General features: G+C 30.0%; 6 protein-coding genes, 1 non-coding gene and 1 pseudogene across 9 annotated transcripts; 5 read left to right on the top strand and 3 right to left on the bottom strand.

The window, feature by feature from the left end:
* The first annotated feature begins 310 nt into the window (after positions 1 to 310).
* LOC137814372 (UNC93-like protein 3) lies at positions 311 to 4,887 on the top strand. Its single transcript, XM_068617072.1, has 10 exons — positions 311 to 924; positions 1,055 to 1,218; positions 1,662 to 1,725; positions 1,812 to 1,925; positions 2,031 to 2,078; positions 2,703 to 2,959; positions 3,079 to 3,169; positions 3,503 to 3,615; positions 3,743 to 3,866; positions 4,355 to 4,887. Exons 1-10 carry the CDS (start codon positions 676 to 678, stop codon positions 4,547 to 4,549), a joined length of 1,419 nt encoding a protein of 472 aa, XP_068473173.1. The 5' UTR covers positions 311 to 675; the 3' UTR covers positions 4,550 to 4,887.
* Positions 4,888 to 5,215: 328 nt separating this feature from the next.
* Positions 5,216 to 6,033, top strand: LOC137814374 (uncharacterized). The gene has a single exon (XM_068617074.1). It carries the CDS (start codon positions 5,355 to 5,357, stop codon positions 5,712 to 5,714), a length of 360 nt encoding a protein of 119 aa, XP_068473175.1. The 5' UTR covers positions 5,216 to 5,354; the 3' UTR covers positions 5,715 to 6,033.
* A 659-nt stretch (positions 6,034 to 6,692) lies between these two features.
* LOC137814373 (uncharacterized) lies at positions 6,693 to 8,008 on the bottom strand. The gene is made up of 2 exons (XM_068617073.1): positions 7,816 to 8,008; positions 6,693 to 7,496 (listed from the first exon to the last, which is right to left on the bottom strand). The coding sequence occupies exon 2, from the start codon at positions 7,482 to 7,484 to the stop codon at positions 7,029 to 7,031; it is 456 nt and encodes a 151-aa protein (XP_068473174.1). The 5' UTR covers positions 7,485 to 7,496; positions 7,816 to 8,008; the 3' UTR covers positions 6,693 to 7,028.
* Positions 8,009 to 12,658: 4,650 nt separating this feature from the next.
* Positions 12,659 to 18,221, bottom strand: LOC137814371 (short-chain dehydrogenase TIC 32 B, chloroplastic-like). The gene is made up of 8 exons (XM_068617071.1): positions 17,947 to 18,221; positions 14,690 to 14,921; positions 14,494 to 14,573; positions 14,248 to 14,401; positions 14,051 to 14,129; positions 13,582 to 13,666; positions 13,436 to 13,482; positions 12,659 to 13,340 (listed from the first exon to the last, which is right to left on the bottom strand). The coding sequence occupies exons 1-8, from the start codon at positions 18,062 to 18,064 to the stop codon at positions 13,167 to 13,169; spliced, it is 969 nt and encodes a 322-aa protein (XP_068473172.1). The 5' UTR covers positions 18,065 to 18,221; the 3' UTR covers positions 12,659 to 13,166.
* A 17,957-nt stretch (positions 18,222 to 36,178) lies between these two features.
* On the top strand, positions 36,179 to 36,250 carry TRNAC-GCA (transfer RNA cysteine (anticodon GCA)). Its single transcript has one exon. It is a non-coding gene; the product is annotated as a tRNA-Cys (tRNA).
* A 5,682-nt stretch (positions 36,251 to 41,932) lies between these two features.
* Positions 41,933 to 47,273, top strand: LOC137814370 (probable ADP-ribosylation factor GTPase-activating protein AGD6). Of its 3 annotated transcripts, none has more exons than XM_068617068.1 (4): positions 41,933 to 43,097; positions 43,206 to 43,295; positions 45,761 to 46,392; positions 46,861 to 47,273. In XM_068617068.1, the coding sequence occupies exons 1-3, from the start codon at positions 42,327 to 42,329 to the stop codon at positions 46,355 to 46,357; spliced, it is 1,458 nt and encodes a 485-aa protein (XP_068473169.1). In that variant the 5' UTR covers positions 41,933 to 42,326; the 3' UTR covers positions 46,358 to 46,392; positions 46,861 to 47,273. The 3 variants fall into 3 exon arrangements, with proteins under 3 accessions (XP_068473169.1, XP_068473170.1, XP_068473171.1); XM_068617069.1 differs by having other exon boundaries at positions 42,059 to 43,097; positions 45,761 to 46,358; XM_068617070.1 differs by having other exon boundaries at positions 42,059 to 43,097; positions 46,837 to 47,273.
* Positions 47,274 to 55,569: 8,296 nt separating this feature from the next.
* On the bottom strand, positions 55,570 to 60,392 carry LOC137814369 (cation/H(+) antiporter 20). The gene is made up of 4 exons (XM_068617067.1): positions 60,089 to 60,392; positions 58,938 to 59,954; positions 56,241 to 57,182; positions 55,570 to 56,100 (listed from the first exon to the last, which is right to left on the bottom strand). Exons 1-4 carry the CDS (start codon positions 60,266 to 60,268, stop codon positions 55,702 to 55,704), a joined length of 2,538 nt encoding a protein of 845 aa, XP_068473168.1. The 5' UTR covers positions 60,269 to 60,392; the 3' UTR covers positions 55,570 to 55,701.
* Positions 60,393 to 67,078: 6,686 nt separating this feature from the next.
* On the top strand, positions 67,079 to 67,184 carry LOC137816797 (small nucleolar RNA R71; annotated as a pseudogene).
* The last annotated feature ends 4,905 nt before the right edge of the window (positions 67,185 to 72,089 follow it).

The following is a 72,089-nucleotide window of genomic DNA, read 5'->3' as shown; positions in this document are numbered from 1 at the left end:
TCAAATAGTTGGATAATGAGTAAATAAATAAATAAACAATGTGTCACAAACTGAAAAGGTGTATGACATAAAAGCGTGCCCAAGATCCAGTTGAATTCATATTGAAATGGATGAACAGATTCAGATTCAGTCAACCATTATATAGTTTATATATTTATGAATGATTTGATTAATTATAATAATTTTTATAATAAACTCTAAATAATTCTAATATTTAATGAATAGACTAAATTCACGAGCTTCATAGTATATATATTTTTTTCAACGTTTATTGACACAATAAAGGACTAACAATTATATTTGCTGTTTTAAAATTTGATGTGTAACCCAATCTCTAATTTTCGCAACCTTTAAAACAAAAAGAAGTAACCAAAAGAAAGAATCCAAGGTAGGAATAATTAAAAAATGAGGAGGCCAGCAACAGTGTTACGGCTTGAAAATATTTTGATGTGAAGAAGGGGAAAGCAATAATAGTGATGTAAGCGTGAGGGAGAGCTTTTCTTTGAAGAGGACTTTTGGTTTTTGTTTTGTTGGGCTAATGAATTGAAGAAGGAATCTTAGGATAGTATCTATAAGAAGAAGAAACAAAGGAAGTATGTGAAAGTTTTAGATTCGTCTTGTAGCGTGCGGAGTTGGGCCGGCAAGTTGCTATCACGTTTGGATCTTAATGGAATCATGACGTCTGACGAAAGCAGATTTGGGAATATTTATATCCATCCATCCACCAATCGGGAGCTACAATCTCAACCAATGGCCTCTGCAATACCCGGCGACGAAGAGACGCCGCTCGTCGCCGACAATTCGCCGCCCCAAGCGCCGAACACCAGGACTCACACCAGGGATATTCACATCCTCAGTTTGGCCTTTCTCTTGGTTTTTCTCGCCTTCGGTGCCGCGCAGAATCTGCAGAGCACTCTCAACACTGTCAGTATTTTTCGTTTCCTTTTGCGTTTGGTTTCGTTTGCGAGGTAGGGAAACCGAGGTCCTCCTCCAGTAACCGTCTCGATTCGGTTGAGTCTTTAGTGTTTCATCGGTGTTTGAATTTTCACTTCAGGAGGACGACTTAGGTACCACTTCTCTCGGGATCTTGTATTTGTCTTTCACATTCTTCTCTGTGGTTGCTTCTTTGGTGGTGCGAGTTCTCGGCTCTAAGAACTCTCTGCTACTCGGGACTACTGGCTATGTCCTTTATGTGGCTGCCAACTTGAAACCTAATTGGTAATTACAATCTATTCATCTATTTCGTTTTTGGATTTTCACCTGCTTTGCTGCTGCTGCTAAAAATACTATATATACATGTATATGATGGATTTCATATGGATAAAATGTGCTGTTGGTTCTAGGATTTAGTCAATCTTAGTCTTAATATCACTATATTTTCAATTATTTGAATTTTAGTTCTGATGTTTTCCATTCTTAAACAGTTGATTGTCTTTATTTTACATGATGGATTGGTCCCTATATGTAACCTTTAACGAGTGACAAGTATGTGAACCAAAATCTACCTTTCTTTATCATCGTTTATGATTGTTGCTCATACATGCTCGTAGATCTGCTCTATATGTGAGTACCAATTATTTTTTGCTTTATAAATATGTATGCTGTCAATCGTAGTAAAATTTATATGCATATCCTTGACCATTGAGCAATTATTGCTGCAGGTATACATTGGTTCCTGCTTCTGTGTATCTTGGGTTTTGTGCTTCCATAATATGGGTTGGAGAGGTACATGTAACCTGTCAAGGTTTTATAGCTCCTTCAATTTGTCATTGGTCACCTTCATCTTTACTTATTTTAGTTTGACGTGTCAGGGAACATATCTCACTTCTGCTGCACGCAGTCATTCTACAGATAACAACTTGCATGAAGGCGCTGTAATTGGTGACTTCAATGGGGAATTCTGGGCTGTGTATGCACTCCACCAGGTGATCATATTATTTTTTAATCATGATTGATCACTCTGTTGTTTGTTTCATTTTTAAAAAATCTCTTAGAATTTGAAATTGATCAAGGAAATACCTGTTATGCAGTTTATTGGAAATCTTATTACATTTGCTCTACTGAGTGATGATCAGCAGGTACGTGGTGGTTACTCTTTCATATTTTTAGAATTTTCTTTTATTCTGTATTTTAACTCTCGGTTCATGGTATTAGTCACGCATGCCCCTACCTTGTTAGAAACTAAGAATGAAGAATTGCTACTAGTGAAATATCTTTTAGGAAAAGGAAAAAACGTCAACTAACTTGATAATAACGGGACCCCTGATTGAATGAATATAGTATTTAACTTCTCTATCAAAGAAGTTCGTAACTTCTGATAGACCACTATTTATCTATGTGAAATGTGAGTAGCACTGTATAATACACTTTTAGATAAAACTCACGCCACTTTCTATTTGGTGTCTCATTCCCAAACTTTTGAAACTTACAGGAATTTCAACCAATAAAAGAAACACTCCTTTTCAAGCTCTGCAATTTAGCATTTCTGTGTTTTCTTTTTAATTTCCTATTTTATTTATTATTTATATATGAAAAAAATGTTAATATGTATGATATGCAAAAGATTTCGAGGAAATGTAAATATGAGCTCAGTTTTTCCCTGTACCCTTCAACAATCTCATTTGACAACCTAACAAGTTTGAGTTTTTGATTTAAAATGTTCTGCATATTCCAGTATTTGATTTTGTTTCTCATTAATGCAGGAGGGAAGTACCAAAGGAACAACTGTATTGTTTATTGTATTCCTTTTCATTATGACTTTTGGTGCAATATTAATGTGCTTCTTGCGCAAACGGAGTGTTAATAGCAAGGGGGAACAAGAGCTTTCAGGTGCAGATGCTGGTGCATGTGCTTCCTTGAAGTCTCTATCAAAATCACTTGGCGGTGCATTGTCTGATATAAAGATGTTGTTGATCATACCCCTTATTGCATATTCAGGTCTACAACAAGCATTTGTGTGGTAATTTCTTACGAATTATAAGGCATTCGTTCTTTTGGATTTTCAATACTGGTTCTATGATTTATTATGTCCTTTTATTTTTGTTATATCTTTTTTGTTAACGAAATACTTTTTTGTAGGGCTGAATTTACCAAGTATGTTGTAACTCCTGCAATTGGTATTTCTGGTGTGGGTAGTTCAATGGCAGCCTATGGGGCTTTTGATGGAATAGTAAGTACAGGAATGTTGAAGTATATTTCCTTGCCATTGCTGGGTGTTTAAAATTAACCTTTGATTATATCATGTGAACGAGCTTCTGTTTCTTATTTCCTCATCTTTTATTTATGTACTTATATTTTGAAATGTCTTCGAGCAACTGATACCAATATCGACAAGGAAATTGTTATGTTCTACATTTTTTCACGGTGGTTCTAACATGTAGACAAGGAAACTGCCATGTTCTATGTTTTTTCACGGTGGTTCTAATATGTAGAGCTCCTTGCCACATCGAAATATGTTCTAATGGAATCTACTTTATTTTCTTAATTTCTATGAATATGTCAGTGTTCTCTGCTTGCTGGTCGTCTCACCTCTGGTCTCACGTCCGTTACAACAATAGTTTCTGTTGGAGTTTTTGCGCAGGCAGTCGTATTAATCTTACTTCTGCTAGACTTCAGGTTGGCAGTAAATAATTTTCTTTGAATGAAGTTGATGTTATTTAATTTATTTCCCCAATGTTATTTAATTTATTTGCCCAATGTTATTTAATCGTGCTTATATCTCTCTTTCCCACTCCTGATGCAGCATAAGCAGCGGATTTCTTGGTACTCTTTACATACTCTTTTTGGCTGGTTTATTGGGCATTGGTGATGGAGTTTTAATGACGCAACTAAATGCATTGATTGGAATACTATTTAAGCACGACACGGTATACAAATGATGCCCTATTAACATGTTTGCCTTGCTTCTGCATTGCTGTTCATGTCTCAACGCTACTGATTACATATATCTGATTCACAACTTGGACATCCCCAGTTATTCTTCACACATTTCACATGCTTTCTGCTTGATTCTTTTTCTCTATCATATATTTTCCCACTAACTGATACTTTATTTTCCATCATTGGCTTAATAATTATGTTCTTGGATAAATTTTTCCATAATTACTTGTAGGAAAAGGAAATAAAATTGTAAATGAATTGGGTTTATTTTATAAGTTAAAATCAATTTATATACTTAACATTTGTCGAAACTTTTGTAGAAATGCATAAGTTGATTTTAATACACGAGAAAATATCATTGAATTTTATCCTTATATTTTTTTTCCTCCGAAAAGTATTAATGGAAAAGTTTATTCTAGTACGACCTTAGTTTAAGTTGCCTCTAATGCCAAGTCTCTGTTGCTTTCCGCTGCAGGAAGGGGCTTTTGCGCAGCTAAAGATATGGCAATGCGCAACAATTGCTATCGTGTTCTTTTTCGCCCCGCTCATCTCGTTCAAATCTGTGCTTGTGATTATGCTTGCTTTCCTTTGTGTCTCATTCTGCATTTTTCTATCGCTTGCTCTGAAGGTGGGGTACACATCATCATCCTCCACCAGTCACCGAATTTAAAGCTGCTTCAACTACAAAACTGTAGATTTTTGTGTACACATTGTTTCATTCTGTCTTCTCGCGAGCAACACGTCCAATCTGGATTGTCTTTATGTTATGGTGAAATTTCCTTCAGTTGAATGAGCTGTATAAATTGTGACAACTATCAGTGTGTTCGGTAACACATTTGTTACCGCTGGCTGGACGTGATTCCGCGAAAGCAATTAATAGTTGCTTTTGCACTGTTTTTTATGTAAAGTTTCTAGTAAACATGCCCAAGCTTATGTGTAATGTATCTATATGTATTCACTAAAACAGGTTGTTTTATAAATTCTCATTGATCTTTTCTGGCCTTATAAGGGAGTAATAATCTTCTCTGATTTTTTTTTTCTCAGTACCAAAAAGATTATATATGTAACCTGCAGAAGAGGACGTCTTGACCTAAAATGTGAAAAACTAGAAGCAGAGTTTCGATTTAATGTTTGTGAACTAAAGTGCGGAAAGAACGAATCCGCCAACTACCCTGTTTTGTTTCCACGTGTAGAATGCTCTCAATTTTTTAAGGTGCGAAAGTCACTATCCAGTCTAAAACTAAACCGAAGCCATAAAGCATGGCCTGTAACAAGCCCATCGTAGGAGTCTCTAAAGTCATCCTCCACTTCAATACTCATTGGTCCATCACTTACCATTTTTCCTTACCAAAATCACTAAAAAAGTAGCTATGGTTAGGTAGTTTCGCACCAATTTCACTGCATTCCTGTCTTGTTTATATAGACTACATCAACTATCTTATCAACCACCAAGTACCATCCTAGATCTTCCGACCATGTCTTTTTTCTGGTTCTCTAACCTGGTCCGTTTACACTTCACATGGCCTTTAGTAACCTATGCTGCCACTTGGATAACACTTCTAACGTTGACGGTGGCAGTGGCTTCTATCTCACCGCAGGTGGCGTTTGTCTCCGCTATATCCCCCTCCGCTTCGTTCTCTCAGAAGTGCAGCACTGGTGGCTCCATTAGAATGCCCTTGGATGTTCCAGGAGACATCCTGTGTTTTCCTCCTCATATGTTCATCAAGTCTAAGATTGACCTATTCGTTCCACCCGTCTTTGCAGCAGCAATTGTGGCGGCTTCTGCTTGCGTGGTGCGAGCTGTGGGCTTGTGGGAGCATGATCAAACTCGCTGAGAATTTGACCCAGATCACAGGTTTCGAGATTATGTGATAATTTCCTGCTGAAAAGAGCTTCTGATGAACACGGCCTGACGTAGAGATTATCTATGAAATTGGACTAAACTGGTTGCTTCTGTATATATGAGATTATTTATTTTTGTAAATCCACACAAGGACATCATTGTCAAATGTAAGCAATGATGTCTTCCCAATAGATTTCTGAATTATTTGTCTTTCGGGTATGCTGATCATCTGGTTTTTCGTCTGGGGAGTTAGATTGAGGCCAATAAATATTTCATTCAATACTTACAATGAATAATAACGTAATTCTGTAGCTGTTGTTTTCATTTCAACAAATAAAATTGAATGTCATGCAAGACAAAGGAGTAAACCAAAGAACGTCATGCAAGAATCTTGAGACTTTACGAAGATGGTTTGTTGCTAACTGCATCTCAATCCCGTCCTCTGAGAGTTTTAAGGGGCAGAACATTACTCCAGCATTGTTTCTGACATGAAAACCCAATGATATGATCCATATTAGGAATGACTAACTCAGACATTAATGAACTCAGAAATTGAGTATACATGAGATTTGAAGGTGTGGTGTAAAATTAAAAGGAAAACCAAAATTAAGATATTGAGAGGAAGATCAAGAGCTATGAAGTTGTCGACGAAAGATGTCACAGAATTGAGTGAGCACAAATCGAGCTTCATTATGTCGACTCGTGCAGACTCATTCTCTTCTAGTATACGTTGTTTAGCTTCTTTTGCAGACATCATGTTTCGTACTGCAATGATCACATGAACCTTTCGAAGTGCCAACACTCGAGTCGGAGACAAGGAAACACTATTTTATGTCATCTTATTCAACAATATCATATTTTTTTTTGTCGAGCTTTCCACTAGTATTTTGTATATTAGTAATTCAAATTCTTTTAATGCAAAACAAAATTAGCCCATTTTACAAATATTTTCCCATAAACTCAAGCCTGATTTGCTGACAAAAAAAAACTGAAGTCTGATATTGAAAATTCCCTAACCATCGAGTTAAAACCCAATGACTATAAAACAAACCTCGCCTTGAAATATTACAAGGTTGAGGCATCACAATGGTACAATAATAAACACTGGCCCCATAACTAAAAGGGTGACTAGAAAGCCTAAAAGCATTTGATGTATCTTCCTGTACTTGGGTACAAGGTCAAAGAAAGAGACGCAACATTTTGGGGTGGATAAATATGAATCTCTGTTCGGTTCATTTGCATTTCTTCTTTACATCTTGCAATGATAGCGAAAGATATGAAAAACTTGGTATATATTTAGTAAATATCAAAATATCCGCTCTGGTACGGATTTCTCAGCTGGTAGTTGAAGTAATTCTCGAATCCCTTCACAAACAAGCTTAATTTGGGCTTTAATTGATGCAATCAATTGGGTGTACTCCTCTATCTGCCTGGTTATCTTTTCTTCCCTTTTTTCTATGTAGTTCAGAGCTTCAGACCAAGTAAACTCCACGTGGAATCCAAATCCTACATCCACAAATATGCGTTGTGTATCTGGCACTTCTGCCTGAAGGTATACTTCAGACCCAATATTGACCAATGTCCTTAGACTGGTTACACTATTCTTCTCTAGGCTTTCAATATTTCTTCGAAGATCAGCAAAAATTTTCTGTTGTTCAAAAACCTTGTCCCGTTGATTAATCGCATGAATAAGATCCGGTTTCAAACGTTTGTCAACAAATTCTTCAAACTTTCTAACTTTATCCTGGCGTGAGCTGTCCATATGATGAGAGTCCTAGTAAAGGATTGGCCAGCAACGAATAAGCTATATTAGTAAAATCCATACACAAATACCACATAGGTTCATGTTTATATTCCCAACAGTAGCAACAAATAACGGCCGAAAGGTATACATCATTGAAACATTATACATATCCTAACTTGTGGTACATTTGGGCATTTCATCAAGTATGAAGGGGGCAAGGAACAAACGGATTGCAACAATATATACAACGAACATTTTGCATTATTTTCATAAGAGATCATTTAAAATAAATAGGGAACAGATAATCGAAAATACAGCAAAGAGGGTTTAATATGGTCGGAAATGTTACCCAAGAGAGGAGCACTGATTGCTAATTCGTAACAGAGAGTGCACCGCTAGTATATCCGAAGGTAGGGTTTTGAAAGATCACAAAATTGAAAACTGTCCCCCAGGTGATTGCGGCGGTCGGAAGTGGAAACAGGTGCGTGAGCGAAGGGCGTGGCCGACGCAGGTGAGCCGGAAGGGGACGACGTTGGAGCAGAGAGAGAGAGAGGGAGATTCGGTTGAAGCGGAAGAAGAGAGAAGAAAGGAAGAAAAAGAAGAAAAAGGTTAGGGTTGTATCTGATGAAATCTCACAATCAAGTATAATCCAAATTTAATATTTGATCATTTTAAATTATTAGATTAGTCGGATACGGTTGTTAATTTGGTTCGGATCCAGGTTATTAAGTCAATTTAAAAAAAATATTTTCGTCTTGAATAAATAAAATAAATATTCTCAATCTTTAACAAAAAAAAATTACATTTTTTGTTTTAAAAATTACTTTTATAATGAAATATTATTTTATACAGTTTAATTTTAAAGTTTAGAAAAATATTATATCAAAAATAAATTTTAAAATATACCAACAAATTTATAAATATTAAAAATTCACTTTGATCTCTAATCAGATATTTACAAAATTCTAATTTATTATCCGAAAACTATTATTATTTATTTTACTTTTATATATCTAAATTTAGTTTGAATTTTTAATTATAATATCATATAATAATTGATATTGATATTTATATTATGTTTGTTATTTTAATAAAACTACAGAGAATTTAAAAATTAAAAATTATTTCAACACATATTTGATATAATATTTTTAACATATTTATATATATCATATAATGTTTGTTATTTTAACATAATTATAATATCATATAATAATTGATATTGATATTTATATTATGTTTGTTATTTTAATAAAAATATAGAGAATTTAAAAATTAAAAATTATTTCAACACATATTAGATATAATATTTTTAACATATTTATATATATTATAGATGAATCACTTACTTAAACATCAAATCTTATTTAAAAAATCAACATGAGATCTAAATAATAATTTTGATCAATATTCACAAATTGAATTTTTACATTTTAGAAAAAGTTTACATCCTTCAATTTGTGAACATTAACTTGAATTATTATTTAGATTTCAGGTTGATTTTTTAAATAAAGTTTAATGTTGAAGTTATTTGAAATATTAATAAGTGATTCATTTATAATATATAAATATAATATTTTTATTAAATATTATACAAATATGTGTTGAAATAATTTATAATTTTTTAAATTTTTTATATTCTTATCAAAATTTTAGACATAACATATGAATTATATGATATTATTAGTTATTATATTACTTAATTAATTATTAAGGAAATCATTTATTAATTATTGTATCGTATATAATTCATGATTAGTTGATTGAAGATATAATTAGATTTTATATTTCTTTTATATAGTACAATTTTATTTTATATATATACTATACTCTTTTAATTTCAATGATAATTTATTCAATTTAAAATCAATTTTCTATTCTTGACATTATGTTAATCTTTGTTCATAACTGTAAACCAGTCAAAAATGTTATTATGATTTAATTAATGTGTTATTCTATCTTATAATAAAATTGTTGCCAGTCATCATCTTTTAAAAAAAAAACTTAAGTTGGGTGATTGAAAATTGATTATTTATTGCAAACATTGAAGGCATGCAGTCGAAGTTGAATGATCCACATTATAAAAATGCCAACCACTTTAATTCAACCTTATACAGAATCCACCATTAAAACCTTATACCTGCTCCACCCAATGCACTCACTCTCCTATGAAACTCTCAACCAAACACATATAGCCCAAAGGCTACTCCATCAACAAACCACTCATCTACTTGCAAGCACACATTACCTTAAACTTTCGGCATACATTTCCCAATGAAACTGCCATCTGAGCAAATTCAAACAACATCATAAAATAAAACACATATTGTGACTATGTAATTGTACACCTATGACAAATCATTCTTGCGACCACACATTGTTAGTGTTTACGCATAACTAGTTAGTCACACATACTGTAATTATTTCACATGTGTGACTGATCATTCATATCAATAAAATTATCGGAGCTCGTGAGACTGATATTCATGCATGGCTACTCAATCACGCATGAGAATTTATTTATTTCTCTCTTACACTAATCCATTAAAAATTTATTTATTTAAATCTAATTTTTAGTTTTATCTATATTTTATTATATTTTCATAGCAAATATCCATTTTGTTTATAAAGATCTTCAAAATTAGAAAATCCAGATTTTCAATCTAAATTTTCTATTCTATCTAAACCATCTTTCTATACTTCTCTCATTTGTGGTTTTCTCTCTCTCTTTCTCACTCTCCTTGCATCTCTTATTCACTTTTTTAAATTTTAGTGCTCTCTCCTGGTTCCACCTCTCTCTCTCTCTCAATCTCCTACATGTCTTGGTTCCACCTCTTATTCACTTTTAGTTAGTGTCTCACACACAGATTAAATTATTATGCAATCAAATTTTATATATTTTTTTTATAATTTTATTTGTTCTAATATTTTGTACATAATAAATGGATATAATATTTTCAAAGTTTAATTAAAGTATTATAGGTAGGTATATTTTATTGTTAAAAAATTATATATTATGTTATCTTTAATTTTTTTTAGTTTTATTAAATTATAACTTTATTATATTTTCTTAATATTTATATAATATTAATATTATGTTAATTTTTTTAAAAAAAACATAATTTTTTATTTAAAATACAATTTCTTTTTTTATAAAAATAAGAATTTGGATTATAAATCTGATCCAAATATTTGGATTGGATTACCCAAAATCCAATCCATGACCACCCTTATCTGCGTGCAATGTACTTGATAAGGTTGACGGTTATTACATAAAGTTATTGTTTAAGTATCATACCATCACTTGTTATTGCTGATAAAATAAAGAAAAATGATAATTTGATCATCATTAGCAACAATTAACAATTATTAATGTAATGAGTTAAAAATAAATATATATATAATAAATAAGTTTAAAAATAAATATATATAATAAAGAATAAATTTAGAATTAATAATATAAAATAATATTAAAATAATAATATTAAAAATTATAACTATATAAAAAATATGGATTGTATAAAATAAATAACTATTATTTAGTAAGTAAATTATTCATATTCATAAGTGTAGAATCTACAACAACGTGCTCTCATTGTTGTTGGATAAATGTGTGTATATTTTTTCCCTACAATTTATATTATTATATTTGTTTAACAAAATCTAGATTATTTCATTTCAAATTCAAATCAATATCAACGTATATATATTTTTTTTTAACTTAAAGTATATTGACATAATATTATTAAGATGAATAACTCGTTTAGAATTTCGTCATAATTTTTTTCTTAAAAAAGAATAAAAAATAAAGTATATATAAACTGTCATTTCACATAGGAGGTTATATTGAATATCAATATACACAAATTATTTTGTCTAAAAATATACTACGGAAGAATTGAATATCTAGTACTCTTAATTTCTCAAACTCTTTCCTTACAATCAGAAAATCATTAAATAAAAATCAATTTTAGAGATAAAAAATAATTAGTTGATATATTGACTAAATTAAAGACTATTTTAGAGAATAAAAAAATTATTGGTTTCTAAATTAATTTCTATTATTATAAATAGTTTCTAAATCGGTATTTAATTAGTTACCAAAATTTTTTATGATAAATAAAAAACAATGAATACTTAGTAAATATTGATAAAAGATAATGTGTTGATGTATGATACGAGTCAAATATATAGCGACTTCAATGTTTTGGGCTTGATTAATATGAAATTTTTATTTTTTTATTTATATTTGCCTACCTTCTTATTATGTTAATTAATAATATATTTGTGTTTTTAATATTAATTACAAAATTTATTGCGTTTTTTCCTTCAATAACGGAAACATTACTGCTAATATAATTTTAAAGATATATGCATATAAATTATATAAATTAACTTTTTAAAAATAATTTATTTAAATTATGAACTATTTTTTTTAGTACCAAAAGAATTTTATCTCAATTAAGCAATTAAAATGTTAATTATTTTTAACTCACAAAGTTTCATTATATGAAAAATCATATTTTTCAAAAATACTAACACGTTAAAAATAAAAAATTAAAAAAAATCATTTTATTTACAATCAAGTCAAAGTAATATAAATAATTTTTTTAATTTTATTCAATATATCAAGTAAAAATAATCCTTATATTATATAATTAATTTAATAAATATATTTGAGTAGTCAGAGGGTTGTAAATATTAAAAAAAAAATTCAAATTAATTTTATTAAATTATTAGCTAAATTAATATATTATTGAAATTCCCATGTATGTATTATTGTATATCTAAATAACTTAGTGAATTTGATTAATTATAAAATTAATCTGTAAAATATTAGTGTTTTCCAATTAATTTTAATTTATTTTTTCTTAAATTTTTTGTTTTATTAAAAGAAGGAAAACAGAATGAGAATTTGGTTTCTTAAAAATGGAATTCTAATTGAGAAAAAAAATCCTCTTTCTCATATTTATTGTTATATATTATATTTTAAAAAAATTATTGGAATTGGTCTATAACTAAAACAACATTTTATGGCGATATAATCTGTTATTATAAATATAAAATATAATTTATATTAGAAAAATACTAATTTATTGTAAGTTTTAATTATACAGTAATAAAAAATTATTCTACGCATGAAAGATAGATATTAGTTATAGTAATTTTTCCATCAACTAACTAAACAGATGAATTCAAGAAGACATGTCTCTAAAAATTTCTTAGAAAGGAAAAACTTTTTATAATGACACAACACATAAAACTAGTAGCACATGACTTTTGTTTTAACGTTGGATCGCAGACAATGAGATGAAGAAGATACCATATCCAATTCTACCATGGAACTACTAACACGATAGGAACAATACTAGAGGTCGAACACAGAAAGATTATGGTATAAACTTATGCTAATAACTGAAAAACAAAATTGATTGTAGCTACCTCTAACTTCTGGATAGTAAGGATGAGATTTTGGATGAAGTGAAGAGTTTGATGCAAAAACGTTTGGATGCAAAGAAATGCAAACACCTCCTGGTTGCTCAGTGAAGAATGAAATGTTTGGAAACATCCTCATGAGAGAACGACAAATTGTTCATATTACTGTAACGTGCTTTTTATTGCATGAGCAGCTACAGTTTTCATGGACTGCAAGAGGTTTTGTCCTTAATTAAGGACGAAAACTTCAAGCTGCAATCGTATTCAGACTTTTGAAATTGATTTGATCAACTCGTTACTGAAATCCCAGAGTTTCTTTGCTAGATGTTTTTTTTTGGCATGCGCACTTGGCTTGCGTTGATTGCAATCATCAAAGTACTTCCCAGTTACACCTTTCACGCTTGGATGGAGAGCAACATAGCATGTCGTGGCTGCTCCCTAAGATTTTCATTTTTTAACAAATTAAGCCATGATTAGTGACATTATATTTGGACTTCTGAACCATTTCAAATGTAACATTACCTATAACATACCTGAGGGACGTTCTTCCATATGTAAAAGGTGAAGATCTTCAGGAAGTCTGCAACAAATCATGGTATGGTGTTACAAAGGAGTAACTATTAAAAGTGCATCATCTACTTCTGTAGTTTTTGTTTGTGTTTGAGGAGAATTAACATACGCATAAGGTGAGAAGAATGTCTCATAAGAGGTGTCATTATCACTCCTGGATGGACTGAGTTGGCTGTGATGTTCACACCCTCTTCCTGCACACAAATATCAAGTTACACGCTCAATTTTCCAATCCATGGTATCATCAAAGAAGGAAAAAGCCTTTTGCCAGTTTCTCTTATCAATATGATCAATTGCCAAAAACAAAACACTAAAACAAAAGGCAACCAGCCAGTGCAATACATTCATTCTGTCACGTTATTTTGAATACACTTTATACATTAACTAAAATTTATTTAAAATATAAAAAAATTTGTGAGTTTTACCTCGTATCAATGATTCAGTCATTTATCTTATAGTTTTTAATAGTTTTTTTTTTATTCCTCTCTTTCTTTTCTCCTGTGACATTATCACTCTGATGAGTTGTTTGTTTATTTATTATTTTCTACATAGTTCGGAGAAACACATAGATGGATCACCTGCAGGCGATGAGAAAGCTCATTTGTATGCAGTATGTTAGCTAGCTTGGACTGTCCATAAGCCTTCTTTTTACCATAACTGAAAATTTAAGGAAATAGTCACAAAGAAAATGTGATGTTCTACTGATCAAAATCAAAATCACTGTCATAATGCAGTAACTTGAGGCCAGATGCCATTGGAGTCAAAGTGAAAATACCCTTTTCGCTCATTGATCTTATTGAATCTAATCCCCTTTCTGTAAGTGTAGTTATGGGCAATTGATGACAGATTTATGATCCTGCCCTCTATTCCAGTGGCTTGTGCAGTTTGTTTCATTTTTTCAAGAAGCAGGTTTGTCAACAGGAAATGACCTGAGATGTCAAAAAAGATGAGAAAAGACAATACTTTTACTACCACAAAGGAGTAAACCAAAGAACTTCATGCAAGAATCTTGAGACTTCACCAAGATGGTTTGTTGCAAACTGCATCTCAATCCCGTCCTCTGAGAGTTTGAAGGGGCAGAACATCACTCCAGCATTGTTTCTGACATGAAAACCCAATGATATGATCCATACTAGGAAATGTAACTCAAAGACATTAATGAACTCAGAAATTGAGAATAGATTGAAGGTGTGATGTGATATTAAAAAGAAACCAACATTAAGATATTGAGAGGAAGATCAAGAGCTATGAAGTTGTCGACGAAGGATGTTACAGAATTGAGTGAGCACAAATCGAGCTTCATTATGTCGACTCGTGCAGACTCATTCTCTTCTAGTATACGTTGTTTAGCTTCTTTTGCAGACACCATGTTTCGTACTGCAATGATCACATGAACCTTTCGAAGTGCCAACACTCGTGCTGTCTCCAACCCAATACCACTTGCTCCTCCTGAGTCAGAAACAAGGAAAATTTTTTATTCATCAATATGATACTTTAAAACTACTTGGCGACTACACACCATCCAACAAACCTGCTTTGCATCACGGTCAACAAAATCCGGAAACATAAATATTTAGAGGGGTGTAACAGATGTATTGGAAGTATTCGCTTTGGTGCAACTAAAGACATGGGCTTGGGTTACTTCTAAGTCGCAGGATGCGATTTTTTCCTTCTCTGATTGGTGTGTTGATCATTTGGTCTGTATAGTGATGATGTTTTGATGTTTTGTTTGGGTATAAGAGTGAGGGTTGTAGGCGGTTCTTTTCGAATTTATTTAAGTATTTAGAAGTTGGTGAGGTGTGTGTTGTGAAAAAGGTTAAAGGTCATGTGTTTTGTATAAGGGTTGAATCACCCCTAAAGTGACTCACATTTATTCATTGTTTATTGCTGATTGTTTATTGCTGATTAAAAAAAAACAGAAGGTCACTAGTTAATTTTTAGTGGCATATGTGTATTTATCATAATTTATGAACACCAATACAAGTTAACAGTTTATTTATACAAGTCAAAAAATAATTTATCATATTGAATAACACATTATTTCGATTTCAATTGTAAAGAAATCTTATTAATTTAGAAATAGACTTTAATTCTAATTTAATTTTATAAAACTAATTTTTAAGATGAGATTTATACATATTATATATATAAAATCGTGAATCCTTTCCTCCTATTTATTCTTCTATTGTTTGTCTTTTTTATTTAAATTATACTATTGTTAGTATTTTAGGTTGTGTGATACACAAATAAATTATTATTTTATAGAACTATAATTTATAACAAACAAATATTTTGAAAATATGAATTATTTTTTAATTTAAAATTTTAATAAATATATATTTTAAACATGTAAATTATTTTTTAGATTTACTATTGTGAGACATTATTGTTTTTTTACTATTGATTATTTTTTAAAGAAAAACTAAATTCAATTAGAAATAAAATGGAATGAAGAAATTGAAAGAAATAAATTGCTAAAAAAACTAAAAAATCCTCCATAAAATAAAATTAGTTTTAGAAAGACTCTCATTGAAAAAGTAAGTTCAGATTTGTAATACAGGAATAAACTAAATTTGATAGCTTTGACAGCAAGTCTACATATTTTTTTAAAACCCATTTAATACTTTACAATTTGTTAATTTTGTGATTAGGTTTGTATTATTTATTAGATTTATATGATCTTGATTTCTGAAAATGTGATACATTTACTTGCTTTAATGTTTTAAACTTTATTTTAATTTAAATCATATTTAAAATCACAAGCTTTAGTATTGGCGAATGATTAAAGCTATTTTTAAAATAAATAAAGCAAAATTTGCTTTAATTTTTTTTAAAACATATTATTATAATTTACTTATAAAAGAAAATAATAAAATGCTTATTTAATCTTATAATTTTTATTTTATTTTATTTTTTAAATCAAGATATCAAATTTAAATTAAAAAAATGTTACTTTCTTAAGGTTTCAAAATTTTCTTTGGTACATAAGTCCAATAGATAAAAATGTTAAAAGCATTGAAATTTTAAGTTGTTAGATTTCTTTACAAATATAAATTTCCATATTTTATGATAATGAAAATTATAAATGAAAATATAAAAAGTATATTAAATTGAGAAAATTATCACTCATTAAAAAATATTATAAATTAGCAAAAAGGAACAATTATTTCTTAAAATAAAATGAACTAAAAATATAATTTTTAGTCTCTAATGGAAAATTTACCAATCTTAATCTTAAACTTTTTATTAATATGTTTGCTTTTGTCATGAACAATTTTAAATTCTTATTAATATTTTTAGTTATATATATTCCATTAGTCTCTCAAATAATGTAATAAATCATTGGATGATCAACGTTACTATCATCAGTGTGAACGTTAATATTTGTTGACAGAAAAAAAATATATTAACAAAGACATGTCAAATTTTGCTTAGATATTGAAAATAATATTTGAAACTATTAAGTAAAAGAAAAATACTTTTTTTATTCATACACAAAATATAGAAATGATTTTTTGAACAAGACTCTTCCGTATTTTATTTATCAACTTTTGTCCTACGGACAAGGAGTGGTGGTGGGACATGAGATTAGTAGAATAAAGAGAGAGGTGGAATTCATATTAATTTTGTATTATGATTTTCAAACCTAATTAAGAGTGAAATACGAAAACAATAAAATAAGAGTAGAATCTCCCTTTTCTAGTGGAAAAAGATGTTTTTGATACTCTAAACACTAAAAACATTCACTTCTCAGCCTTTAGAATAATATTATAATATTTAAATTAAAAAATAAAATAATTTAATTAAATATTAATTTATAATTATTAAGCGAATGTATTTACTGTTTGATCTAAAAAGTGATTATGAATATGGAAAATTTAATTTTCCTCCACCCTTCTAACATCTAATACAAAAAAAAATAAAAATATTTTAAAGAGTATTGATAATTTGACAGACAAAAACACTTATGTTTTAGTGTTGTTTCTTTGAGACAGACAAAAACACTCATTTTACAACCTATTAAAATGTATTAAAATGGAATGTTTGCGTATCTTCACCTCATGTTAACAAGCAATTGCTTCACAAAAAGGCTACTTGCAATATTTTTTTTTTTCACAGTACACCTACCTACGAGTTCAACATCAATTCCATTCGCGCACAAATACTTTAAGAGCTGGGTTATTTCACAACTATATCAGAGTGAGTTAGTTAAACCTTAAAGAGATAAAGTACATATACTCATTCAAACTTCACCCTGCATATTGAAATATGCAGGTTCTTGGTATCAGATAAAAAACTTTCACACACAGAGAAGATCAAAAGCTTCGATGAAGATGGAGTAATGTAGTAGCTAGAATAATCTAAATTGTTTCTAATATATGCACGCAAAACATGAGATTGTGATGGTGCAAGGAAGGAATAACATAAACATATATAGAAGAAGATTCTGATTGATATGTGTGTTAAAACTGACCTGTGATAATTGCAGTGAGGTTGGCAGCATCAATTCCTTGGGTAACTTGTTCTGCAGTGGAAGCTGATCCAAAGCCACTTGGACCAGCCCTCCCTGTTACTAACGAAAGACCCACCATGTCTGAATAAAATGTGAAACCGCAAGCTATTCTGTTCTGAGTTATGACACAAATTGAGCATTGTCTGAGAAATATATATAGAGAGATGGAGGTAGGGTTGTATTAAGCAATTGCAGACAATAGTTATAAAAAGTTAAAGCTATAATGAAGTTGGGGCAGTTGCCAAACGTAAATCCTTCTCTAATTTAGAACTGCATTTAATTATGAGCGGTGAACACTGTTCACACATTCAACCACTTTCCTACCAATCAACTCTTCTTCATTTATGGTCAAGGTGCCTCAAAACTATTATAGTTACTTCTTTTTAAGAACTTGTTCAACACGCCATATAACACTAAAATTAAAAAACTTGTTTAATCAATATACCTGCTTAATTACAGTGCTCTATGACATGCTTTTTCAAGGAGCGTCTAGCTTCCAAACTTCTTATATCTTATTTTCAAAATATACATCAAATTACATTGTATTGTTTACTTTTCTTTAACTTAAGGTAAGGGTTTATTTATTTCTCTTTTATATTTATTTTTGTCTAGTCGAGTTTTATTACTAATGTCAAAAGTAAAAATTCATCAAAAAACTCTCGCATCAACTTAGTCAAAATATAATAATATATAAATATTAAATGAATATAAAATATTGAGTTTATGAGAAGTATTATCTGCAATTATATTTATAGACTCGAAAGAAATTATTATAACGTTATTTGTAACCAGTTGAATTCACATTAGTGTTATTAGCCGTAACACACAGGTGTGTTCCCGCGACGTTGTGTACATCTGCATTTTTTAGTTTTTATTTTTACTATTATTACTAATGGGAACACAGCGCACTGTGTATGCTTTATACGCATTGATGATGTAAAATTAACAAACATACATAAATAATGTTGGATGAGTCGAAATTGAAAAGTAAAAATTAATATGTAAAAGAAAAATGATGAATTGATTAAACAACCTGTTTTTTTCTTCTTCTCTAGTTTAAGTCTCTCTTCTTCAAGCTTTTTCTCTTCTTCCACTGATAGTTTTGAGATTGGAGAGTGTGATGATGTTACGTTGAGGATTGACTTGATGGTAGATATAAAAGAATAATGGCTTTACCAAATAATATAGTTGCTTGAAATAGAGTGAAAAAAAAGTGTTTGGAACTGAGTTATTTTATTTTATATGTGAGATTTGGTGAAATTATGCTCTCTCTTTCTTCTTGTTGTTACTTTAAAATAAGAAATAAAGGGAAGAGTGGAGAAGTTAGTCTCTGTATAAAAACTGTATATTAATATTAATTTAAAAATTAATAAATAATTTTATTTTTCTACCAGTAAAGTGAAAACAAATAAAATAAAATTTTAAAATTAAAAAACTGCTTATTTAATAAAGAAGAATATCAGTTTAAAACATAAAAGTAATCAATGTCTCCACCCTCCTACTAGTTAGGTGACAATAAAATAAAATCAACGTACCAATCTCTCTATTCCTCCTATCAGTTAACTGAGAACAAATAAAATAAAATTAAAAAATTGTTTTATTAACTTCTAAAATTACAAAATGTCCAAATAACCAAAATAAATTAATAAAACAAAATATTAAGAAAGGACAAAATAGAAAAGCAATTTAGAGCAGTTAAAGAGTGAATTCCCTTTATATAGGTATATAAGGTATATATATATATATATATATATATATATATATATATATATATATATATATATATATTTAAATATAAATTCAGGTGTATTCTTATGTAGGAGAGATATGTTATTGAGTTTCAAGATATTTGAAGAATGAGAGAGATTAAATAAGAGAAAAAAAAATTTAAAAACTGCTCTACATTCAAAACTGTTTAACTGTTTTAAATAGGAGAATCAATCTCTCTACTCCTTTTCAGTTAAGTGACCACAAATAAAATAAAATTAAGGTACCAACTTGCCAGTTAAGTGAGAACAAATAAAATAAAATTAAAAAATTGTTTATTTAATAAAAAAGAATATTAGTTTAAAACAGAAATGTAACCAATCTCTTCGAGTTAGTTAGATAACAACAAAATAAAATTAACTACCAATCTGTTCACTCTCCTGTTAAGGGAAAACAAATAAAATAAAATAAAATTAAAAAATTGATTTATTAACTTCTAAAATTATAAAATGTCCAAATAAGCCAAATAAATTAATAAAACAAAATATTAAGTAAAAATAAAATATGAAAACAATTTAAAACGTGGAAATTTTAACTCCATTTATATATAGGTATAATAGGATTATTATTTATAAAATATGTAGTTAACTGCAAGTTATTAATAATCATATTGCTCATGAATACTAACGGCTACCCTCATTCAGGATACATAGTACAATATACAAATGTAATAAAGTTTTAGTAGTATACTTTTTATTTTAAATTTAGTTTTAATATTTTACAATAAAAACGAGAAAAATAATGGAACGTAGAATAATAAAAAAGGTAAATAATTAAATTTACTAATTGAAGATTATGTTTAAAAATGACATATAGTGTTTATTTTTCTATTCTGGTAAAAGAATTATATGATATTACTGAAATTTAACGTTTACAATATAAAATGGACAATAAGATAAGTTTCCTAAAAAGTTTTTTCAATTCATTACGAAATAGTAAAATCAAATATCTAATCCGCAATCATATTAATTCAAATCCATTCAAGTTGAAGTTGATTTTAATAGATTAGTTTCAAATCAAAATTCATATTTTTAAGATTTTAAATTCAATTTAATTAATTGAAAATAAAGAAAGTAAATCTTCAATGTAAAAATTATTTGATCAAGATAATTATTTGTTCGTTTGAGTTGGCACATTTATACCCACTTTATTAGAAAATATGTCTTTGGTTCATTCATACTAAGGCCAAGTTAAATATATATGAATTTTATTAAGAAAGCATGGCAAAAATAAAATGGAGATTTGGAATGGAAAACTAAGAATTGTGGAAGAAAGTGATAGAATCCAAATATCGGTTTTGGAGGGACATGACAAACACAAATAACAAGAAGTACGTGCCTTGAAGGTGGAGAGATTTGTCCCATATTTGAGGAGAAAGGAAGGAAGGAAAGTGGTTGATGGAAAACATTTATTGGAGAATAGGGAAATGATCAACTATTGAGGAGTGGAATCTACAATGTAGGAGATTAGTTTGGATGGGATAAGAATTTATACAAGTATTAATAAGAAACAAACCAAAAAGAGAGAAATAGATTTTGTTCAACAATGGAAGAGTTCAACTTGTTAAAAGCAAAACCATTGTAAAAGCATCAAATTCTAAAGCTAATAATATTTCAAGTACTATATATTATAAACCCTTTCATTGTTATCTAAATTAATTTAAAATTCAAACAAATTTGATTTAAAATCTAAATTTTAAATTCAAATCATTTTGTTGAATTTGGATGGGATATTATATGAATTAAATATTTAAAATTTTAATTTTTTTATTGTACCCATTCTACGAAAATTTAACCTTTTTTTATTTATCTATAATTTAATTAAACACTTGTTTACTTTATAAAATACTAGGGAAAATACAGACGCAATCGGACTAATATGTCCATATTTTTCTCTTTTATTCAATTTTTGTGATGATAGAAGTATAACATACATACATAAATAATTTTGGATAAGTTGAAATTAAAAAGCAAAAAATGAAGTGTAGAAAGTGATTAAAAGTAGAAATTAGTTGATTTTATATATGAGATTTGGTGTGAAAATGTGTGAAAATATGCTCTTTTTGTTGACTTAAAATAAGGAACTAAGAAAAGATGTGTGTGAATCATATAAAGATTGTATATTAATATTAATTTAAAAAATTAAAAAATAATTTTATTTTTTTAAGTAATTTATATAAAATAACAATATCTCATTGTATTAATAAAATGAAATATATTAAATAAAGATAAAATCAGAAAAAAAAGTTATGTATACGAAAAATGGTTATTATAAGAAATCCCCTTTATATTTTATATATATAGGTATAAATATAATTTAGTAATTTTTGGTAAGCAAATTACCTTAAAATTATTTTTGTAAAATGTATTGTATTAAAATATAAAGGAAAAAATAGATATAGTATCATAAACACCATCATTTTCATTCAATAATTAAAATTGGAAACCATTACCGAGGCACAATAATTTTGTTGAAAATAATATCAACAAAATGGTTATAGTAATAAATTAAAATTTGATCCAAACACGTTATTCCACATTTATTGTTAAATAATTTAAGATATTGATGATCTCAACACACATGGTAGTAGTCACTTAGGTCGGCTAAAACAAATTACAATATTTAATGCTCTCTATCTATCCTGCTAAAAGCTCCCTTCCCAAGGTGAAAGAAAACTAATTAATCTCATAAATAATTATTTAGTTTTTAATTTCATTTTCACTTTAATTTTAACTTATATTATTACATTTATTTTTCAATGAATTATATTGGTAGACTTCAATTTTATGTGAATTGCGACCTATACCAAACTACCTTAAATTTAAGCGTGATACATATAATTTAGAAGTTGGACCACACAATAGAATACGGACCAAACAGTCTAGAATACGACAATACAATGAAGTCAAGTGAAGATAGTTGGTGTTGTTTTTATTTGTTTTCCCTTCTGGGAAGGTAAATAAATGAACCACACAAGAATCCTCCATCCCAAAAACTTTATCATTCAAATTTTGACATAAATTCACTCATCATTCTTATTCACAATGCTCCTACTTCATCCAAACTAGATCATGGTGCCATATTTATATTTAAAAAAATCACATCCTTGAGATTGTCACCATGTTTATCTAGATCAAGAGGAACTTAAAAGGAAATGTTTTAAAACCATATAAATAATTCATTCAAATTATTATAATTTTATTAAAAACAAATACATCTCAAAAATACATTTAACTATTACAATACAAATCCTACGTGTTTATATACAAATTTAGAGTTTTTCAAAGCATTCCTAATATATGATTAGAACATATAGAAATACAACTATTTACAATATAAGTTTCAAATCAACACCCTAAAGCTCTTCAGATCCTCCGACACCTGTATGGTCATTTGCTCGTGTACGTAGTACAATTATCGTAGTTCAAACACAACAAAAAAATTAAGAGTAAGCTAGTGAAAATATAATTTCATAATATGCACAATTAAATCAAAAGAGAAAACTAAATTATATTAATCAATTTCTCAATTATTCAATCTTCTTGAAATTCCAACGTAAAACAATCACATAGATTTCACATGGATCTATACATCCAGGATATTCAACAAACATAATAACATCTGACGCCTTCAGAAAGACACGTATTAAGTAAGTCCTACCAGAGACTAACATTTGATCCAAAGTTACCAGCATCTCATATGTCACAATGTGCATGAACTCACACATCAACTTCTTACCACTTGATATCTTAGTCTATTTAATTTAGATTACCAGTGAAGCTTAAATATCTTTGTTACCACATAGGCATCAATACTTAATACACAACACACATCAGTTCATACATTATCGCAAATGTATGAATTCAATAATTCAATTTCATACCATTTTCATCATACAGTATCATTCAAAACATTATCCACAACATTCAAAAGTCTATTTAACATGAAAAACAACACTTAAATACTATACCATCAAAATATAATATTTTTACAATTTTAAATAATATATAAACAAACAACACAATATATAAACACACAACATCCCTACAAAAGAAATTGAATATTGGGACCACATCCATATCTTCAAAATTTAAGGGCCTAATGCAAGTTATCTAAACAGAACATAAATAATAAGTTTCATATAGGTATATTTTTAGACTCTAAACACTAACCCTAATATGTTATATGTACTATCTTCTCTAAGATCAAAATCTTCACCATAATTTTCAAATCCTAATTTAGAATTTTAGTCATTCTTCTCGTGCATACTACTACATAATTTGTGGTTATTATTGTGGATCGTGTTCCATTTGTACCTTTTTCTCACCTGTTCACGATTTGTCGCTTGTGTCCGTGCTCGCATTCGTGGTTCATCGTGATTCCTAATGAAGTTTGTGTCAACCATCTGTGTTTTCTTCTAGGTATTAGTATTTGTTTTGCTAATGCAATGCCTCATTATTTTAATATGAGAATAACTTTCAAATTTAATAAATTGGAGATAATCGATGATTGTTATTCAAATTGTTTGTGTATATTTATAGTGATGGATTACTATTATTATTGTCGTGGTGTGTTGTGTTGTATAGTTTGGGAGAGAAGTTATACGAATTGTTTTTTCTTATTTTTGAGAAAATTTATAGTATCGCAAGCGCAAGATTGTGACTACTTGGCTTTTTTCTTGGTTTGTTGCCTTTGTAGTCATACTTTTTTTTTGTTTTATCTCTATAATCTGTTTGAAATAATGTATGTGTGACTTTAATGCATAAAATAATTCTTGTGGAGGCTAAGTTTTGCTTTAATTGCATTTTAGGCTGGACCAAAGTAGTTGTTGGCAAGCACCATTCTTTCCTTTCTTCTATAAAATGCCCATTTTGTAAGGTTTAGTTAAATAAATTTCATTTTCATTGAACACCAATTTTTTTTTTAACAATTATGTTTATTATCTCATCCATCTTATTATTTTGTTTGTTCTTTTTTAGATCCCTAACAATCTTATTCCTTGTTTTGATACAAATGAGTTTATTAACACGATCAATGCTAAAATGAGATTGAAGAAACGCCTTGCGGGAGATGGTCGTAGGCGTTGTGGCCTCAATCCGAACGGTGCAAAAGAGAGCTTGTGTAGAGGATCTACGCACTTGCACTTTGGATTAAAGGAGGAATTGCAATATCGATTACTGCAAGCAAGCAAACCAGAATGAACAAGAAAGGGATCTTGATGAACCCTAAAACTAAAGATGCATAAGAAGAAGATAAGCTGTTAAAAACAGATACGAAGGTAAGGTAAAAATATTATTTACTTCAGTCAGTAAATGATGTAATTACAGTGGTACCCTTATAAAGGGAGCATGGGCCAAAGGCATGGGCCAATGAAATAAACTAAACCTAACAACCCAAAGTAACTACCTACCTACTTTATCACCCCCCCTCAAGCTGGGAGTAAATATTTTTCATTCCCAGCTTGGATTTAAGTTGAGTAAACAAAGTTGGAGCAAGAGGTTTTGTGAATACGTCGGCAATTTGCAGAGAAGATGAAATTGGAAGGAGTTTGAGGAGCCCAGTAGTGACCTTTTCTCTGACAATATGACAGTCGATTTCAATGTGCTTGGTACGCTCATGAAAGACTGGATTGGAAGCGATTTGGATAGCAGATTGATTGTCACAAAAGAGAGTCGCTGGTTGAGTGTATGGAATTCCAAGATCTTGGAGAAGGAAAGTAAGCCACTGTAATTCACAAGTGGTAGTGGCAAGTGCCCTGTACTCAGCCTCGGACGAGCTCTTGGAGATAGTCTGTTGTTTCTTCGATTTCCACGAAATGAGAGACTCTCCCAAAAAAATGGAGAAGCCAGTTACGGATTTTCTGGTGTCAGGACAGGTAGCCCAGTCCGAATCACTGTATGCACGTAGATGTATGGGGCTGTTGCGGTGAAGGAAGATACCAGAACCCGGATTGCCTTTGAGGTAGCGGAGAACACGAAAAACAGCTTGTTGATGAGCTTTAGTTGGAGATGAGAGAAACTGGCTGAGGTTGTTTACACTGAAAGTGATGTCTGGTCTTGTGTTGGTAAGATAAATAAGTCTGCCAATCAGACGACGATATGTGGAAGAGTCTTTCTCAGAAAGGAGAGTGCCTTCAGAAGATTGCAGTCGAGAGGAGTGGATCATTGGAGTAGGCACTGGAGCAGAATCTAACATTCCTGTCTCATGGAGTAGATCCAGAACATACTTTCGTTGACTGAGATGTAAACCACTGCTGTTTCGAGCAACCTCAAGTCCTAGGAAGTACGTGAGGTCTCCAAGGTTCTTGATCTTGAATTGTTGATGTAGTGTGGCAGTAATGTGATTGATTTCCTCGATATTGTTTCCAGTAAGTACAAGATCATCAACATAGACAAGGATAGCAGTTAGTTTGTTTGTATCTCGTTTCAAAAAAAGGGAATGATCGGCAGAGGATAAAATATAGTTATGGGAAATGAGAAAAGAGGATAACTTAGCATACCACTGTCTTCCGGCTTGGCGAAGTCCATAAAGAGATCGCTGAAGTTTGCAAACATGTTGAGATGTAGGGACAGACAAGCCAGGAGGGGGTTGCATATACACTTCTTCGTGTAGATCGCCATGTAAAAAGGCGTTGTTGACATCTAGTTGTTTTAAGTACCAGTCATTAGCAGTGGCAACCGCAAGCAAGAGTCGTAAGGTAGTGAGCTTGGCGACAGGAGCGAATGTATCGAGAAAATCAAGACCTTCGAGTTGAGTGTAGCCCTTGGCTACTAAGCGTGCCTTGTAGCGATCAAGAGTGCCATCAGATTTGTGTTTGATTTTGTAGACCCATCTACAACCTATTGTTGTTTCCCTTCAGGAAGAGGAATGAGCTGCCAGGTATGATTGGTCGTAAGAGCATCAAGCTCTTCTTGCATCGCTTGCTGCCAACAGTCATGCTTGGAGGCCTCATTATAATTGCGAGGCTCCGTGTGTGAGGATATAGAAAGAATAGTGTTTTTAAAAACAGATGATAAAGCTGAGTAAGAAAGAAATTTGTGAATAGGGTATTTAGAACTTACATTGCTTGCACTTGGTATTTGAGTGTGGAAATCCTCTAAGTACGTGGGTGGTCTGCGTGGTCTATTGGACCGTCTAGGTGGTGTTCTAGGTACGGTTTGAATTAAAGAATTATCCTCATGTGGAGTAGTATCCTCATGTGGAGTAGTATCCTCATGTGGAGCAGTATCCTCACGCAAAACAGTATCCTCAGGTGAAGTATTTTCATATTCAAAAGTAAGATCGCAATTGGTATCATAATTTGAAGGTATAGGTAAAGATAAACTGTTGGGACTGTCATTTTTATCATTTTTCGACATGTAGGGAAAATGATTTTCGTAAAAGATTATGTGCCTTGAGATCTCAATACGATGATATTTTAGATTTAAGAAAATGTATCCCTTTGTATGAGCAGGAAATCCAAGAAAAATGCCATGCACAGACCTATCATCTAACTTTTTTCTATGTGCAGTAAGTGTGCTAGAGTAACAAAGGCATCCAAAAACACGTAAATTAGATATATCACAGGGTTTATCATGTAGTTTCTCATATGGGGCAATGTTTTGCAGCAAAGGAGTAGGAGTACAGTTAATAAGAAAAGTAGCATGTTGAACAGCAAAGTCCCAAAAAAGAGAAGGTAAATGAGCTTGAAAGATTAAAGCACGAGTGATATTTAAAAGGTGTTGATGCTTGCGCTCAACAATGCCATTTTGTTCAGGCGTTTCAATGCATGTTGTTTGGTGAATAATGCCTTTCGAGGAAAAGAAATCTTTCATAGAAAATTCAGGACCATTGTCCGTACGAATGATTTTAGCAGTAGTATGAAAATGATTTTCAATGTAGGCAATAAAACTAACAATCTTTTGTCTAACTTCAGATTTTGCATGTAAGAGAAAAGTCCAAGTATAACGAGAAAAGTCATCTACAACAGTCAAAAAATATCTGAAACCTTGCATAGAATTTTTAGAACAAGGACCCCAAATGTCCATGTGTATAAGATCAAAAACAGCGGTAGTTTTCGAAGTGCTTAAAGTAAAAGGAAGTTTCTTTTGTTTGGCACGATTGCAAATATCACACAAATGTATTTTTCCAGAAGAAATAAAAGGATATTGAGTTCTCAACACACGTAATCTTTCATCAGAAAGATGTCCCAGTCTATAGTGCCACAAATTAAAGTCCTTAGAAATGTTATGAACAGAAGGAACAGTGTTAAGTGTGGCAGAAAAAAGGAAAATGGCAGAATTAAACATGTACAAGCCAGCTTTGGCACTAACTAAACCAATCTTCTCTTGAGTTATGCTGTCCTGTATAATACAGTGGGTAGAGAAAAATATCAAATGGCAGTTCAGATGCAGACAAAGTTTGGAAGTAGAAATCAAATTGAAAGAAAATTGAGGTACATACAAAACATCTTTAAGAAAGAATTTTTTATTGAAAATGACAGTTCCAGAATATTCAGCATACACATGATTTCCATTGGGTAAGTTAATGAGAATAGGTTTGATTTTCCTATAAGCAGTAAAAGCTGATAAAGCAGTGCATACATGGTCTGTTGCTCCAGAGTCAAGAATCCATAAATTTTCAGTTTTAATTGCAGAATTTAAAATGGTATTACCCGTTGAAGATTGCTCAAAAGCTTTGTGATTTGAATCTGCAGAGAAGGATCCCACTTGATTTATTTGGGCAGCACCACTGTTGCTATTTTGTTTGAACATCTCAGATAAGATCTGATATTGTTGAGCTGTAAAAGGACTGTCTTTGTGTTCCTGTTCTTTTGCACAATGCTCAGAAAAACTATCATCAGCAGCAGCAACTATCATATTATTAGCTTGGTTATTTTGACCATTACCATAAAACCTATATCCAGCAGGATAGCCATGTTTCTTGTAGCAAGATTCAATGGTATGGCCACTTCTATTACAATAGGTACAATGTTTTCTATTTCCACTATTTTTTAGGGTTCTATTATCTTGACTGGGAAATCCAATTTTTCTAAAACATGTATTCTCAGAATGTCCAAATTTACCACAGAAGGTACAAACAGCAGAAGTATTCACATGTTTAGTGTTAGCACTATTGATATTCGAAACAGGATAACTGCTAGCTAATTCTTGTTGAACCACAAGGGAGAAAATTTTCGTTATAGGGGGAACAGGATCCATCAGCAAGACATGGGATCGAATGTTGTGATATTGATCATTTAGACCCCTAAGAAACTGCATAGCTTGATCCTCACATTTTCTTTGACATATGATAGAGGCAACAGTACATGTATCTTGATGAGTACACAGAGGATTAGGCCTAAAGTTGTCTAATTCATCCAAAATAATCCTCAACTTAGTGAAATAATCAGTCACGGATAAATCACCTTGGTTTAAAGAGGCAGCCTCAAATTGTAAATCAGAAACCCTAGACAAATTACCCTGAGAATACCTAACTTTCAAATCATTCCAAATATCCAGTGCTTTTTCCATCCATACAATACTTTGTCTAATAGGTATAGAGACAGAGTGGACTAACCAAGATGCTACCATATTGTTACATCTGTACCAGGAAGGGTAAGAGGAGTGATCCTTCGCCGGACAAGGGTGCGTTCCAAGAACCAACTCAATTTTGTTTTTTGCACTCAACGCCGTCAACATGTAGCGACTCCAGGAATGGTAATTCGAAGGTTCCAGCAGCGGCGACACTAACGGTGTGGCTGGATTTTCGCTAGGATGCAGGTACAGGTAACTTCCGATTGATGGGGTCGACTGTTCCGTTTGAGTGGGAGTTTTGTTTTGTTCTTCCGCCATATCTGTAAGGAAAAACAATAAGAAAAAGAAAAATAGAAGGGCGTGAAGCAGGAACCGATTGCGAAAGAAAAAGAGCAAAAACAAGAAATTGAAACAAGAAAATCAGAGTTACGCAGCAGAGCTCTTCAATCGAAGAGCTCTGATACCATAACACGATCAATGCTAAAATGAGATTGAAGAAACGCCTTGCGGGAGATGGTCGTAGGCGTTGTGGCCTCAATCCGAACGGTGCAAAAGAGAGCTTGTGTAGAGGATATACGCACTTGCACTTTGGATTAAAGGAGGAATTGCAATATCGATTACTGCAAGCAAGCAAACCAGAATGAACAAGAAAGGGATCTTGATGAACCCTAAAACTAAAGATGCATAAGAAGAAGATAAGCTGTTAAAAACAGATACGAAGGTAAGGTAAAAATATTATTTACTTCAGTCAGTAAATGATGTAATTACAGTGGCACCCTTATAAAGGGAGCATGGGCCAAAGACATGGGCCAATGAAATAAACTAAACCTAACAACCCAAAGTAACTACCTACCTACTTTATCATTTATTACAAAGGAAATGAAGTGCCTACTACAAGTATCTAATTATGTTTGTGATTATTTTGGATGTTACATGTAGTAAAGCATAAGATATAAATGATAAAATAAGTTGAAAAACATTTTTTCTAATCGGAGTTATCTCTTTGCAACATTGTGTCTCGTTACCAACATCCTTCTCAATTTTCTATGTGCCATTAAAAAGATATTTATTATGAACTGATGGTGCATATAGAGTTGTAACTTTTTTCTATATATGAAAGTAATATTTTCTATTACAAGTATAATTTTAGCCGTCATAAAAAGAAGGTGCAAAATTAAGAATATGACATATTTTAATATTTTTACTATGATATATCTTTTAGAGTTGTGAATCTGTCACAAAAAATCTTCAAATTTTCTATAGTATCTAAAACCGTCATAAAAAATCTATTTTAATCGTCATAAAAAATATATATTTTTCCATTAATAATGAAATAATTAATTTAAAATTTAAACAAAGTTTAGAAAAATTCAAGAAGAAAATGTTTTTATTATTATTTACATAACACTTTAATACTATATTTTATATTTTATTGTTTCATTAGGAGTAAAATATTTTCCCACTAATTGAACTAGTTTTAAATAGTTATAAATACTATTTAATTTTAAAAAAAATACCTACATAATATATAAAATATTTACAAATGTGAAAAACAGTTTAATTGAGTTTTTAGTCATTAGAAGTGTGTCATTTTTTGCAGCATGAATATAATACTATTTTTAGTCTCTTATCAAAGTTTAAAATCACATTTTTATGTTTAATAGAAACTAACTAAATGTAATTTCAATCCCAGTTTCATTGAGGGGTTTTTTTTACTACTGTGTCTTCATGCTACTTGTCCACCACCATGATCCAAAACTCAATAATCAATGATGGAGATGGAGGAAATAAATGTGAAATTGCCATGAAAACATTTTTATAAAAAAAATAAAAGTGAAAAAAATGCAGGATTATGGTGATGCAAAAACAAAGTATCTGAGGTTGGGAGTGACCACATATTAATGGAAAACGGTGAGAAAGCTTTGTTGCATTTTGGCACTGACGAGTGACTATGACTACACTTTAGCTACTTGCAAGAATAGTAGGAAAATTTATGATCTTGGTGTATTTTTATAGACAAATCATATTCCAATCCACAGTTTTAGTTATTATTTTAATTAAATTAAAATCGTATTAAAAAAGTTGACTTCATTCTTTTTACTTTATGCTTGAAAATAAGATTTTATTTTCAGTATGATGTCCGCATTCAATGTCTTAGAGTGATTAAATTTTAAATATTAATTAATTTTGAAGATAATTTTTAAATATTTGTATTGAAAATTGAGTCTATATTTTTTTAATATAATAATAAATCATATTCAGTTTATAATTGTTTATATAATTGAGTATCTCAATTAATAATGGATTATCTTGATCAAAATTAGTTTTTATAAATAATTGATTATGTTAAACTAGTTGAAAAATTAAAATTTTATAAATAATTGGTTATGTTTAACAACCCTAATACAAACTGTATTCTGATAAAAATATTTTCTGATTTACATGAAAAATATAATAATTAATTATATTTAATTATAATAAATTATTTGAGTCAATAATAAAAAATAATAATATTTCAATCTTCTTTAAAAAGGAAACTATTTCATTATTTAAAAAAAACCTATTTTCAACTAATCACAAAAGTTTTATTTTTCCGAAAAGATTTCTTAAAGAACCAAGATCATTAATTAATATTGAAAATATTAAAAGTTTTCTATTATAATTATTTTGAGGAATGTTTGTATTTCAAGTGATATTTTTTTTCTTGTTATAATTATATACACCAATAAAAAAAAAAATCTTGTTATAATACACCAATGAAGCGTGGTTATAAGTACTTGAGTCTTTTAAATATGTTGTGTTCTTTTTAGGGGAGTTTTCAATAATACTTGTAAGATTTCATGTTTTAACTGTATAAAAGTTCTTTTAACTAAATAATGGATCAATGATGTTTGAAATAATTAGGACGTAAATTTTTATGGAATCAACGAATATAAAAATTTATATGTTTTTTTAATCTTAATTAATTTTGTTCATTGTAACTATTATTATTGTTTATTTTTATACTTTCATAAAAAAATTTAAGAACATTTTAATAAAAAAATGACAGTTTTTTAAACCACTTCAGTGCTAATTGTTGTTAGTTACACTTTATTTTACAAATTATGCATTAAAACATGACTTTTTCAAAGTTATACTTCTAAGGACAACTTATAGTGTAAGTATATTTTTTAATATTTATTATATCCATACATAATGAGAAAATTGACACCAATTTTTATAAATTGTCATAGGAATGTTTAAATTTTAGTTAATCCAAAAGCTCTTGGAATGGTTGAGAGAGCAATGTTGCAATGGGCACCCATGAAGTACAATAAAAAAAAAAACTTACAATCACACCATACTATAATCAATCATGCAATTCATTTAATTCTCCACATGCTTATGCGTTTCCTTCAAATACCACCAACACCAGAAGACTCCAAGATACATTAAACATCCTTTGTATTTGAATAAAAAAACAAAACTAAAGCTAACTCTATTAAATATGATTTTTGTCTTATGTTCTCATTTTAACATTTAGAAAGAAAGACCCTCTTTCTTCATGTTGAAGAAAAAGGTTGAATAAAAAAATTATAAATAAAAATAAAACTAATTTAATTTTTTGTTTTATAAGTTATTCTCATGTACAAAGATAGAAATATCTTATTAACTAAAAAAAGTAAGATGAGTTATGTTTCGTACTTTGTAAAATATGTTAAGTACCGTCATAATCTTCTTTGTCTTTATCAAATATCATAATAGAAAAATATTTTTAAGATGTCTCAATAATCAAAAGTTTTATATATAAGCATTTATAAATGAGAAGAGATAATATTAATCCATTAACTTTAGCTAACAGATGACGGTTGGACTTTGTAATCGAGCGGATACTTGTTATTAATGATTATCATAAGTAAAACGGCTTAATCAATTAATTTTAAATGATAAACGATTATTTATAGAACACTGAATAACAATTATATGACTAATTCAAATGACTCGTTCACTATCTCACTTGATTAATCTATAAATACATACTCACTTCAGGAAGTACAATCTTATCTTCTCATATTCTTAACTCCTACACTATTAAGGACTTACCATCTTTGTGATCCTACTGACTTAAACATCGGAGAGTCAATTGTCAATTTTAGGTGGACCTCCCTCTCTCCAACTAAAAGCTCGTCCCCTGAGAAACATCTTGTCCTCGTCGAGTTGCACTCTCAAATTCATTTTCGATATAAATAATTTTTAACTTACAAAAATCTCCATATTTTTTTTTTGTGAAAGCAAAAAATACAAGTGTTGATTATTAACGACTTTGTCATTGACTTAACTCTTCATCTGTCGAGTATGTTTGGATAAGGGTGTCTAGTATTTGTGGGGATAGAAATGCAATGAAAGTTTGAAAATAAAATGAAAGATGCAAAAGACACAATTATATAGGGATGGTTTGTAAAAAAAATATACTTTTTATAATTTATATAGTGTGGATTTGTGAAAAAAATATACATAATATTGTGATATTATATGTTAAATATAAAAGTATTAAATTTTTTTCTAATATAAAAATATAATAAAGTAAATAATTTAAATTTTAAAATATATTATTATTTTTGAAATATAATTTTATTTATTTATTAATATTTTATAATAGTGTTTTATTTTAACTCTAATTTATATTTTAATTTTTTTTATATCAAGTTATTTTTAAAATTACTTTTTAAATTCTCTTCTCTTCTTTTCTCTCCTTTTCTCTCCTTTCCCAATCTCTCTTTACATTTGTTTTTCCAGTTACATAACATTTATTTTTCTATTTGCAAAATTTAAACTCAGTATATTTTTCAATATCATCCAAACCTGTTGATAATATATTATTTAAATTATTTTAAAAAAATATTAATTTAAAGAACTTTAAACTATAATCTCCATTGCACCATCATTCTCACTTATCTAAACTTTACAAAAAAGTTAAAAAGACCTCGTTATTTAATTTATTAGTATAGTTATATTAAGCGTCTGTTAAATAATCTCTTTAAAGTCATTTTTTCTTCTAATGGTACCATTCTCACTTATTTATAATATTTGCTTAATGTGATTTTTAAAGAATTTAATATATATACACATGTATATACTAAAAGAATGTATATTATAATGCGATTTAACAAAGTATATGTGTGTTTCTTTTCATCTTTACCCAATCTTTTCATTAATTAAAATTTGACTAAAAGGAAATGTTGAATTCATGTTCAATAGTCTTTTTAACGAAAAATCAAACACAACTCAATTCACTGAAATAGTGAAAGAAAAATAATTTCTTAAACTATAAAAAAATAAAGTACAAAGCTTACAAATATACTCTTATTATATAATTTTTTAAAACTTAAGACATTTCAAAGGTGTTGGAAATATATGTGTGCTCAATATTCTATTATAATGTAGCTATTATAATTTTATAATACGTATATTTTTTAGCATAGTATTTATTTAATAAAATCATTAATTATAGTTTAAGATTTATTAACTATGATACTAGGAAATATAGTTTTTATAGTTTTAATTGAAATCGTTTTTAGGGTTATTAATAATATAATATTAAAAATTACCATAAATAAATATGTGATCACATTTATTAGACAAATATTAATATATCTCACTTATTAAGTTATATATTTTTTCCTTAGTTAATAGAAAAATCTTAATAAAAATATATTTTTTTAAACTAAGATTGTCATGTTAATCAACCAGTTGTTTTTTTTATATATATTTTAATTTTATAATACTATTTTCCTTAATCATGGTTTATAATAAATTTAAAATCTTTGTCATGATAAATTGAATGAAGAAAGAAAAGTATTTTTAAATTCAAAATTATAAAGGATAAAAGAAAATATTATATTTTTTTAATAGTGATGGAAAGTGAAATTACTTCATACAATTTGAATAATAAAAAATATTTTTAGATTTTGACTTTAATTATTAATTTAATTTTAAATATGTGAAATCATACAGAAACTAGTGTTATGAATTTTGTTAAAAATAATAATTTTGATATTTAATTATTAAATTACAAAATTTAATGTGATAAAATACTTTATTAATTTTAATTTAAATATTCTTATACTATTTTCTAATACTAAATTATAATATGAAAAATTATAAAATATTTTGATTGGAAGAAAATCTATAGATTTTGTCAAAGTTATTTAAATTTTGATAAGCTAAATTACAACGACAAGACAATCGAAAGTAACAAATTGAGTTACATATAAAGATGATTAAAAAATATATTAAGAAGAAAATATTTATTCATTAATGAGTCTAGTGATTATATATTTAAAATCATATTTTTGTTTCATCTGTCCCTAATACTTTTATATTTATTCAATAACATAGCTTATTATATTTCATACATATTTATTTAAATCAATATCAGTAGATTAACTTTAAATCAATCTCAATCTTATATCTTGTTTTGTTCACTATTTTTCTATTAATTTATTAAAAATCATTATTTACTGTCATTATTCTCAACTTTTAAATTAATTAACCACACTTTAAAAATAAAAAAAAATGAAGTAAATTACTATATCTCGCAATAGATCTTATTTGAAAAGACAGTCATTTTATTCTTCTGCATCAAACTAAAGTTTATTATACCGAGAACATTACATTTTTTAAAGGGCACATGTTAATTTGAACTTTTTATAAGAATTAATTGTATTTTTATCATTTTAAATATTCTTCTTATTTATATTTATTCCCGTATTTAACTTGAATTTAAATATATTTATTTCATACACCGATTTATACTAACAGTTTATTATAAATATTTCAAATTATTTTGATACATGTTAGTATTTTAAAAAGGATATTGGAGAAAAGAATAATAATTAAAATAAATTTTTTCTTTTACAATATCAATAAAAGGGTCCATAGCTCAGTGGTAGAGCATTTGACTGCAGATCAAGAGGTCACCGGTTCGAACCCGGTTGGGCCCTTTAAGTTTATTTTTATATTTATAATTTTTAGAAGTATTCTTAAGTTAATTATTATTTTGGAATATAAACATATATATTTATTGTTTTATCTAGCAATACAGGGTTAAAATGTGTTGCGCGTATGTAATATTTAAAATAAATTAAATAAATATTCCAATTTTTTATTATTGTGTCTTCAAAATTATTTAATTTTTTATTAACAATAAAAATAAATGAAAATTGGAGAAATTTACTACTACTCTGCATTTTTTATATGATTTTTTTCATCAATATTAAAATGGTGTTGATCAACACGATTTCACTTACAAAATAACTTAATTTTTTAGAAGTAAAATTGTGTTTGGCAAACACGATTTATATTGATTCTATTATACAATTTATTTATTTCATTAAAATGAAATAAAGATTCCACCAATTTAGTAACTTTCATCGAAGACGGGAGTAGTTTTAAAACATGAATTTTACAATTAACTGTAGTTTTTGTTACATGTATAACTATTATTATGTTAAGATTTTACAATTCATATAAAATTTCATTTAATTTTATTATGACTAAGAGCTTAAAATATACGTTTAAATTTTTAAAATACTAAAAAAATTACAAATTTATTAAAAAAACGAATCTCATATTTTATAAATTTTACATAGATACAAAACTTATTTTAAAAAATAAATAAATATACTAATATATGTTTAATATAATATACAACGCAATTAAGAACATGTGTTTAGTCAAATGAAATCATTTTATCCTAAAAGATGATATGATTAACTAGGGTGCTTCTCCCCGCACCCAACAAATGGCTTTTTGCACCCGTCAGTTTTGGAAAAGACCTCTTTATCTTTTTTAAAAATATTTCCAGATTACTCTTTCCAGAATATGTTTGGAAGATACTTTCTAAAACAAAATGTGTTCTGGAAAGAATATTCCAGAATGGTTTGTTACCTAATGGATTTCCTATTTTGGAAACACACTTTCCTTACAAAAAAATCCTAATCTGAAAACAACTTTTACTTAGGAAACTCCTAATTTTGGAATCACAAAAAATTATCAAAAATAATTCTGATATTACGAAGAATGTAAGGGTGCAAGAAGAAAAATGTATGGGTGCAGGAAGAAATATTCATAACTATTTCACCCCTACATTCTTTAAAATACCAAAATTATTTTTTCACAGTTTTATGTAATTATGGAATACATGTATCGTAAGCAAAAAGTGTTTATGGAACAAGAATTAGTAAGCAAAAAGTGTTTTTAGAATAAAAAATCTGGAAGATAAAATAACATTCTGAAATATATTTTTTTATTCTGGATTGATAAATCCAGAATTAATAAAATATGTTATGAAAATATTTCGTATTTTAAAAGGGGTAAAACAATCTTTTTTAAAAATAATGCGGTGCAGGAAGAAATTTGCTATGGTGCAGGCCAACTATATTTCGGATGTTAGCCCATCAGACCCAACTTCTTTGGTGCCGTCTCTGCCCAAATATTCAAGCTCTACGAGGTTTAGGAGTTCGGTTGGTGTGGCTTTGGATGTTGTTAGCGTTGGGGTGGACTTGTTCTTCATTACTTGGGCTAGTTTTCTTATTTGTTGTGGATACACCCACTTGGTTTCTTGACAAGGCAGATTCTCCCTGCACCATATCATTTTTAACTAGCACCCAATCACACATAGTAAAAGTCCAATCTACCCTTAATAAATCATAGGAAAAGTCCAATTTACCCTTAATGAATCTTAAAATGTGATAGACACCCAATCTTATGCATCCAACCCTATTCTTCTTCTTGTTCATTTGTGCTTGAAGCAGCAACTGCAGCCACTCTCAGCCACCGTCATCCACCGTCGTCTCTCTTGGTTTCCTTCACCATCAGTGAGCTTCATCATCGCTGGCAGAGCAGCAGCCGCCACCGTCAGCTTCTGAAGTCGGAGAAGAAACCATCGTCAGAGAAAGGTACTCTGTCATGCCTACCGGATATTTTTATCCGTAATTCATTATTGACTTCCGCACGTTTTTATCCGTAATTTACTATTACATTTCGGATATTTTTATCCGCAGTTCAGGACTGGGTTCCGGATATTTTTATCCGCAATTGAGCACTTGACTTCCGGATTTTTTTATCCGCAGTTGTGGAAGAATGACTTCTGGATATTTTTATCCGCAGTTGAGCACTTGACTTCCGGATATTTTTATCCGTAGTGAGCACTTGACTTCCAGATTTTTTTATCCGCAGTTGTGGAAGAATGGCCTCCAGATATTTTTATCTGCTGTTGTGGAAGAATGGCCTCCAGATATTTTTATCTGCTGTTGTGGAAGAATGGCCTCCGGATATTTTTATCCGCAAGAGACATTTGACTTGCGGATAATTTTTTCTGTAGTGTTATTGTTGTTCTGCGCAAGACAAGGGCATAATGGGATTTTAAAAAGTTTGTCGGGTGCCAGTCACAATTGATCGGGTGCAGGAAGCAATTGCCTCTTGACAAATCTGTTTGGGCTTTTTGAATTTTGTTGAGTCTGTTTTATTTTTCTGAAGTAAAAATATTGTTTTTTGTTTTTTAAAAAAATGTATATTATTTTAATGACACAAAATCAAAGATAAAGAGTAATTAGTAATTATTATATGCAGACTTATTTACTCTCACATGGGCAATTTTTTTAACCACACAGAATATTATTATTATTACCTAAGGGAACATGTGTTATGTCATATATCACATTTTATCATGCTATCTTATATTAGTAGACTAATTAAAATTTTAATATGTATATTAACTTGTTATATATTTTGTAATAAGTAATATATATGTATAATTTTTTTTATTTAGTTATATATGCATATATTTATTTTTATTTTGTAATAAGTAACATCACTTTACAATTAACCAAACCACCTCCAAATTTGTAAAAATATCAAATTAGTAATAGCAAATTTTCTATACCTCCAAATTCTCCCTTTAACAAAATGAACCTAAACAACAACCCCTTACGAACGTCCTATCAATTGCGAACCTCTTACAATTTGTAACTGTTTTTTAAATAACTAATAAAATAGCAACTAGTTGTGCATTTTCTACTATAAACCATTTATCTCGTTGGCTTTGAACATCATCTTCATAATAAATTTTTAAAAGAGAAAATTATAAAAAAAAATTAAATTAAATTTTGCTTCTACGTAAGTTAAAAATAAAAAATTTGAGAAAAATAGGAATATGTTTCTTCATAAGAATTTTTAGAAGAGAAAAAGGAAACAAAATTGATATTTATATAAGTTAAAATTACTTTATGCATAAAATAATATATAAAAATTCTCATATATTTATGTAGATTTATACATTTAATCGGTTAATAAATTGTTTAGATCTACATCGACTAATGATAACTTAGTGCAAATAAGTCAATTTTGTAAAATTGAGTTAAACTTTACTTCTAGAGATGGTATCAAAGAGTGATATAAAATTTATCATAGTTAAAGTTTGTTAGACTTATCAGACTACCTACTATCGGATGAGATTCTCATCGGATCACCCATAAATATATAGTTTTAAGAACGAGTTGACAATATCAACGTGAGATGTGTGTTGGAATCCCACATCAACTAAAGATTAAGATATTTCATAGTTTATAAGTGGGTGCAAACCTCATTTATAAATGGTGTTGTAAAATTGAGTTAGATTTAAAATTTACTTCTTAATATAAATTAGTTAATTTAATTTATAAAAAAAATGATAATTTTAGTTACTTTCATACTTTTCTCTTCAATTAGATTTTATGGAGAAATTCTTTAAATATATATGAAACAATTTCCATAAATTAGTTTGTGTTAATTGTAATTGAAAAAATATATTTTCTCTCTCAAAATATTCTTAAGAAGAAGTTTGTACAAAATATCATTCCAAACACAAGGGACAGCTAGGTATCATGTGTTGGAGATGAAAATTCTGAAGGTTAAAGAGTGTACTAATAACACTGATGATACACTCGAGCATTGCAAAAATTGATTACTCATTTTCTATCCATATACATTGTAGTACCAATGAGAGTTTATGACCTATTTATAATAAAAAATTACTACACATTCCCTAAACCCTAAACACTCCCAACATTTTAGATTTGAAGTTAGCAAAACATTAGAAGGATTTAAGCTGAAACTTATCTCTCTCGTATCACTTGCTGTTGTACAGAATTCTAAGGCATTTGCTTAATTTATACGTCAAAGGTTTCGATTGATGTTTCAACCAAGTTATTTTCACTTTTGATGTTACTTTTCTTTAGGTTGTTGTGGTTTGGTGTCAAGACTTAAGACTCATTACAACAGAACTTTCAAAACAGATTAACATTATTATCAAGACAAAACTTTAATTTTGATTGAAGGGCACTAACATATTTAAAGAATAACAAAACTTGGATGTAAAGCTTTTGTATATTATTCTTTAAATAAAATTAAAATTTCATTTATGTATGGGTAATGATTAGGCTGAGTGCATTCGGATCTAACATGACCAATCAAATTTTACTTAAATTCAATATTTTAAAATTTTACATTCAAACATTTGACTCATCGGATGAATTAGACAAGGATTATTAGTTGTAGATTAATATTAGTGAGTTATTAAATTTAATTTGTCAGACAATTTTATTTTATTTTAAAAAGATTTGATTTATTTCAACAAAATTGGCTAAGATCACAACATTTTGATTGGTTTGAAAATTGAATTCAAACCCAATAGTTTATAAACCCAATTTTGTTCACCCAAAAACTTGTTTACATGATTTAATTCATTTGTTTCTAAAACTAATTGTGGATGCACAGTAGAAATAATAAGAGAATCAAGATAATAATTATATATGTTATCTCATAATAATATTATTATGATAACATATTTAAATATATTTATTTTTTTAAAATAATATAATAAAAGAATTAAATAATAACAATTATATTTGTTATTTTCATAATAGTATCACAACAGATATTTAAATGATAATAATCATAAATGTTATTTTCAGAATAATATTATAACAAATTTAATTAACAACAATTATATTTGTTATCTTAAGAATAATATCACAACACATTTAAATAATAATAATCATATTATCTTTAGAATAATATAATAATTATTATATTTATTAAGCTCTGATAATGTTAAGAATTAAAAAAATGAATATAAGATTGATATATAAAATATACATATAACATTGATTATAAATAAAAATAATAACATAATAGAATAATAGAATAATATAAGCTATGGATTATAAACAACTATGGGTTATGATTTTAAAAAATCTTATTTGTATGTAAAAGGATTTTGCAAGAAACTTGATTTTATAAGACAAAACTAAATAATAAACAATTAAAAAAGTAATTGTTTAATATTTTGTTGCATATATTAAAGTCCATAGTATATATATATATATATATATATATATATATATATATTTGGAATTCCCTAATTATATATTTCTAATTATTCAATTTTGAAAAAATTAAATACAAAATAATATAAGTTAGAATTTAAACAATTGAATTAAAAAAATGTATTATATAAATTATTAATATAGTATAATAATCGGTCTTTGTTACTCAAGAAAATCCATGTTAAGTTCACATTAGACAAGACAACATAGAAGCAAATGCAGGACAAGTAGGCAGAGAGAGTACCGCGCTTTCTTTTTACCAAGTGCAAGACAGGTGTGTTTATTTCTTTTAAATTTAAATAGTTTTCATCCTTCAATATTAATTATTATTTAGTGCGTAATTATTTTATTTGAATAATTTTTGTTGGGCGAAGGGTATAAGGAAATAAAATAAGACTTAAAATATTATAAAAAAATATAAAATTAGCAAAGAGGGAATTGCAAAAGAATTATAGCGAGTCAGCATCCAATAATTCCGTCCCAATTTGACGGTGTCGGTGATTCACCAAAATCAATCTTCCGTTCTTTCTCTCTCTCTCTCAATTCCCAACGCATTATACTCATTCATTCATTCCTTCCCAAACTTTCTTTTCTTTCTCAAATTCCGTTTCAATTCTCTGCACCCTTCAGTTAAAAAGCAAAATAAATTCCGATGGCTTCGCGGCGGCTCCGGGACCTCCAATCCCAAGCGGCGAACAAGATCTGCGTCGACTGTTCCCAGAAGAATCCGCAATGGGCGTCAGTGTCGTACGGAGTCTTTATGTGCTTAGAGTGCTCCGGCAAGCACCGCGGCCTCGGCGTCCACATCTCCTTCGTTCGATCCGTCACCATGGATTCCTGGTCCGAAATCCAGATCAAGAAGATGGAAGCTGGAGGCAACGATAAACTCAACTCCTTTCTCAAGCAATACGGCATCGCCAAGGAAACCGACATCGTTGCCAAGTACAATTCCAACGCCGCCTCCGTCTACCGCGACCGCATCCAGGCCATCGCCGACGGCCGCCCCTGGCGGGATCCCCCCGTCGTCAAGGAGACCATTCGCTCCTCAGTCTCCAAGGGAAAGCCGCCCCTATCCACCAGCAACAACGGCGGATGGGATAATTGGGACGCGGACGATGGGATCGGATCGGCGCGGGCGGGCTCCGATCTGCGGCGGAACCAATCCACCGGCGATGTACGGGGGTTCGGCGGCGGCGGGAGCGTGGCGAGATCGAAGTCGACGGAGGATATGTACACGCGCGCACAGCTTGAAGCCTCTGCTGCCAATAAGGAGGATTTCTTCGCGAGGAGGAGGGCGGAGAATGAGGCGCGACCGGAGGGGCTTCCGCCTTCGCAGGGTGGCAAATACGTTGGGTTCGGATCCGGCCCCGCCCCGAGCCAAAGGGTTAATCAGCAAAACGATTATTTATCTGTCGTTTCTCAGGTCACTATGGGAACTGTTTATTTTTTTAATGGGAAATTGTCTGTTAATAATATTAATATATATCGTTGAGAGCTGTTCCATTAATGTATGTATTTTGTGTGTGTTTAGGGATTCGGTAAATTGTCGTTGGCTGCTGCTTCTGCGGCTCAGTCCGCTGCCAGTGTTGTTCAGGCCGGGACAAAAGAGATCTCTGCTAAGGTAATTGTTTTGTTTTTCTGCTTAATTTATCGTGGAACGAACTTAGATATAATTTCATGTGTTAGACATATAGGCATTTTTGCTATTGTTCGCGTAATCAAGGGTACCCAGTTCTTAGTTAGCCAGATATTATGGAGAAATACCTTAAGAGATTAAGCGGTATTCAGAACAATAGGCAACGAAGGAATTTCTGACATGCTGAGATTTAAATCATAGCGTAAGACAATTTCCAAATTCTTTCTAGCAAGTTTCATGCAAATATATTTATTTGCAATACAAGAATAGGCTATTATTTAAATCCTACATCTATGTTCTTTATTGTAGGGGATAGGATCCTGTTATTTTGTTCAGGAACATATTTATGGAATCTTTAAAGTTTATAACAAAAATACACAATTAGATAAAAATACTCTTAACTTTTCCGTGTTATTATTTTTGTGTCATTTTCTCAATGTAAGTAATACTGTATTAATCACTATTAATTATATACAAGAGTATGCAAAAAATAATTTTAAAATTTGAAAAATTATTAGTTTGTAACAGAAATAAAAAAATTAAAATGACTCTTATTTTGAAAGAACGGGGAAATTAAATATTTTGTCCATACTCATGTTCAAGGATTTTTCAATTATGAAAATTAAAATGTTCTGGTAACACCATACCATGTGAGAGGGCCTGCAACATGCCTCTGAAAGTAGACCTTTCTCTCTCTCTCTCTTCATATTTATACTTCAAGCACGTTTGAGAAATATTACATTTGCTGATTTCAGTAGTTTTTGTTTTGGGATAAAGTTGTTTGCAATTTCAGTTATATGTATGGGACAATAACTTAAGTTTATAAAAACTTTTTTTTTTTTTTCTGAAAAAAAGTTGTTTTCATGAATTTAAAAATTGTAGCTTATGTTTATTTTTCAATGGATTATTTTTCCCTCTAAGCTTAATAATTCTTTTTTTCTTGTATAAAACCTGATTTTTTCTTATTTTTCTAAACGAGATTAATGATCTTAAAACCACTATCTAACAATTTTTCCTAAACAAAGTTTAATTCTCACTATAATCAATTATAGCACTAATTAATTATTGAAATAATTTATTTTTTACAGTCATCCCAAACACTCTTATTATGTATGTGGATTGATTCTAGGAAAAATGATATTGGACCCTGCCAATTTTAAAAATGGTATTATTGTTATTGTGACCCTTCATACTTTATGGGACACATTTAAGTAGCAGCCAGCTGTGGCCCTGCTTCATACTGCTGAAAATGGTGGTTTCACATTTCAGATTTAAATCATTCTGTACTCTTACTGATAAAAACAATCTATCTACACTTGATTAATAAAGCAATACTAATGGATGATTAAAACTTAAAAATGTGATGCACCTTAAACCTCGTTATTACCCTTTACCAAGTACCATGTATCAGAAAATAAAAAACCTTTCCATTTCCATCTGTCAATTCTTTTATTTTAAACTATAACTAAAATTGACAACAGACTTTTCATTACAAATTCACTACATTCTCCCCCTCCCTCCCCATTTCTGCAGGGGAGCTTTTCTTTAAAAGTATTATCTTTATATGCAGTTTAAGTTAGTTTAGAGCTTCATCTGGTTTTAGATTTGGGAAAAGAAAATTGTCGTGCCTAATAAAGTTGATTTTTTTTTCAACCTACATCATGGATGCCTTGTGAATAAAATTGATTGATAACTGCTTTTCACTCTTATTGACAAAGTTCTTTTAAAAAATTGATTGATAACTGATTTACTCTTTGGGCAAAATGTTATGAATATAATTGATTGGTAACTGTTTTCACTCTTTTGGAAAAATTTTATGAATAAAATTGATTGGTAACTAATTTCACTCTTTCGGAAAAAAGTTAAGAATACAATTGATTGGTAACTGTTTTCACTCTTTTAGCAAAAATTTCTGAGGGCTGCTGTTGCAAATGGTTCTAATAAGACTAGTATGTAGAGCTTTGCTTAAAGTGGCCTAGTGATGCTGTTTGTGAGTGAATGTTCGTAGTGATAACAGAAAGTGCCGAGGGAGTTAAAATTTTGGATTTAATGTGAGTAGAAATGTGCTTTTTGGATAAGTGCATGTAGAAATATTCTGTTATTTATTGGGTGTCAGATTAGCTATATGCTAACTAGATTGGCATTGATGAAGATGGTAAACAACTCGTTAGATTTGCAATGTGGTGTTGTAGTTTGCTTAAATCCTATTTTCTAGGCTTTCATACTGCTGTCATTTATTTCCATATGGGGATTGAGTCATGAAGTTTGGACTTTTTGGCATGTGTCATTGGGCCAAGGAATTGTGTATAATTTCATTCTGTGGTTTATTCTGTTTTAAGAAAGGTGGAAAAAGGCGGGAATCTAATTACTTATCAAACTTCTCACAGCAATTTTGTTCTTTGCATTCCATGGTTATTCATTTCCCGAATTAACTGTATTTCTTGTTTCAGGTAAAAGAGGGTGGTTATGATTACAAGGTCAATGAAACTGTCAATGTTGTCTCTCAGAAGACATCAGAGATTGGACATAGGACATGGGGTATAATGAGAGGGGTCATGGCAATGGCTACACAGAAGGTTGAGGAATACACTAGAGATAATCCAAATGGGACATCTGATAACTGGAAACGAAATGAAACTGATAAAAACGGTTTCTATCAGGAGTTTAATCAAGAGAACAAAGGCTGGAATTCTTCTGGCAGAGAAGGACAACACTCAACGGGTAGACAAACTAATTCAAGCTCTTGGGACGATTGGGACCACGAAGATTCTAGGAAGGAAGAACCTGCAAAAGGATCGTCTCATCAGTCATCAGGCGGGCGATCTGATACTAACAACTCTAGCTCTTGGGATGACTGGGACCATGAAGATACAAGGAAGAAAGAAGCAGCTAAAGGGTCAGCTGCCCATAGCAGTGATGGGTGGGCTGGTTGGGATAATAACAAAGATGAAGGATTTGACGATTTCTATGGGAATGCATCTAATAATAAAGCTGCTGGTCATAATGATAAGGCGGGTGTTGCCTGGACAGGAGGAGGTTTTCTCTAAGGTTTGTATCACACGGTTCTACCGAAGTGGGACAGGTAACGTAGATAAAAGAAAAAGATCTATTAAAAATTTACAATTTTGTCTGAATGGCTTGCATTTGGAAGCATTTTTATTAGCCCAGTACGGTTGTTTACTTGAAAAGTAATCTCAACACAATCCAGAATTTCTATGTGTGCCATTAGAAACATCATCTCACATGGCCAATTCATCAATGCTTACCCTTTTTAATTTTAGCGAGCATCACTTCCGAACCTTTTCACTTTCCAATTTGTGTTACTTGTTTGCGTTGTAGAAAATGAGGTTTTGTATGTAATAATGTCAGCATCTTTATATTTGAATTTGTTATTTTTTATTTATTGTGTTATTATTTTTAATATTTAATATCTTTGTTGTATCTCTGATTTAAAGCACTCATGTACTATAATTAGGCTTACTATATATATATATATATATATATATATATATATATCTTGAACCAGGTTTGACCTTATCTCTATCATCAGGATCAAAGTTTTGTTGTAAGTGACAACAATACAGTACCTATTGGATGATGGCATGCGAGCCGAGCAGGGATGCTGTTTAACCTATTGTTGTGACCTGATTGTCAACTATAAGTTTGTTGGTCACTATTGAATTCATGCCCCATTTGTGCTGGAAGAATGATATTTTTTTGAGGTTAGCCTATTGTCTTGCAAGTCTTTCTTTTTCATTGTTCTCCCACCCTCGCTTGTGTAATTTTTATGCATTTTTTTGGGGACTTCTGTACGGTTGGAAACGTAGTTTTATATGTACAAGTGTCTAAAGAAAGGGCAAATTGCCCAAATTTATAATTACTTCGACCTGGAAGTGTGATGAAACATTATTGTGACACGATAATTTCATAATTCTGGAGTTTATAACAGCTTAATTTGCCTTATTTGTGCTTTTACTTGCTCTATATATGAATATGTGGTTCTTCTTAGTTATTTCCACATAATGTGTCATTATCCATCGTATAAAAACGCCTCCACTTTCGGGAGCATGCCTAGATCTTAAAGCATAAGTGGCGAAATGCTTCCACATTGCCTTGTTGGTTTTCAGTACTTTCTTTTGAAGGTGGAGCAAGAAGATTGATTTGCAGGCTACGCTGCTCAATTGTACACAGATAATACTTTTTTGAAAAGAAAATTAATTATTATACTTTTTAACAGATTAAGTTTATTTATCGAATTACGTAGTTCTTAGATGTGTGCTATGGAAGAGAGGTATTGCCAGTAATCCATTCCTTTGTTGCACATGGTTGATTCTGTATACATATTTGATATCCTTTTTGTTCCGGTGCTTAGAGCAGATATCCAAAATATGTATTATGATAATTCAAGATTTTTTTATGAAAAAGTTAGGTGTTACTATACGTTATCATGTTACAATCTCTTATCTCCGTAGGTTTCTTCTATTAATTCTATACATTGGAAAATAATTTTAGGGTGTATATTTCTCCTAATTATTTCTGAGCGTGATGAAATGAGTTTAGATTTGTTAAGAATTTGTTTCGATATATTGAAAATCCATATTTCAATAACAGACAAATAATATATTTATGATTGTACTCATTTTTTCTGTCTCGAACTAAGATTAATAGGTGACTTAGTTAACATAGAGTAATCCAAACTAGTCGAGGATTGAAATATTTTCGAGAAATATGCAAGATCAGAGACGAGGTCTTAGGTTGATGAGGTTAATAAGTGACTTAGTCAACATAGAGTAATCCAAACTAGAAGGAAAACTATGACATGTTGTAGAACATCATGTTTTTTACAAGGTGACAATATTAAATCTATTTTACACAAGGTTGAATTACTTAATTTGAAGTTAGAACAAATTTAGATTGAGTCACTTGTAATCTGAATAAATATGAGGCTGGATATTGGAATGATGTACACATCAAGATAGAATCACCTTTAATTTTTATAAGTTTAAAAGACCAAGACTTGTATCCTTTATAAATTTTATAATCTTGAGTAAGTTTAAAAGACCAAGACTTGTATCCTTTATAAATTTTATAATCTTGAGGCATGATGTTGGAATGCTTAAAAAATCGAGACCAAATAACTTGAAATCTTAATAAATTTGAGCCTGAATGCTGAAATGTTGTACAAATTAAGACCATGTCATTTAAAACACTAGTGATTTTGATTCTACACTTCGATCATATGATGTATAAATTAAAACTAGTTACTTATAACTATAATAAATTTGAGGTTAGACATTATAATGATATACAAATAAAGAATGAGTCGCTTATAACTTTGAAATGATGCACAAATTAATATCAAACTACTTGTAATTTTAGTAAACTTTAAGGTTTAGATATCGAAATAATGTACAAATGGTGAATTCATATTAGATGGCCAATGACCCAACTCTAACTCCATAAAAGGTTTCTATTTTTTCCTTCTAGATCCACGGCATTCAATTCTCTAGGATGTGTTTTATCATTTCTTTGTTGTCAAAGTTCAAAATCAGAAAGAACATCAAATTTAACATTCAAAACATAAAACAATTAAATTTAACACAATTGTAGTAAAAGTAAATTATAAATTAAAATTTTACATTACCTGGACAATATTCTTTAACTATATTTTTTTTTATAATCATTAGGAATCTTCCTCCAACTCTAAAATGTCACTTCCGCATTTTCTTAAAATATCAACGATTTATTTAAAAAAGCCATCAACACTTAACATGTGTTTGAAAACCCAAGTATGTGTTTGGAAACTATTGTAACATCCGTTAAGAAACCTAGTAAAATTTAAAAAAAAAATTGTAGTGCTAATCCGTTTACTTCTTATATGTTCACATATATTGTGTGAGAGTTAAAATCCAAATTCTAAAGACACCGACTTGCATCGTATATGCTGATTAATTATAAAATGGTTGGATAGGAAAATTCTCAACTGATGTAAAGTCGTTTTCCTGTATAATTACGACATAATATTGAAATTAATCTTGTGTACTAATTTGAAATCCTAAAATTGTGTGTCAGAAAATCGCATAGAAACCCTAAAAGAATAGCTTTTTTTATTGGATCTTTTGCAGCATCAATTTCTTTGACTATAGGGAATATTTTTGTTGGATGTCATGCATTTACTAAATTCTTATCAAGTTGCTTTTCATGCCATGATCGCTTATAATGCCTAAATTATTTTGGTTTAGCACTTTTACCGATAATTCCTTCTTTCGTGCCAAAATAAGAATTTTGTCAATGATTTGACGAATTTGAAAGAGATGCAAAAAGAAGGTATAGCAAGTTGAAAGTTTTCTTATCATTATATCAACATTTATATTTCCAGCTTCAAAACCTCTATCATAATTGTATGTAAACTTTGTCCCATCATTATTAATTGATTCTATATTTATTATCCAAGTCATATACACATGGAACCTTATCAAGATAGCATTGTCTAAGAATATCTTTAACTTTGTACGTATAAGATTGAAAGAAAAAAGATGTATTGTCTTAATTCAAGTCGCTAGACCACACTAACAATGTTTAACTATGGTTAGCTTGTAAATGGACTCACTCTTATTTGAATTAAATTATAAATTATTGTCTAATATATATTTGACACATTTGCTATTCTTTCATTACTAGTATAATTTTATTATTATTTTTTTAACTTCAAGTCTTTTAAATGAAATGACTAAAATTAATTATTATATTCAGTGTCTTGTTTGTTTTTAATTCAAAGTTTCATAATAGTTTTGTATTTAAATGATGTCTCACAGAATTTAAAAAAAAATGTGTATATAAACGGTTATTAACCTAAATTCTTAAATAATACGAGACTATATTAAATGTACCAAATTATTATTATTATTATTATTATTATTATTATTATTATTATTATTATTATTATTATTATTATTATTACAATTATTTATATTTGTATTATTTGTCATATCCCTTATTTTACCGCTCCCTAAATACTTACAAGTTTATAAATAAAAATTACATACAAGTCTTTATAACATAATCAATAATTAGATATACAATTACAATTCAAAGAATGTTTGTCCTGCTTGACGTGTCAATTGGCTTTAGGTAAAAACTGAGTTTCTTGATAATGGTCAACAGTACAAGATTTTCAACTCAGATTGATTATTTCTTTTTTAATGTTAATATATGATATCTAATGTAGTGTATATATCAGAATCAATAAATATATATATATATATATATATATATATATATATATATATATATAACGTTTATTTTAATATTAATTATTACAAATTGATTTATTAAGAGGTAACAAAATCATTAAATAGAAATCCATTTTAGAAAAAATAAATTAATTACTATAATAACTAAATTAGAGATCATTTTAGAGACTAAAAAAATTATTGGTTTCTAAATTAGTTTTTATTATTTATAAATAGTTTCTAAATTGGTACCTAATTAGCTATCAAGATTTTAACTACTAATTATTTAGATTCTAAATTTGGTAGCAAAAATCTTGGTAGTTAATTAGATACCAATTTAGAAACTATTTATCATTAATAAGAAACAAATTTAGAAATCAATAATTTTTTTAATCTTTAAAATAGTCTATAATTTAGTCATTATAGCAACTAATTATTTTTTGTCTCTAAAATTAGTTTCTATTTAATGATTTTCTTGTAGTGTAAACAAAATATATATAGTTCATATTATCATTCTTTTGAAAAATATTAATATGATAGGTATCAACATAAAAAATAGTGAATGCAATATAATGTTAACGTAAAAGAAAACAATTTAAAGAAAAAAAATACATTAAAAATAAAAAAAATATTTTTTTAAGAAGCACAATGAGATACATATTAATTAGAAACAAAGAGGGTTCACAATATATAGATAAGTGTACATAGGTCAAGTTTAGTTATTGATTTAAACTTAAAATTCACATTTTAATATAATAATAATAATAATAAATTGATTTTTTACTATTATATTTTGGAGTGTGTTAGAATGAGTATTTATGTTACAAATGTGTATGAGTCTATTAAATCTTATTTATGGGGTTACAATACAACAATTAGTACTTTTTAAAAATAAATTAACTTTCTCTCAACGATAATTATGTTATAAGCTTTATCCAAGTATGATATGTTATTTGTCTTTTGCAACTTTCACGTAACTACTTTAAGGAATTGCTTCATTTATAACTCTTTCTTTTATTTTCTTGTATAAAAACTATTTCACAAAAACATCCATTGAGATAACTTATTCAAAAAGTGTTGAGACTGATTTCATCTTTTCAAGATAACTTATTGAAAAGTGTTGAGAATGATTTCATCTTTCAAGATAATTTATTCAGTTTAAAGTCTCAAAACATATAATTTTCTTAAATCATAAGTATAATGATAACTTATCTTAAGTTTTATAAAAAGAATCTTGCAAATAAAAGTGTTCCAGATCACAATTTCATAAATTTTATAATAAAGTATCTCATATTTTTTACATTTCTCTGTTCTAGTACCATTAAAATAAAATAAAAATATTCCAAATGATAGTACTCTTTATAGTCTCTCGAGTTAAGAAAATCGAATAAAAATCCTAAAAGTATTGCATTCTTTTTTTATTGGATCTTTTGAAGCATCACAGAATTTCTTTGACTATATTTCGGTATGTTTAGGGAATACTTTTGTTGTATATCATACATTGCTAAATTCTTACCAATTTAACAATTTTAGTGATAATTACTTCTTTTGTACCCAAATAAGAATTTTGCCAATGATTTGACGTATTAGAAAGTGATGGAGAAAGAAGGTTGGAGTAAGTGATGGTCACAAATGATTTGTGCACTTTTTTATGGAAAAAAGGAAGAATATTTTTATTTGTTTTTTTTTATTGTTGGATATCATGATTGATGTAGAATCTTTGTTATGCGTGGCTAGATATTATGATGGTTGTTCCTTTTTGTGTTTACTCACATTTTTTGTAGTTGAGATTGTGTAATGCTTCGGAGTCCGTAAATCTCGGATTGGGTAATATATGGATAGTTATGGTTAGTGAAATCTGGCGTCATAGAAATAAGATAGTTTTTAATGAGGAAATTCTGGATTTTTCTGAAATTCTTTCTTTGACTCAGTTTTTGTCAGGTTATTGTCAAGATAAGGGATAAGATCCAATCAAAAAAAGAAAACTTGACCTTACTTTATTTCTCATCCATGCTCATGATTGAACTTGTGTCATGGTAAGGATTTCCACTGCATCTATCTTTGCTTGATTGAAGATAACCTTGTTTCTATGCTTTCAGATACACCATATCACAGATACCCATAAGTTTTTCCACAATCTATTTCCTTCTTTATTAAAGAAGATACATGAGAATTGTTCAAAATGATTAGTCAACTCATTGTGGTTCACCGAGCTAATTCCAAGTCAATTATTGCACAAATTACACACTGTAGTTGATACCTTACATTAAACAAGAATGTGTGAAGTTGACTCCTATTCCCTCCCACATAACACACATAATGTATCCCTCAACCTCAAACCTTTTTTGTGCAGGTTCAACTTAGTTGCTATCCTTATAAGGCCCTCCATACATAAAACTGAGCCGATGACATAACCTTTAGATTCCAAAGATGTGCAAACAACTCGATTACACCCTCAATTCCATGGTTTGCTAACTTTTTATAAGCATATTTTATTGAGAAACTATAGGACGAGGGTCGTTCCATAACCATAAATCCTCCTTCTCTGAAAGTAGGAAACTTGTGACAAGCATGACATAAAATCTTTTGCCATAGGTGTTTTTTCATTCGAACCACTCCCTTCTATAGCCAAAATCCCACTCCCACCTCTCACTAGACCACCTTCCGAAGAAACCAATAGGGTTATCTTTAAGCAAGGAGTTATTGTAAATTATGGAGTATCTCTCTTTTGAGTTGGGAATTTGCTAACCACTCATCTTCCCAGAATTTGAACTTTTCCCCGAATCCTACTTGCCAAACCAGATTTAATTTGAACCATTTGCTTCCCTGATATGAGAGGCTAACTTTGTATAAATCATTCCACCATCTAGATCTATACTTTTTTTGAACCAGTGTACTTGAGTTTACCATGCTCCAAGATCTATATTTGAACTCTAGAACATCATTCCACAGTTCAGACTCAGGGGATCCCATTCTCTATAACTACTATTAATCCTCCACTACCACATCTTTCTCATCCGACATTAGGATTAGGTTTACTTGTATAATAACTTTTATTTATTATTAAGTTCTTATTTTTTTCATGTAATACCATAAAAATAATGGTTTTTCTTTATTATGTTTGTCTTATATAGTGGATCTAATAGTAGTGATCCATTTGTTGACGGTGGTGTGATCTCATTTGGTGTAAGACATTCATCTTCTTCTACCACAATTGTTAAATAAGGGATGAATTAAATATCATCCACTTCTCTAATAACCAACAATCTACTCTATAACCTTCCTATAAAAATTCTAATGTAGAAATAATATCATAACTAAAATTTAAATTCTATGATTAATGCAAATTAATTTGTTGTTTGTTATTGACTGAAAAATATCACTTTGACACCTAATAACAAACCACGTCTACTCGACAACCAATTATAATAATATAATAATATTTTTAATAAAATAAATAAATTAAATATAATTAAAATATTAATTTATTAGGTTGTTAAGTGAATTTTTTTATACGTGTGGTGTCAACTTATCATTACTATTAAATTACATTGTTTGAATTTGTTTATAAGAAAATTTCTCGATAAATATAGTAACTTATTATATTAGTTATAAGAAGATTTCAAGAATGTTTTATGTTGCAAATTGAAATAGTTATTGTTGAAATATGAAAGAAATATTCATTAATTGTTTAGAATATTATTATATATAATGTATAATGATATCTAAAACTATTTAGTTGTGTTGTTGTAGAAAAGGTATAATTTTAAATCAAAGTATAATCGAGTCATACGCTAGGAAAGTTTAACCTAATGTATGAATGACTACTCCAATCAATTGTGTAAACTTAGGGGAATAAAAGCTAAATTAGAAATGACTTGATTTTTTTTGATAATAAAGAATTTTAATAAATGAAAATATTAAAGAGTAGTTCAACGTGTATACAAAAAGCTAAAATAATTAAATCATAGGCTCATGCTCATAAAAAACATGTATCTAAGTCTAGATATACGTACACCCCATTTCTCCAAAGATTAAATGTCATTGTATAGGTAGGAGAATTTCTCAAGCTAAAAACATTGGCTAAAAAACGTTTCTAGGAGCACCTCACACCATAGCAAAAACAAAATTTATATAAAAAATCTTCTAGGAGTGTCTCACTCCACACCAAAAATAGAAATTACATAAAGACAAAAAAAAAAAACCAAGACTCATTCTGACAAGATTCCACCAACACATATATTACAATAAAATCATTAAATATAAACTAATTTTATATACCAAAATAATTAATTACTATATTAACTAAATTATATACTATTTTATAAATTAAAAAATTATTGGTATCTAAAGTTGGTTATATTATTAATAAAAAATTATAAAGTAATTTTTAAATTGGTATCTAATAATTAACTATGAATGTTTAATCACTAATAACTTTATATTTTAAATTAGTCTTTGTTAAACTTTTAAAGACTATTTTAGAATCTAAAATATTTATAGGTCATTATTTTTCACTTTCATACGAAAAAATTAATATGTAACGTTTATTTACATACTGAACTAAATTCGTATATAATCATTTTTAACTTACATACGAAATTTTTTTTTTATATAATAACTTTTATTCTTTTATACGGAAAAATCCATATATAATAATTGTAAATAAACACTTTTTTGTAATGATGAGACCGTGATGAGTTTGGAGTTATTTTTTTACTTCTATTGAAAACTTAATTTGTGAGGCCGAATAAAATTCACTGATTCTAGGATGGTATTTGATCCTTAACATGTTTAGCGAGGGTCAAATCCCCTTTAAGTTTGTTCGTGTTTACTCAAGTTAGAGCTTAGCTCTTTTAGTTTGAACTTGGTCCTCGCTTTTTAATTTTTTAATGTGCAGTAAGCGAGAGCTGAGTTAATAGAAGATTCAGCCTTAAGCGCCCACGGTGTATGGGACGTTATGCCCACACTAATTATAATATGGCGTCTTTTTTTAGTTTTTCATCCATTTTTATTGTTGTGATATTAGTATAAAAGACTTTGTTATTTTATATATAAGGTAATGTGGTTTTACTTAAACAAACATCCTTAAGAGAGAATGTTTTTTAGATGTTGTTTAAGATTTGATTACATTTTTTGCCTACAAATGAAAATGCATATTACACTGGACTGTCATCTCCAATTGAAATTCCTACTCTACGAGATGATTCATGATTGTTGATCATGCGATGCTCATCATGCACCTTGCATACCGGAGCATCATCTACCAATGTCGCATCATGTTGTTGAATAACCAATATAGATGACAACACCTCATGTTCTGAAGAAGATAAAACATCTCCAATAGGACCTAACTCGGCATGTTCTGGTTTCCTTTCTGCCAATTTAGCAACCATATTCGATGGGAATCGACCTTTTCCAACAATTATGAGATCATAATCCCCACTTTTTCCTATTACTAATACGTCTTCCACAACGTCCTCGCTAAACTTCTCAATGTATTCCACCATGTCATTCAACTTGCTTTCAAACTCTTTAATTGCCTCCTCATCCAACTCCTGTAATTCATCAATGAGAGTAATACAATGTTAAGCATATCTTCAAAAATCTCTTTTTATCTCCATTATAAAAACAGAATGCAATTTGTTATGTATAACTTGAGCTTGTTATGCAATTTGTAAGTGTTTTAGAGCGTTACCCTTTCTTTCTGGTGATTCACTTTGGCAGTGGAGAAGCTGTAACTTTCGTCGTTGTTTTGGCCAGGTGAGAACCTTAAAACGATGTTGTTCTCATCCAACCCATCCTTTTCAATAAACCTTACAACACTTACTTTAACTGTTGGGTGTTCAACCATCTTCTTCCCCAACTCTAGAGCTTCACGATCATCTGGGCCACCGAAGAAGATGATGCACACTCGTTGGGAAACATTGGAATTTGGGATTGGAGTTTGTGGCAAATTACCATATCCACGATCCACAAGCACGACCACTGAGCAAGGTGCATTCATAAGTACCTTCTGGTTCGTCACTCTCCATTCGTGGCCTGCGTTTTCTACCACTTGATGTTTCTGGTTGTCCCCATTCACTTCTGTCCTCCAGTGTTTGTGGAAGGGCAAAATAATCATGGTCACCGTTTTCTCCTCCGCCACGTGGCAGATGTCCTCATGCATGGTGGAGAGAGAAGACACGGTGGTTGTGGAGCGAACCATGACTCGGCCTAGTTGACTGTAGGCTTGAAAGGCTCCTGCAATTCGGTCATGCCACTGGTCACGATGGGAGCGGTTGAAGAAAGGGAAACCATTCCTACGGGCACGATGAACCATGACGATAGAGGATGAACGCTCTGTGAGCTCAACAAGGTGCATCATGAACAACTTTATGAAGGACTTTTTTATGCTTCGAGTTGATTCAATCAAATTTATGATAGAAGGGATATTGGCTGGTCCATGGAGACATGCCAAGACTCTGAACTTCTTAATCACTTCATCCCTAGAACCCCGGGAACTGTCACTTAGCTTCCGCGGGGCTTTCATTGAGTTCCCTCGAGCTGGTTTATAGATGGCCATCACTATTGGTGTTGTGATGAAGGTAGTGAATAGAGCCATAAGAACTAAAATTGCAAACATTTCAGCATTTAAAACCTGAAAAATTAACACCATTTATCAAAATTAAACCATCTCCTTCTCCAACTGGACACAAAATAACTCTTCTTACTCTATGGAATCAACTAGGAACTCGAAACTAATTATTAATTATCTCCACCAATATATCTACAATATGTGAAAAACTATTTTCTTAATCCTAAAAATAAATAAAAAGACTATTAATGAAGATGACAACATGTCTACGTGTTGATATTTGGTTAACCATTTTTACTGTAAGTAAAAATTAAGCATAGTGAGGGATATTGATAAGAATAAAACAGATAAAGAAATAAGTTGAAAATGTATAAAATTTGGTGTGAACAAATAAAATTGATTCTAGCAAAATGATTACAAAATGGAAAGCTAATATAGATATAATCATGATGAAAATATGTAACGTCTAAGAGATATTAATCAAAGCATTCAATATGTGGTGTCCTATATGTTATTTATTTATAGATGATATTGGATTGATTGTCTCTTTCCTTATTTGGACTATGTACTGCATTTCTTTATTTACAATTTCACATTCCTTGATAAGATGTTCTGACTCCCATAACTTTACACCTACTCTTCTCAGAGAAGTAAATGATAAAACATTAATAGACTGTGCTAACTAGTTTTAGCATCCTAACTTATCACCGAATCTTGTCTACTTTTTGAAAGGTAGGAGTGGCAATGCTATATTTGTTTTTATCAAAATCAGATATAAATCAGATGGAATTGAATTGAGAATAACAGGTTTTATAGGACAAAAAACCAAATGAAGTTCTTCGTTGTGCCTAAGGAACTATAAGGTAATAAATGTCACGAAATTTATTGATACCATGTTCTTTTGGGCCCACGGGGGAATCAAGAAAGTCTTAGTTCACAAGATTATCGTTTCAGGAATCACGAAAAAAAGTTTAAACGTAAATGACATGCCATTTAGACCAGTCACAATTTTGATCTAACTTCCCATCTTATACGACTTGGACTTGGCTACTCAACTGCAACAAAACTGTGACGGCTGCAATAAAATACATTTCCACTTTGAAGGTAACGATGTTTTGAAATATAGTGATGATACACAAACACCCCATTTTCTACAACACCTAATAAATAACATTTTCTTTTTAAAATATTTAATAATTCAGGATGAATTAATTAGAAAAAAAAATTATTAGGTGTTCAAAGAGTGTAGGAAAATTGAAAGGCTTACTTGTAAAAAATTCCTTTGAAATATTTTACTCAAGTTCGTCTACTTTGGCTAACCTATCTTCTTAACCCACAAAATCCACCATGTAAAAGTCAAACAAATGACTTGTACAACAAAGGGGGTGACTATTCAAAAGAATTTGGTATAATTATTCTAGTTCTATATCATGTGTAACTAATCTTCTTCTTTATATTAGAATAATATTCAAAGATTCACCCTAGGTTCTCGATTAAAAGAGACAGGTGTTGGAAGGCAGTGGTATTTTATTCTGCCACGTGGTATTTAATCAGCAGCCTCCTATTGACATAGAGAAAGTTTTGATGTTGAGAGATTTATATTATCTGCAATAGGTCTTATTTAAAAGCAATATAATATTTATAAGGAATATAGAAAAGGAAACTTCAAGGAGAGTGAAAGATCTCTCCTAAAGTGACAAATTTTAAATTGTGATTGAAAGAGGGGTTTATAATTAATACGTGAACATGTGTATGGAGCAAGATTAGTGTATGTGAACATGAGTATATGTAAAAAAGTATGAAAAGAAAGAAAGTGACCTTTTTTTCCCTTCCAATGTTGAGTACGATGAGCTCAACGAGGCCTTTGGTGTTCATGAGAAAGCCAAGTGTGAGAGATTCTCTGGCGGGGATCTTGCAGAACATGGCGACGGCGAAGGTGCCAAGAATTTTCCCGGCACAAGCCGTGGCTATGACCAGAACCAGAAGTCCCCACGCGGAAGCGCCACGTATGGTGGTTACATCGGTTTTCAAGCCACTGGAGGCAAAGTAGAGTGGGAGCAACAAACCTAAAACAAAATCCTCGATCCTCTCCATTAGCTTCTTCGCGAAGTTTCCCTCCTTTGGAATCGTTAACCCGAATACGAAGGCCCCGAATATAGAGTGAATCCCGATCAGGTCCGTCATAAACCCCGACACCAACACACCCGCCAGTGTCAAACAAACATAAAACTCGTCAGTCGCGTCGTTTTCGCCCTTCCTTGCCACAACCGCCATCGCCGGTCGGACAGCCACCATCATGAAAACCACGAACGCCAGCCCCGAGAGCAGAACCCACACCGATATCAGAGGACTCTTGTGGGACCCGCTGCCGTTGCCCGCCAGAGCCACCGCCAGCGCGAGTAGGATCCACGCTACTACGTCATTGAACGCCGCCGCCGCCATCGCGGTCTCCCCCACGCGCGTCGTGAGGAGCTTCAGCTCCGCCAGGATGCGCGCCAGTACCGGGAATGCAGTGATGGAAAGCGCCACGCCCATGAATACAATGAACTGCGCGAAGCCGGGCTCGTCTGCGCCGTCCACTGTTTTGCGGAGGACGACGGCGATGCCGATGCCGCTGACGAAAGGAAGAGATATCCCCACGGCGGCGATGCTGAAGGCTCTTCGGCCGCTCCGGCGAATGGAATTGAGATCGAGCTCCAAACCTACAAGGAATAGGAAAAAAAGAAGACCTATGCTTGCTACAGATTCCAGTGTTGGCGTGCTCCATGAAGGGAACATACGATGCAAATAAGTTTTGTTTCTTCCCAGTGCCGATGGCCCCAGCAAAACTCCACCCTTCACATATTAACAGTAATTTTAAAACTAATCACATCGAAAAAAGAAAGCATGATTGAGTACGAAGTGTTTCAAGTGCATTAGCGCAAACTTTGTTGAATTTAATAATATTAATTGGAATGAGTGGGACATACCAGAATCTCTGCAATGACTTTGGGTTGTCGGAGAGGTTTGAGAAGTAAAGCGAGGGAGCGAGTGACGATGAGGACTAAGATGATTTGAAGTATTAGGAGTGGGAAGGCATAGTCTAAAGGATTATCACCTTGCCACGCTCCATTAGAGGATGTCTTGATAGATGTTATGTTCAACGGCATGGTTATGCTTATTCTTCAAAGCTAGTTGTATATTCAGAGCCTTGTGCTGCTATCACAACGCTTTGCATGTGCGTATTTATAGATGAAGGAGAAGGTGACAGCTGCTGTTCGGTTTATATTACCTGCTGTTCGGTTTAGATTAAGGGTGATTATATCTTTACACCCTGTTTCACTTTACCCCTACAACAAACAAAATATTAGTATTTCTAACAAAATAAAAAAAAAAACATCTCATACAAAATGTTAAAATAAATTTTAAAATTAAAAAAATTATAAATAATTATAAATAATTAAAATATTAATATTTATTGAATGTATTTTCTTAGATTAAACCTCTTAAGTCCTATCTATTTACGTAACTCTCATTTTTTCTCCTCATTATTATTTAGTTGGATGAAATAATATTCTAAAGATAAAAGATATAATAATTATTATTTAATATGTTATAATATTATTTTGGAGATAAAAGATATAATTGTTATTATTTAATTTATTCTGATATTATTTTGAATATAAAAGATAGAATTGTTATTATTTAGTTTATTATAATATTATTTTAAAAATAAAATATATAATTGTTATTATTTAGTTTATTTTAATATTATTTTGATGAAAAACTTCATAAGTAAAGGATGATCCCAAAAAGTAAAGAAAAATATTATTCCATGCAATACAGACTACACTGATATTATGATATTTTATACTCTCAATGACTTGATCATCGGAGTATTGTTAACCGGTGAAGTTCGCCTCATCTCATTGTGATCTTCAAGCATGTGACCACTTCCAAGCGTTCGACCTCAAGTTTTGGCGAGAACATTTGACGTCCGCCATGGGACAAGTAACACTGGTCCTGCTAACCACCTGAAACACTTATACACAAACCCTAATAGTTAGACAAGAAATGCAGATAGCCGATGGTCGTCCTACAACAAATAATGGAGACAATGCGAGCTTTCCAATAAGCCAACGAGAAATATCGCCAGGGACGAGATCGCCTGCGCAAAGAAGCCCGAACGAACCATGAGAGATTTGTGAGAGAAATAGAAACTTCCAGAAAGATGATGGAAGAGGTCGCTTGAGTAAACGAGGAGCTACATAAAGCAAACGAGGAGTTGTGCAAAATCATGCACAAACAAGGATGGTGAAATGTTTGAGCCCGTTCCCCAAACATATCATCACGAGACTACCCCCAGCCATTCTCGCAGGAGATTATAGAAGAGCTGATCCCACATCACGCCAAAGATCACTATTTTCCGAGAGCCATCTGAAGGTGTTTAGGGCTCAAATGATCATCTCAGGTGGATCGGGCGTCATCCGATGCAAAATGCTCATGCACGTTCGCAGGGACAACCCTCCAATGGTTCAGCGGAGTACCGAACAACTACATCACTTATTTTCAAGAATTTTTCAGACTTTGAATGAAGAGATGGTAGTCGCCACATTTGTAAAGGGACTTTGGGTCAGTCCCTTTAGTGATTCACTACTTCAAAAAAAGACGGAGTCCATGGCTGAAGTACGAGAGCGAGCAATAGCCCACATTGAGGTCAAAAAAGCAATTCAAAGAAAAAATATGAGAGAGCAACAGGAGGATAAGGCCAAGGAAGAAGACAAGAACAAAAAGTGTTTTACTCCTTATGCTCAATTAATTTTAGCATTGTCATTTTCATTCACATGGTTGATCTCGCAACATACTATACACTCTTTTCAAGTAAAGTTATCTATTATTACTCTTTATTACTAATACTAGTTTGAGAAATTTTATTTAATTTTCATATATTTAATTATTAATCCTTAATATATAAGAAATAATTTTTACTTTTGAATTTTTTTTAAAAAAATCAGTTATTGGTATTTAGAAAATAATCAAGTAACAATAATTCAAATTTATAATATCATAATAAATTTATTTTTAAATTATACAATCTCTTTAGTGTTATCTTCCATGAAGATAGCAACATCCAGAATAAGATTTTGAGTATCTTGTTAAATTTATTGATTATGAGATATTACTAATAAATTTATGAGATGTTTTTATTTTTTATTTTTATCTCCCTTTCTAAATTATAAAAAATCACTTGGGAGTAATTATAGTAAAATATATTTTTTATTCCTTCAGTTTTCTCGAACCATAATTTGTATGGTACTCATTAGAAACTAAAATGTTGCTTCATCATCATTATCATAATGGACCTCTCAATCGTCTATTATACTTTTATTGCAGTTGTAGTATGATCTCTTTCATCATAAAGAAATTATTTTTGTTACTAGATATAAAATGTGGTAGTGTAAAAATGCATGTCTAGGAAAGTTCTGGCAAGAAAAAACTTTGTATTTAAGCACGTCCATTAGTGACTCACCTCTCCTTCCTAGGAATTGACCTGGTGTACTAGTTAACGGTCCACAATCATTGTTTCAGTAAACACTATTATTCATAGTGCATAATCCGATTTTAACTCTATGGCAACAATATGATATACATATAGCAAAGAACTTGATCGGACACTTTGATAAATTTTCCATAACCCATGTGTCAAGAATGGAGAAATGATTATGTTGATGTCCTAATGTAGCTCAGCAATAAAAGGCAGTGCACCACCGAACTTTCATACAGGATCGTAGAAGTGTTGAGCAACAAAACATATTGACTAGAAATTCTCGCCAAAGGAGCTATCCCGAGGACATGAAATGTGTCAAGTATTAAATTCTATTTTAGAAGTTTCTATTAAGTTATGTTTTGATTAAATATTTTCAAGGCCACACTCTTTTTATCCTAAGAAGTGTTTTTAATGAGGTCGTCTTTTAAATAAAGTGATTATTATTGGAAAAATATTTCACTCTACAAACGGACCGACTTGGCTGAATCCTAAGATCCGACCAACACGGTTGTCACAGCTTCTACAAACAGGCTGACTTGACCAAATCCTAAGATCAGACTAACTCGACCGTCACGACTTCTACAAACGGATCAACTTCATCGAATCCTAAGATCAAACCAACTCGATCGTCAACGGTTACTACAAACGGATCAACTTGGCCGACGACTTCCACGATCGGACCATCTTAGCCGACGATAACCACAATCAGACTACTTCAGCCAAGGTATGTTCAGTAACTGCTATCAAAATTTTACTCTGACGATTCACGATGGATCTGTTTGATTAATGCTTCATGTCAAGTTTATTTCACAAGATATCAATTAAGTTTCACCCAACTATTTTGATAGAATCCTTTCGAAGAAAGTAAAAACTTAACAAAAGATTGGTGAAAGCTTTGCAGAAGCCTGGTAAACAACTTGGTCGACGACTACAATCGGACCAACTTGGTCGAAAAATTATGATTATACCGCATTTATAACTGAAAGACTCACGTCTTGTCATATAGTGCCTTGAACCATGTGCAAAACTGCTTGTAATGCAAACATTGACTATAGCCTCATCGCCTCGCTCGGCTCGACGCTGGGGAGTTGTGTGTTATTCGGATTATATCGGTAAAATGACCAATATGATCTTAATAGAATATAAACTCGATGTGAGGTAATCGGGAAAATAATTGTTATTGTTTAATTTGTTTTGATGTTATTCTGAAAATAAATTATATGATTGTTATTATTTAGTGTGTTGCAATATTATTCTAAAGATAAAATATGTGATTGTTATTATTTAGACTGTTGTGATATTATTCTGAAGATAAAAGATATTATTGTTATTATTTAATTTGTTAAGATAATATTTTAAAGATAAAAGATAATATTGTTATTATTTAGTCTGTTTTGATATTATTCTGATGAAAAACTCTATAAAGCTCGGAGACCACCTCCAAGCGTCCAACCTTGAGTTTTGGCAAGAACAAATTACAAACATCATCAAACTTAAAGGAGACAACTAAATTTCTTTTATTTACAATATCTTTTCAAATTATAAACATTACGCTAAAGAGTCAAAAGATGCAAATATTTTTTTTATTAATGTAATTGTATAGGGCATCTCTCCCCAACTTAGAATCTTGCTTGTCCTCAAGCAAAGTAAATGAATATATTTGAATTTAAATATCAAACAGCTTAATTCATTAAACAACAGATCAAATTAGAAACTTATGATGCTTCCAAATTCAAATATAGAAAATTATAGACACAATCAATTTCCAGGATCAAATCAAAACAAATAAATGACAATTCATCAAGGAATATCTTCTCATATGCTCACGGGTAAGTGTTTCTCTATATTTTCACTGAATCATAACAAATCACAGTTGCTTTTCATTTCATCTTCAAATCACAAACATATTAGAAACATGAATCTTGAGGTCTTTTCCAGGGTTGTAATGAGGCTGGGCTTCCAAAAAATATTGGTTTTTCTTAGATAACAAAAGCACATCTTAAAGAAGAACATACCTACAATTCAATTATAGAGAACATATATGTTATCTAATTACCACTTTCTTTTGATATCACCTTTTTCCTCATTTTTTTTTTCATGATTTTCATGAAATTTGTCTATCTTTCTTTTCTATTTCTTTTTCTTCTTATGTTTCTGTTTCTTGTTTTTTTTTCTTTTTTTTTCAATAATAGGAAAAAATTCTTCCTATTTTAAACTTTTTGAACTTTCACAATTAGAACCAACCATTCCCTTTTCTATATGTATTGCATCTATGTTCTCCTTCCTTAGACATGCTAAAGGGTAGGAAATTATATCAATAAAGGTTAAGGTGCAATATTAACAAAAAAATTCTTGGCCCAAAGGGGATAAAAAAATGGAATACTAATATAAAGGTTGGCTTTTTGGCCTTGGCTCCTACTTAACACAAACAAATGCCTCAATCATCTTCATGCTCTTTTATGATGCAACAAAAATAAAAATTAAGCAACCACAACTGTCAATTCATCAGTAAAACTCTCAAAAACTGTTTCAGGTTCACACACTCACTTGGTTTAAATGGTCTCATTCCTTTTTGTCTTGTCATTATTTGTCCTAATCAATTATCCTGTTAAATTTTCATGTATCATAATTTTAACTACATTTAAATAGGGATTCAATCATATTTTCTTTTCTAACCTGTGTCTAATTCATCTCACTACTTAATATTTAAACACAAATTCTTTTTTCCACAATTCAAAATTAATATTCTAGTTCTTTTTAATTTGAAAAAAAAATAAACTAGAAAAAAAACAAATTAAAACTGAAATTTAGTCAAGAAAGATAATTCAAGACTTAAAATTACCAAACTAATAAAACAGGAAATTTATTCAAAATAAGCAATAAAAACAAACCAAACAAATAAGCAAATAAACAGAAAACAAAATAACCGAAAAATAAAATAAATAAAATAAGAAAAAATTCAAATAACTGAAAAGAAAAGAGAATTAGAAAGATAAAACCATATTTTTGCTCAATCCTCTCTTCTTAAGAAATCATCCAGCTTTTTGTTAAAAAATATATCTACAGTCTTGCTTCATTTGCTGGATCTGCCCCCCTGAATAATAGAACCTGTCCCTAGGTCAAAAATACATAACCTACAAAATGATTAGGAGGCATATAGGATTTTTTTTTTATTATTCTTATTTACTTTTATTTTTTATTTTTTATTTTTTATTTTAAATAAAATCAGCAAAGGTAATAAAACAACATAAAACTAAAATGTGGACTGGGTTGCCTCCCAGTAAGCGCTCGTTTAACGTCATCTAGCTTGACGCCTGTTTATTTCAAGATGGACAACTCTCTTTGTTGCATCATGTTGTATGCATTCTTCCTCGTTACAAGAACATCTTCAACCACACGATAAGGATCTTTGATGGATCTTTTTGCCAACTGCATCTTGGTGGGTTGAACCTCCAAATCGCCTAAATACAGTGCAGCCTTGTCCACAGATAAAACGCCTATAGACACGGGAAGATTAAAACCTCCTAAGTTCTTAGAATTTTGAAGCAAGTCCCTTTGAGTCATGATACTGCATCTAGCCTCCAACTCTCTATTTCTCTCTTCAATATAGCTCCTATTCTTCAGAAATCTCTCAAATGTTGAATCTTGCTTCAGATTTCCTGCAAAATAATTCCTAGGGAGCAATTTGTCAAAGAATTTTCTGTCCTTCTCTGTTTTTGAAGGAGGATGAGGATATGATAAATCTTTTTCAAGAACACTTCTCTCCTTATTTTTAATTTTTTCTTCCTCACTTCTTTTCATTTCTCTCTCTAACTCCTCAGTCTCATCTTCTTTTTCAGCTATTACCTTATTGCAATGCTCTTTTGGGTTGGTTTGGTTGTCAACTAAAAACTGACCACTTTGTATTTCTTCAAATTGTTTAGCCACTTTTCCCATTTGGATCTCTATATTCCTGATTGTTGCCATGCTATTTTCTTCCATTATGACAAGCTTTGTTAGGGCTTCTTCAACTTTACTCATTCTTTCAAGCATGAATGGATCCTCAACTTCAGGTGAATTGTTCAGATAAGAACAGTGTCCATTAGGATGATCACCTCCACAAAAATCACACATGATTGAGTGACTCTGGCTTTGAGATGACTGCACAACATATAACTGTTGGGACAATTTAGCCATTTGTGCGGTTAGTTGCTCAATCTGTTGTGTCAGAATTTTATTTTGAGCCAAGAGTGCATCTTCTAACGAACCTTCCTTCTGAGTATTTTGTTTATCATGTTGGGATTGATAATCAGTTGACGCCAATGCAGCAATAATCCTTGTCGCTTGTTCTACATCAAGAGTCATCGTTGTGCCGCCAGCTGCAGCATCTAGGAGCATCTTTGTGTCAGATCTGAGACCGGAGAGAAATATGCTCAGTTGAGCAATATCTTCAAACCCATGATTTGGGCATTTTCTAAGTAACATTTTAAATCTTTCCCATGTCTCACAGAATGATTCATCTACTCCTTGTCTGAACACAGAAATTTCAGACTTTGCTTTGATGTAGCGAGAAATTGGAAAAAATCTTTGCAGGAATTTTTCCTCTACGTCCTTCCAACTAGTGAGACTCTGATTTGGAAGTGATCTGAGCCAATCCTTAGCCTTTCCTGCCAATGACAAAGAAAACAAACACATATAAGCATTTTCAAGATCACTTGATTGAAAGCCCATTGTTCCCACCAATTCATAAAATGTAGACAAATGTGAACATGGATCCTCATGATCCATTGCTTTGAATTGATGAGTAATGATGATAGTGAGAAAATTAGGATTTATTTTCAAGGCCTTAGCGGTAGCAGGTATTGCGATACTAGAATAATGCCTTGGTCCTTGGTACATGACATAATCTCCAAGTGTCCTCTTAGGAGGTGGTGCTTGCTCTTCTGCCATGTTGCTTTCTTCCTAAAACATATTAGTGAGAAAAAAAAAACAGAATATTTTTTTTAAAAAAAAATAAAATAAAATAAAATAAAAACAAATCTGCAAAATAAAATAAAAATAAAAATAAAACACTAAAATGACGTTAAGAGAAAAATAACAAAAATATTAAAAACAATATATACAGATAAAACCAAAACTAAAAACAGAATAAAAGAAAACATAAAAACAAAAAATAACGTACATAAAAATAAAAAATAAATACTAGGAATAAAATAATAAATAAAATAAAGCTAAACCAGAATAAAACTAAAAAATATAATTGTAAACAACTAACAAAATTTCTAACTAACTTACGTAAAAATAAAACTTAAGACTAGTAAAAATAATAATTAAAACAAATAAATAACAGTTACGTAAATCTAAATAAAACTACGTAAACTAATCTTAAAAAAAACTAAAATAAAATATAATAAAACAAAATCAAAATCAAAACAAAATAAAATAAAAATAAACTAAATTAAATAACGTAAAGAAAAGAAAAGAAAATAATATAAAATCAACAACTTTCTTTTTTTTAAAACAGCAAATCTATAATAAAATAAAATCAAATCTAATTTTAATAAAATAAACAAAATCAAAACAAACAAAAAAAATAAAAATAAAAATAAAATATTTACAATATTTAGGAAATTATACTCAACAAATCAAATCTGTTCCCCGGCAACGGCGCAAAAAAACTTGATGACTTTTTACGGCAAGTGCACCGCGTTTATCAGAAGTAATAATTGTCCCTAAGGACGGATATCGATCCCACAAGGAACAGTGAATTATCAAGTACAATAATCGCTAAATATAGAACAAAACAATTAAAAGTGTATTGAGAGTGGTTGTGTTGGCGATGCACTCTCTCACTCTCATGTATTTTGATTAACATGTCAATATTAAGTTTTTTAATTGAAATTGATGCCCGTATAAAAATCATTTATATCGATTCCTCGCATATAAATCCTTAAGAATGTTCCCTAACTATCGATCCCTCGCATAATTATAAGAACAACTTAGAACGAAGCTCGGACGTTTAATAGCAATTAACATTTCAAGTCTATTCCTAGCACTCAAATATGTTAAGTATTGTTGTTTAGGTCCGAACCCTAAAAATACCTCCCGGTCAGATTTAAGATTCTCAATTTGTCACGGAAAATTAAAAGTAAAACAACAATACCTACCAATAATCAATCAAGAACTGAATATTAATATATAAAATATCACCTCAATACATAAGAGTTTGAGCAGATTACTCCCAATCCCAAAGGGTAGAATTAGCCACGCATACTTCTATCACCTTCCATTCTCCCAATTGGGTTACAATTCACTCTATGGTGTTTTCTTCTCAATCTGCCACACTAAGGTTGAGCCTCTAGCCCTCTATTTATCCTAGTTTTCTAGGGTTAGGTTGTTTCCTATGTCGCGCTAATGGGCTAAATGATAAAACATAAAAAAGGCCCAATCTTTCTTTGCATCTTTTCCATTCTGGGACCTTTTATCTTTATCTTTTTAGCTCAAATCATTCATCTTTAATCCAAATCTCCAATCTTCCTTAGAAATCTGCAATTAACACCAAATTTGGGAATAAAATACTCTTATTCAAATAAAGATCATAAAAAATGTAAAAAGGTATAAATTCATAAATTAGGGATTATTTTATATGTAAATTAGCAATAAATCCTCATAAGTGCCTATATTTTAATATGAAATATTACTGAAATTAGACACTTATCAGGCATATACACCATTAGCTATCGATTGAACAATTGATTCTTCTTCTTTGATCGAGCTTTCCTTTCTTCCTCTCTCGTGCTCGGTTTTCATTTCTTGATCGGAGCACACCTGTAAAAGGTTCTTCGATGATCAAGTAAGTACTCAGTGTTTGAGTGTAGTTAATGCATTTATAGAGTTTGTAGTGAACTCTATCATTCATAGGTCGTATTTAATTTGAATCATAACTTAAATGGACACTACTAGAAAATTATGAAATAGAAACCAATTTTAGAGACTAAAAATAATTAGTTGTTATATTGACTAAATTAGATATTATTTTAGAGACTAAAAAAAATTGGTTTCTAAATTAATTTCTATTATTGATAAATAGTTTCTAAATTGGTATTTAATTAGCTACCAAAGTTTTAACTACTAATTATTTAGATTTTAAATTTGGTAGCAAAAACCTTGTTAGCTAATTAGATATCAATTTTGAAACTATTTATCAATAATATAAACTAATTTTTTTAAAAAAATAGTCTCTAAAATGGTCTCTAATTTAGTTAATATAACAATTAATGATTTTCTCTCTCTAAAATTAGTTTTTATTTAATGATTTTCTTGTACTGAAAATTATCTATCGCATATCTTCTTAATTTATCTTTGTGCTTTAACTTTAACTAGTCGAATGACCTCCGACATCGAGTGATGTAATTTATTTGATTCGACCATACAATTAATAATATCTATTTAAGAAATAAAATATCATCATTATTAAAAAAAACTAACATTAATATATAATTATTACAATAAAGTACATATTTCATCCATTATCAAACAAGTGATAATATCGTAATTATAAAATTACTACTGTGTTTTATTTTATTTTGTTTTATAAAAAAAAAGTCAATGTAATATGACGTAAAACACTAGTAGTATTTTTTTCCATTATTGGTGGTGAAAATTATTTCCATTATTGGTGCTAGAGTAATGACTTGAGTTCGAATAATTCAAACTTTAATTGAATTGAAAACTGTGTATTAATAAATTGAGTTCAATTAGAGCTGAGCAACACATTTTATCCAAACTAAATATGTTACATCACGTATCAGTGAATTATTGTTCTATTAAATCAAATTGACTTCCAATTAGGGTGCAACATGTTCTATATTTAAATTAATTTATATATGTTAGGGTATTTTGTTATCTTTAATGTTTTAAAAGGGTAGAGGAATGAATTGTAATACTTATTTGACTAATAAAATTGTCTTATGTAAGACTTTTATAAAAAAATTAACATCTAATACAATTTCAAAAGTTTAAAATAACTATTAAGAATATTGAAATTTTAAAAAAAAATTGTTCATTAGTTCTTTTATAACTGAGGAAGAGGTTAAAGAATAACTAGAAAAATAATTAAGAAATAATGTAAGAACTGAGTAAATTATGTTTAAAAGTAAAATTAGTTTTAATAGTATGAAGTATAATATTTTATTAATTAAGTTAAATAAACTTATAAATAGAAGAATTTAATTATTTCAACTTATTTTATAAAAACAATCATCTTTCTAATATTTATTTTCTCTACTTTCTTTTTTAAAATTATATTTTATCCAGAGACATTATATGGTTGAAGTTTATTTGATGTTGTGTGTGGATTGATATATATTATCAATAAAAATTCTTTTGGATTGAGTTCAAAAATATTAGATAAAACTATGTTGAATTGTTGTCTTAATTGACATTTGAAATTATGAGAATTGTGTGGAAGATAGAAGAGTTGTGGTCATATTATAGATGGACGAAAGATATATTTAATTTGTTTACAATTTTAAACGACTTTTAAATTTTATATTTGATTGTATTATGATTAAATTAACTTGGGTTTTTATTTGAAAACTTAATGAAAATAATTGTATAGTATGTTTTGAAGTGCAATGGTTATATAGAATTATATATACGTTATGTTATGATATTAGGTGCATAAATGTTTTATAATTGTTGAATAGATTAGGGTGTCAATTTGAGATGTTTAAGTACTTTGGAATTCTACAAAACTTACAAGTTGGATCTTAGGCAAAGAGGAAGTGAGTTTTACTTTCAGAAATTCACTCATCAAATGAAAAAGTCACTTAGTGAATTTTGACCGAAAGTGAGTGAGGAGAATTTTTTTTGTTAAATTCACTCAATAGTTTTATAGGCACTGAGCAAATCAATGTTTTTTCGAATTAAGTTTAGTGTTTCCATAAAAGTAATGTTAACTTTACAATGGCTTTTGAATCATTTAAAAAAAAGTTTAGAACTCTAGTTATAACTCTTTATTAATGAGTAAAGTTTAAGTGGTCATTCAGTTGAAGTTTTTGTATGTTTTGAATTTTTAAGATAACTAAAAAAAAAAATTTATTGGAATTTCTCATAAAAGTTGTAACTTATTCTCTTAACTTTCTTATAAGTTATATTTGAGTATAAATGTATTGGTAGAACTTAGCATTAGTTTTTATCTTTAACAATTGTTGCAAAATTATGGGTATATTTTACATCTTTCTCTTTAATATTTGAAATTATATAAATTTTAGAATTACTAATACTTTTTTGTAATCGATTCAGATTGATAGGTAATGATAGTGTGATGGTGAAATAATATATACCAAGGATGTAATAATTTGTTGTGTAGTGGTAAACTGCATTGAATTTGGTGATATCGGTAATGGATTATCTTGACTCCTCTATTTACTGGACTCATCAAAATACATTAGGTGATGAGA

Source organism: Phaseolus vulgaris, chromosome 1, assembly GCF_000499845.2.
Source record: "Phaseolus vulgaris cultivar G19833 chromosome 1, P. vulgaris v2.0, whole genome shotgun sequence".
In the NCBI taxonomy this organism is placed as follows: Eukaryota; Viridiplantae; Streptophyta; class Magnoliopsida; order Fabales; family Fabaceae; genus Phaseolus; species Phaseolus vulgaris.
This window is presented reverse-complemented; position numbering and strand designations above follow the sequence as displayed.

Bases quoted from the DNA above. Each gene is read 5' to 3' on its own strand.
- LOC137814370 (XM_068617068.1), top strand. From the start codon at position 42,327: ATGGCTTCGCGGCGGCTCCGGGACCTCCAATCCCAAGCGGCGAACAAG. The intron at 43,098-43,205 runs GTCACTATGGGA...GTGTGTGTTTAG, and splicing joins ATTTATCTGTCGTTTCTCAG to GGATTCGGTAAATTGTCGTT. The intron at 43,296-45,760 runs GTAATTGTTTTG...TTCTTGTTTCAG, and splicing joins CAAAAGAGATCTCTGCTAAG to GTAAAAGAGGGTGGTTATGA.
- LOC137814371 (XM_068617071.1), bottom strand. From the start codon at position 18,064: ATGGTGGGTCTTTCGTTAGTAACAGGGAGGGCTGGTCCAAGTGGCTTT. The intron at 14,574-14,689 runs GTTGGTTTCTTT...TTTTCATGTCAG, and splicing joins CTTCCTCTCAATATCTTAAT to AAACAATGCTGGAGTGATGT. The intron at 13,483-13,581 runs GTATGTTAATTC...GATTTGTTGCAG, and splicing joins ACATTCTTCTCACCTTATGC to ACTTCCTGAAGATCTTCACC.
- LOC137814372 (XM_068617072.1), top strand. From the start codon at position 676: ATGACGTCTGACGAAAGCAGATTTGGGAATATTTATATCCATCCATCC. The intron at 1,926-2,030 runs GTGATCATATTA...CCTGTTATGCAG, and splicing joins CTGTGTATGCACTCCACCAG to TTTATTGGAAATCTTATTAC. The intron at 3,616-3,742 runs GTTGGCAGTAAA...CTCCTGATGCAG, and splicing joins TTACTTCTGCTAGACTTCAG to CATAAGCAGCGGATTTCTTG.
- LOC137814373 (XM_068617073.1), bottom strand. From the start codon at position 7,484: ATGGACAGCTCACGCCAGGATAAAGTTAGAAAGTTTGAAGAATTTGTT.
- LOC137814369 (XM_068617067.1), bottom strand. From the start codon at position 60,268: ATGCCGTTGAACATAACATCTATCAAGACATCCTCTAATGGAGCGTGG. The intron at 59,955-60,088 runs GTATGTCCCACT...TAATATGTGAAG, and splicing joins AAGTCATTGCAGAGATTCTG to GGTGGAGTTTTGCTGGGGCC. The intron at 56,101-56,240 runs GTAACGCTCTAA...GATGAATTACAG, and splicing joins TGAATCACCAGAAAGAAAGG to GAGTTGGATGAGGAGGCAAT.
- LOC137814374 (XM_068617074.1), top strand. From the start codon at position 5,355: ATGTCTTTTTTCTGGTTCTCTAACCTGGTCCGTTTACACTTCACATGG.